At 44.1% G+C, this 72,089-nt stretch overlaps 2 protein-coding genes across 2 annotated transcripts; both read left to right on the plus strand.

Annotated features, from left to right (window-relative positions):
• Nucleotides 1–12,574: 12,574 nt before the first annotated feature.
• LOC140588981 (tripartite motif-containing protein 16-like) lies at nucleotides 12,575–37,688 on the plus strand. The gene is made up of 6 exons (XM_072711639.1): nucleotides 12,575–13,725; nucleotides 18,764–18,859; nucleotides 19,441–19,674; nucleotides 19,846–20,005; nucleotides 20,384–20,443; nucleotides 37,603–37,688. The coding sequence occupies exons 1-6, from the start codon at nucleotides 13,102–13,104 to the stop codon at nucleotides 37,686–37,688; spliced, it is 1,260 nt and encodes a 419-aa protein (XP_072567740.1). The 5' UTR covers nucleotides 12,575–13,101.
• Nucleotides 37,689–49,207: 11,519 nt separating this feature from the next.
• Nucleotides 49,208–57,537, plus strand: LOC140588982 (E3 ubiquitin-protein ligase TRIM47-like). Its single transcript, XM_072711640.1, has 4 exons — nucleotides 49,208–49,799; nucleotides 56,296–56,391; nucleotides 56,968–57,201; nucleotides 57,373–57,537. The coding sequence occupies exons 1-4, from the start codon at nucleotides 49,209–49,211 to the stop codon at nucleotides 57,535–57,537; spliced, it is 1,086 nt and encodes a 361-aa protein (XP_072567741.1). The 5' UTR covers nucleotide 49,208.
• Nucleotides 57,538–72,089: the final 14,552 nt, after the last annotated feature.

The raw sequence follows: 72,089 nt of genomic DNA on the forward strand, positions 1-72,089 counted from the left end.
AGGGAATGGGAAACAAGAGGGATATTTTTTGTATTTTTTTTTACTTTCACAAACACCAGGTGTAACCGACTTCGGGAGTGACAAGGCCAAAACAAACAAAACACCGCTAACGAAAACGTCCCGGAACTAATCTAAGTGCAACACAAGGAAAACAAAGTACAACACCAGATTCTGACTCCCTAACCAAACATACAATAAACCACGTCTCGCAAAACAAAAGGGCAGTCACTCCTTACATACACCTGGTACAAACACACACAGCAAGCATACAAGACACAGGCAAAGGTACCAAAGGGAGAAGGCAAAGAGAGTAGTCCAAAAACAAGCGGAAGATCAAATAAACCAGGAAACCAAAACAAACCAAAGCGAAAGTACCGAAGGGGAAGAAGCGAGAAATCAAAATCCAAAAACCAAAACTGTCATACACAGATAATCAAACCAATAAGCAAACCAAAAATAATCCAAAAATGAGCAGAGCTCCCGAAGTTTGCGATCCGCGGTCTTTTCTTCACAGGAACCAGGAAGTGACGCATGAAGTGTCAGTCAAGGAGGCGGAACCAAGATGCAGCCGGCGAATGACGACGAAGGAGGGAGGTCCGGAGATTCTGCAGGGCTCCCCCTGGAACTTACGGCACGTAACACACTGCATTTAACAAGTAACCTATAAGCATTCAAAAAAAGTTTATTGCTAATTTTAAAAACAAGTCAGCTGAAACACCCAGCTAAAAATGGAATTTGTTGCGTCGCGAGCGGGGAAGCAGGCGAGTCGAGCCGTGATTACGGGAAGAAACGGGGTTTATTTGGAGCAGACAGGACAATACGGCAGACAACATCAATGACTTATCTGGGGAATACTGACTCAGACGCGGACTAAATACACAGGATAGGCCAAACAGAACAGGCAACAGGTGATTACAATCGGGAATTAACACGAGGCAACGAGGGGGGCGTGGCACACAGGAGGATCGAACGAGCAGGTCATGACAGAATTAGCATTGGTAAACAAATTAATTGCATCATAGTTTGATAAGGCGTTATCATATCATTACGGCTAGCGTGGCTAATTTATTCTGTACGTCAGTACAATTTTTATCAAATCGTTGGATTTATTCAAAATTCTGACTACTATCTTCCCGTATAAAGTCCTGGTCTAACACCTACATCTTCTTCAGCATGTTTTTTTACTGGAAGGCCAGGATTGGTTGTTATCTTACCTGCAGCTTTATGATTGGCTAGAATATGAATTAATTTGATTGGTGGCTATGCGAGCAAATATTTATCTTCAAAGCGCTAGGCAAATTATTGCCAAAATTATTTATATTCGCAAGTGTGAATTTGCACTCGCAGGTTGGTATTTGCAAGAGGACTTGGATTTGCAATACAGGTTTTGTACTTGAAAATCATTCTATCTTTGTAAAAAATATTTTTATGAAGATGTTTGGTTTCGCATTTACAAAAAATATTGACTTGTATTTGCAAAATATTTTTTTTTACGAATGAAAATTGTGTTCAGTGTGAGCAAATTTCTTTTTACGGGTACAAATTGGAAAGTACACATACAAGTACATATGGCACTATTCTGACTCCATAGGCAACAGTCGTGCTGCCAGACGCAGCGCAGTCGCATACCTGCAGTTTCGGAACAGTCGTAAAGTCAACCAGTCATAAGTCGCATACAGTAGGTCGTAAGTTGATGACGACCTGTAGATTTTTTTTAACAATGTAGTGTTTTACCATGCTACATAGCTATTTGTAAAAAATAGCTTCAGCATTTTGAAAGTAGTTGCACTACTGAAAAACTACAGAATAAAGTTGAAAGAGTCGCTAATTTTAGTTAGATTCTCCGCAACACTGATAACTAGTATGAAGGAAAATGTCACATTCTTTGCAAGCAAGTAATCTCACCTTAAATCTGACTTAATGAAGCTCTGTCCAGTTATATTGGGAGTCAAAGTAACACGTGGATGGGTCAGTGGTGATGTCACCCGTTCTGTCTTTTGCGTAGTTGGGACATGAATTACTGTCAAGGACAATAAGAAAGACCACTGGATTAGTTCAATGTCAATGAAGACTGAGAATGTGGCACCAGCACCAAATGTAAATACACAAACAGACACAGTGCAGGGATGCGTGTTAAACAGCCAGCATCTGATTCACTGCAGTCTGCTATTGGTCCAGATCTCAATTGCTTTTTACATTGATATAAATATACAAAGTAAGCTGCATTACAGCCACAGACTGTGTTCATACTAGACCAGTATATATTTTGATATCTGTCTTTGAGTGACAGCATTAAACTCTGGTTCTGATTGGTTGATGCTATATGGAAAAACACCCTCTGACTTCATCACAGTGTGACAGGCAGAAGCACAAGGTCACCATGGACTCATTTAGTGTGAATCACAGCCCAGGAACAGCTCTCTCCCTCTGTGTGCCTCAGGGTCAAACAGAAGCACCTTCAGGAACTGACATCTTACCTTCCCAGACTATCAGGGGCATAAAGGCACCATCGTTTTGTGCTGCAGACGCCTCCACAGCACACCAGTAATAGTCAAAGTCCTCCTCCTGCAGGTCCCTTATGGTCACATTAAACACCATTTGGTCACGGTCATCAGAGACTGACACTGTCTCTCTACTCTGTTCCCCATCTGACTGTGCTATTCTGGAGCAGGAATCCCAGTCATATCCTCTACACAAGTATTTGGGTTTATCTTTATAATTTTGATCATAGTAACATGGGATGGTGACAGATCCTCCTCTCAGTGCAGAAACCCAGCTCTCAGTCCTCAGACTCTGAGCATCTATGGGGAGAGAACATGAATGACGGAGCATCAGAAACATATAATAATATAGAATGAACATGCAGATAACTTATGACTGTAGAATCAGGGAGGAACAACCAAGTAAGATTAAATGTCCTGGTCAATAAAGGGTTAACAGGCACGAGTTTGACGTAGAGACTGGGGTCTGTTTTACACAGAGGCAAGGAATACAGAAGAAAGATGTAGGAGATGATTCACAACTCAATATATTTCCTACAAGACTGATAAATGGTTTTGAAGCCTCATCATTAGCAGCAATGAACCGAAGCTGGGGTGAAATTACATTGACATTAATAAGACAGAGATTATATTAGCTTACTTGGAGTAACCAGGAAGAACAGACTGACAGACGTTTCCGTAGTTTTTCCTTCACCCAGAGAACACCAATAATGTCCCCAATCGCACTGCTGCAGGTTCGTCATGGTAACCAGGAAGACTAAGTTATCGGGATCATCAGCGATGGTCTGTGTCGCTTTAGTAGCTGATGTGCAGGGGGGCGATTTCCTGATTTACACCAGTATTTCACACTGTTTTTATGCTCCTGACCATAGAAACACGGGATGGTGATGGATCCTCCCGTTTGTCCTCTTAAATAACTGAATGTCTTCAAGGTGGAACTTCTTTCTTTATCTTGTAGGAGAACAAACCGTCAGTCATAGAATTATCATTTGAAAAGTATATGAATCACCCAGCTTCCATCTGCTTATCATATATACATTTGCACATGTTCTATTGGGGGCCGTGTGTAAATATTCAGGTGTTCAGGCTCCTGTAGGAATATTTAACATGAACCAGGAGGCGTGAATCCTGCCGATGCACCAGCCATCATCCCCAGCCAGGACGCGTCAGGACAGCGTTTCATTGTAAAAACAGGCAGCACCAGTCTGTCATTATGTCAACTGCACATGCACCACATGGTAATTAATTTTCATTTGTTTATTTTCTGATCAATATTGTTTACACTGTCTTTGCACTTTGTCTTCGTTGTTGCCTTTTGTGTTTCTTCCTGTACACTTCATGTCACGCTTGACGGCGCACGAAGCGTAGAAAAGGCGCAGGAAGCCAAGAGTCGGGGCAAATACGGGGTTTAATAGAAACAGCAGCAAAAGGAGCAGGCAAAACACGGGCTGACATTACAATGACCGGACTGGGGAAACAAACTGAAACGCGGACAAAATACACTGAACTGATGACGGTAACAGGAAACAGCTGATGAACACGGGAATCCACACGGGGTTAATGAGGGGGCGTGGCACACGAGAGGAGCTGACAATCGGGGCATGACACCTCATGTATCCTGTTGCTGTATTTGAGCTTATTTTTATCACATTTAGGACATATTTTTATATAATTGTTATGTTGCTCATACTGCAATTGTTTTATTTTATAAGGTATTAAAAATGAAGGTGCTTTTCGAAAGAAGAAGATTATTAAACAACATACCTGTAGCAATCAAATTGTATTCTTCATCAGAGGTGGCCTTATGTCTCCAGCCATCATCCACAGCACACCAGTACCTGCCACCATCTGACATCTGCAACTTCCTCATGGTCACAATGAAGACTAAGTTATGGGGATCATCAGTGATGGACACCCTGTCACTAGGTGTCACAATGCTGTAGGATGACATCCCATCTTTCCCTTTACACCAGTATTTCACACTGTTTTTATACTGCTGACCATAGAAACACGGGATTCTGATGGATCCTCCTGCTGATCCTATTAATGTCGTCTGTTTAGAGCTTCTTACAGGGACGATGGCTACAAGAAAAACAACTAACCTGTCAGTAACGTGTCGTGGTCTTTGGAAAACTAATTATATAGTTAGACAGATAGATAACCGTGTTGCTATTGATGGTTTCTAGAACCTAGCCTGTCTTCTCACCCTGCTTATGGATTGTTGCCTGCTTTTGGTAAACGTTGTATCCTACATTGTTTCTCACCTTGGCCATTATATTGACCTACAATTCTTGGATATCAATTCTTTGCCTGATAGACCAGATTACGATCTATTACACTCACTGATTTTGATTTGGAATCTCAGGTGATGTCAGTTTTGCTGTATTTTACTTTTCTTCTTCAATCTAACATTTCATTTAGAATTAACATCAGTGTAATAGATAACTAAGATCTGCTGATACTGCAGGATCTGAATAACATCCCAGCTAATGTAAAAGTAAAAGCTCACAGATCAGCCGATGTTGTACAATCTACATCTACACAGTCAGAATGCCTCTGCAGTCTAACATGCTCCTTTCTGCAGTATCATACACATAATGCACTATCAGTGATAATGGTGCCGTGCTGAATATGAGTTTGTGACATGAGGAACGGTGCAGAGAAGAAGCTTCAGTCCCTCAGAATGTCAGTAAACAAGCTTAGAAACAGCACTTAGTAACAGTAACCTGCTGATCTGTATACATGACTGGGGGGTCCAGCTGTCCTGCAGTACAGCGGTTAATTCAAGTCTATTCATTTTCATACAGCACCTTTCACAACACAGTCACCCCAGCACTTGACAATCCATTATTACATCATTTTTACAAAATGGTGCATGAAACAGGGAAAAAGAGAAGAGGGAAAGGATGAATGTCAGAAGACAGTAGAGGGGAGTATTACTTACAGTAGAGGAGAGTATTACGTACAGTAGAGGAGAGTATTACATATGAGCACTGAGTGAAAATATACAAATCACCCAGAGGGATCCTAAATAAGCCATTTCGGTAAAATAATCTGAAAGGAGAATGTCCACACTGGTAAACGTGGCCACACCAGTCTGACATGGTAATACAAGATATTTTACTGTCATTTTTTATTTGCAATCATAATGGATTTGTTGTTTTATGCACTAAATTTAAGAATGTGAGCAGAACCAGCAAATATGGTCGATTTACACACTGATAACAGCTTTGTCTGTAGTTTACTCAGTTATAGTCAGTGGCTGTAAGCTTCACTTGCTCAGGATAATATGCCGTTATGTTACTTTCAAAGAAAAAGCTACAACAGAGGATAGTAATATATCAACATGAAATTAATACCTAAGTTGCTCATCAAAGTACAAGATTAACAACAAAATGCTTGCTTATTTCTTCATTGATCACTTAACCAAAAAGTGAACAAAATGCCAAGCTTTACCTGGTAACGCTATAAAAACGATGAAGAGGAGAGGAGCCATGTCTGGGGTGTCGATTGTGGCCTTTAGCTGTATCTGTTTCTATCCATCTGTAATAAACTGACTGTCCTCATTCTGAATGTGTCAGTCCATTAAAGAGGGGGACTGGCAGAGAGGGAGGGGAGGAGATCACACACACACACACACACACAGACACACAGAGAGCATCAACCACAAACACCCTGAATTAGCTGCAACTATTTTCAGTTTCTCAGCAGTTTCTGCATCTTTCATATGAGTCGTCATCAAGGGTCTGTAGAGAAGTGGCAGACATGTTTGCCGTTATCTCTGCTCCTGTATACAAGACACTAGTGTTACATGCTAGTTAATAACTTTTATATCAGATTGCGTAATATTTCTTAAAGTATGAAAGCCAGTCATGACACAGGATCCAGAAACCAGATTCCTGCAGAATCCCAAATCATCCTGATTTTACACAGCCCAGTTTACATTAAGAAGTTATGGCGTGTCATTATAAAAATGCTCCTGAAAGAGTTAATATGTCTCCCCTGGTCATTTTTACAATCCGCTGGTGTCAGGGTGACTTCAGTATCAAACTTCAATCACAAACTGAACTTAAGACCTCAGAGAACAAGGACCTTTGACCCAGCAGGGGGTTGTATACGATATGCTTCATCTTCATTAGTCTTATTAATACCACCCGATGCGTAAAGGCTTTGAGATGTTTATCTTTGAGTATGGAGTCACATGACTGTGGCAGAGAGGTGACAAAATGACACAGACACACAGCTTAAAAATAGCCTGTTTTATTACCACAAAACCATCTTAGGCTGCATCGCCTTCAGCAAAGCCTGCATACGCCCCTCTGTTCGGCTGTGCAGCCACCTGCCTGCATTTTACTTCTGCTAAACTGTACAGAGAGCCGTGTTGGTAAGTGCAGTGGGTCACCAGCTTCAAAGGGGGGAAAACTGCCAAAGCCAGCAGTGACAGAGTGTCAATCTTCACACCCGGCATCAAGTGACACGTCCATCAATACATCTGTTTGCAAGTAAAACATGCTGTACATTTACCATCACATGCTTAGTGTGAATCTTTAGTCTGCGTATTTATGTCTTTGCGTACAGAGGCAAGATCGCGATATTTTCCTCATTAGAGTAAATGCTGTCGCTCTGGAAGCATCGCTCTGTGTTTTTGCCATTATGTCTCCACACTTTCAGGTATGTCGACAGTATTTTGCAGTGATTTATAATAACTTCTCAATGTAAGTTAGAGTTTCGCGAAGGTATATGTACCATTCAGGTAACTGTAATTGAAGCTTTGCTGGATATGTTAATGCGCGTGCCAGCGAAGTCCGTTTGTTAGCTGGGTTTCACGGACTGCATACCGCGCTAAAGCTATTTTGTCAACTTACCTCCATATGCTTATATGTGTTTTATTTGGTTGTTTTACGTACCGTTTGCCTGGTAACGTATCAGCGTGGCCGCAATCTTTGGTGGGGACCTGCTTCGCCTCCAGTGCCTTCATTTCTGTTTAGGATACGACGCTGAAGTTGGCTCCTTATTCGCAGCTCCTTATTCGGATTTTCCGGTCCACCTTAAATGCTTCGCAGCCCAATGCAATGACGCTATTGCGCCTATAGGGGGGCATTTTTAATACCTTAAACCTCTCTGGGCCAGGCAAATATCAACTTCTCAATACACATCAGGTATCCTACTATACAGAAAACTTCACATTGTCCTGGCCCAAACTGATTTAATGCTTTAAAAATCAGATGGAAACAAGGCACGTCATACTATAGCGCACAATGGTGTTAATGGGAAGCCAGGTTTCCATGCCCATTTTAATGCCTTAAACCTCTCTGGGCCAGGCAAATATCAACTTCTCAGTACACATCAGGTATGCTACTATACAGAAAACTTCACATTGTCCTGGCCCAGACTGATTTAATGCTTGAAAAATCAGATGGAAGTAAAGCGTATTATAGTGCACAATGGAGATTTCATTTGACTATTCAATTGTTCTATTAAATTGAATTTTACATTCATCATTTTTCCAGTCTTCAACTGTCCAATTTTGGTGAGCTCGTGCAAATTGTAGCCTCTTTTTCCTATTTGTAGTGGAGATGAGTGGTACCCGGTGGGGTCTTCTGCTGTTGTAGCCCATCTGCCTCAAGGTTGTGCGTGTAGTGGCTTCACAAATGCTTTGCTGCATACTTCGGTTGTAACGAGTGGTTATTTCAGTCAAAGTTGCTCTTCTATCAGCTTGAATCAGTCGGCCCATTCTCCTCTGACCTCTAGCATCAACAAGGCATTTTCGCCCACAGGACTGTCGCATACTGGATGTTTTTCCCTTTGCACACCATTCTTTGTAAACCCTAGAAATGGTTGTGCGTGAAAATCCCAGTAACTGAGCAGATTGTGAAATACTCAGACCGGCCCGTCTGGCACCAACAACCATGCCACGCTCAAAATTGCTTAAATCACCTTTCTTTCCCATTCTGAGATTCAGTTTGGAGTTCAGGAGATTGTCTTCACCAGGACCACACACCTAAATGCATTGAAGCAACTGCCATGTGATTGGTTGATTAGATAATTGCATTAATGAGAAAATGAACAGGTGTTCCTAATAATCCTTTAGGTGAGTGTGTGTGTGTATATATATATATATATATATATATATATATATATATATATATATATATACTGCATATATATACACACATACAATATACACAATACATAATTTACTGTACTATAGCATATTAATAAACATTAATAAATATTTTAATAAACAGTTGATTGTTGAGTTTATTTCTCTCACTTTCTCGCTCTCATTCACTCACTATATGTACAAGGGGGATTTACGTCTGTATGACTTTCCTCACCTTCAAAATCATGACATTAAAATCAAAAGTCAATGGACCAAAATTAAACTATATACAAAAAGCCTGGAATGAAGACCCATATAATTTGGTGCAGAGTGATTTGCAGAGCTCGCCCCCTAGTGGATATAATCAGGAAGCTCAGTCTAACCAAAATCAGTCTATCACAATATGCCTCCTGTTAGAACACAATCCTATGAAACAGTCATGTTAACATCAGCTGTAGTTAAACTATATTTTTCCTTGGTTAATGGGAGCCTTTTAGACATTGAGACAGGTTAGATTTTTCCTATTTCACACTAAGAAGAACATTTTGTGGAAATATGTCTAATTCAGTTGAAGTTTATAACTAAACAGCAGAAAATTACACAATATTTAAATTCTTAAATGTCATTGTGAACACACCACAGTGAACCATCCGATGAAACAAAGGCTATGAAATTTTTCTATATTTTATGTGTAAACCCTGCATTTAACAAATGTTCTTTTGCCATGAAGGTCTAACACTGTCCATGACACCACCGGGAAAGAGATTGGACAATCAATTGAAGCACACCATTTTTTATTGATGAACAATATTCATTGCTCTAGCACTCTGTCTTATCCTCTCACACACATATGTAGACAATACACACAATATAAGAATACAAATCATTTATTATAAAATAAGCTGAAAGGCTCATAGGTTAAAATAAACCAGATTGTAAAACACAAAACAAGAATCACTCAAATTAAACTATCGATCACTATCATCCTCCTCCTCCCTTGGGCACCCTTGTGGGTGTTCTGGGCACATGTCCGAATGGCCGATGCACGTGTTGTGCAAGAAACAGGCTGCCATGATCACCATGACCACAATGTCAATTCCAGTGTCCTGCAAGTCACGTAGACGCCTCCACTTGCACTGCAAGCGTCCGAACGCCTGCTCAGCTATGACCCTCCACCGGCTGATCCTTGCATTCTGCTGATGTTCTGCCTCAGTGAGTCTCCCATTATCACGTTTAGGGGCCCAGATGAATAGCAAGGCCTGGCCAATGTAGACGCTGTCCCCCAGCAGAAAGTACTGCCCCATCTTTTCTGCCATTCGAGGAAGAAGTCGGAGGCTGTCAACATCCTTGCATCATGGACTCGCCCCGGTGGTCCAGCGAAGATGTCAGTGAATCGTCCCCTTTCATCGACAATCCCCTGAAGGAGGACAGAGTAGAAACCCTTCCTGTTCATGTTGTCCCCCCCTCTAATGGTTGGCCTCTGAATTCGGATGTGGCAACCATCAATTGCCCCTATGATCCCATCAAGGCCACAGGTGTGCTGGAAGTCAGCGGCAGATGCTCCTGTTTCACATCCATTAGGCCAGGAGATGAAGGTTGGCTCAATTTGCGACACAATGGTCAGCACCTGAAGAACTGTCTGATGTTGAACTTGTTGGACAGGTTAATACACAGTATCTGACTTGCTCTCTAAAGCCGTTCTGATTGGCCATGTACCACAGGAACAGCAACAGCTTCTTGGCGGCAGGCACTTGTGTTTTTCCATAGCTGTGTTCTCTGCTTAGGCCGTTCTCCTGCAGCTTTGTGAGTAAATACTCAAACTGGGTCCTGTTCATCCTGAAGTGTCGGGGAAAGGTCTGGTCACCCATGTCTAACAGGACCCCCCAATGTGCACCTGTCTTCAGTATCACTTGCTGCTTGTAGCGCAACTGAAGTGAGACCAGCTCCTTGGTGAAAGGGAGAAATAAGGGAGAAATAAGCCATCAACACATAATGCCAAAGCCACCAACACAGTTACAAATACATCAAACATTTTCTTAAAGTGATCTGGTTATATTATCCTTGTTAATGTCATGTAACAAGCCATCCATTAAACATCATTTAGATGTTCATATTGCGATACTGGTTTTTAAAAAAAAAATCTAATTAGTTAAATGGCTGTATTGCAGGGGTAGTCAACTAAAATTAAGAGGTCCAGTTAGAGAAAATTTCTTGAAGCAAAGGTCCGGAAGATCATAATGTCTATAACTATTTAGTGTGATGTATATTTAAGTAGCCTATCAGTTGTATCAACATTGCATGTAATCAGTACCTGACCGTCAAATCAAGTTAATTCAGTACAATTCAATTCGAGATGTCTGCATACATATGTAACAGTTCTTACCTTGTAAATAGTCTGCTTTTGTATTTAACCGTGTAAATACGCTTTTGACGTAGCTTATTTTAGGTTTACAATGGAATAATATAGATTTGCTGTAAGATTTCCTGCGTGAGTCTGAAATCGTGAGTGGCATGCCAGATGCTGAAAAGTGAAAACGTATAATTTTTGTTTCAAAGACTAAGCTCCAAGGGGAGTGGCGAACAGGACGAGACCGGGAAAACGGGACCTGGAAAACAAGACGAAGAACATCAATGAGGAACAGGGAACAGAACGGACACACAGAACAGGCACAATGTCAAAAGACAAGACAGAATCCGGCACAGAACGGGGAACGCGGACGCAGGAGGCGGGACTGCAGGCGGCGCCGGGACCTCGGGCTCGGGCGGATCTGCCGGTGCAGCAGCCGAAGCAAGGAGCTCGGGCGGTGGAGCAGCTGCTGACTCGGGACCAGCAGGGGGCACATGACCAGACAGGTAACAGAGGAGAACAAAGACTAACATGAAGGACGGGATGACCAGCAACACCTGCTGGTCAAACGGGGAAGGGACACAGGAGGACCACAGCAGGGGCTGACCCTGACACTCCGCTTCTCCCTCCTTCTCGCAGTGAGCTCTGGGGTCCGTTCTGAAGCCCAGACTGCCAACCAGAGGGTAGCCTGCTGTCGACATCCACCTGCCGAAACATCGCTTCCGCTGCCACTTCTCTAAGCCGCCGGAGGTTTTCGCGCACCTCCTTCACTTGTTGCACGTCGCCGGGCAGGGACATTACCTCTAAAATGTCCCTGCTCCAGTTGGCAAAAGCCAGAGCCGCTGGATCCACTCTTACCTCGGGCTGCCGTAGCCAATAAAGTACGAGGTACTCCTCTTCCTTGAGGTTATGCGCTTTCTTTTGGAGGTCTGTCATTCTGTTACGAGCAAGACGGGGAAGCAGGAGAAGGAGATGTAGGATTGGGGAATACGGGATTTAATCAACAAAGGGACTAGGGACATGGAACAGGCAACGGACGGTAACACTACACAATGATACTTCAATGACAAACCTAGGGAAACGGACATAAGACGCTGACTACAATACACAGGACTTAATCAGAGATCACTCAAAACAGCTGATTACTAACGGGGCAGCACATGTGGTTAAGGAGGGGGCGTGGCACACACAAGGATTGTACTAGCAGGTCATGACACTTAGGCCTACCTGTAATTAAACCTCGTATTCCCCGATACCTTGACGTCTGCGCCATTGTCTCCATTCCGTCCCAGCTCAGCACGACAATATTATTATAATTAAATGTATTAATGGTTTATTATTAATGATATTAAAATAATTAATGAGAAATCTTTATTTTTAAATGTATTTTATTATATAATAATAATTACTGTTACTGTCTATCATTGTCCAAATGTATTTTTACTGTCTAAATATATGTATTCAGCTAGTGTAAACATGCATGATGCTACAGTATCACAGCGAATGCGAGGCTGAGACTGAAGCGTTACCCTTTGTTTCCGCTGAGAGACGTGCTGCGTGACTCATTTCCCCACGCGTGCAAGTTATCTTAGGTCAGTGTTCACGGTTCAACTTCTGAGATTCAGATTGAGTTCTAGGTCATTTTCTTTCGAACTGGTTGGTTTGACTTTTAAGAAATTCGACTTCTAATGAGTTTGAGAACTGAGGAACCACAGTATATAGAATAATGTAAAAAACAAATATGTGGATTGACAGTACTTGGCAAAGCTTGTTCTGTCTAAACCTGACACAGTCTGTCTATAATTGCACATACCTGCATGTTTCACCTGAAACCACATGATCCCAAACATGTTTCTAAACAGACACAGAAATTCATTCTCAGTAGAACTGCTCTCTTATACCTTTCTACCTAATTTCTATCTACTGTACAAAATCAAAGAGTAAGGATTATAGCTTGTTTTCAGAAAAACAATGTCAGTAACAGATATTCTCATAAAAGCTAAATAAATGTCTGTTGTGTGTATAGTTTGCATAATGTACTATTTTAGTTATAAACTCCAACTCCAGTGTTTGCTCAGTCTGCTCTTCTCAGTCTGGCCTCAGTCCAAAACCACACCTACTGCAGCCTGAGAAGCAGGAAGTGAGAGAAAATGAAACTGAATCATATCAGTGCTCGTGGTAAAATGGCAGAAGCCAGTGTCGCAGTGGATCAGAACCAGTTTAGCTGTGCAATCTGTCTGGATCTACTGAAGGATCCAGTGGCTATTCCCTGTGGACACAGTTACTGTATGAGCTGCATTAAGACCTGCTGGGATCAGGAGGATCGTCTTGCAGTTTACAGCTGCCCCCAGTGCAGACAGACCTTCATACCCAGGCCTGTTCTGGGCAGAAACACCATACTGGCTGAGGTGGTGGAGAAACTGCAGAAGACTGGACTACAAGCAGCTACTCCTGCTGACCATTATGCTGGACCTGGAGATGTGGAGTGTGACGTCTGTACTGGGAGAAAACACAAAGCTGTCAAGTCCTGCCTGGTGTGTCTGGCCTCTTACTGTGAAACTCACCTCCAGCCTCACTATGAGTCTCCAGCTTTTAAGAAGCACAAGCTAACTGATGCCACTGGACGTCTGCAGGACAAGGTCTGTTCCCACCATGACAGACCACTGGAGGTCTACTGCCGTACCGACCAGCAGTGTATCTGTCTGCTGTGTGTGATGGATGAACACAGAGGCCATGATACAGTCTCAGCTGCTGCAAGAACGACGGAGATACAGGTCAGGCCAGAAGTTTTCTTATATAAATATAAAGTTAATTTTAAATAAATGGATTTTGTCTTAACAAATGTTGCCACAAATCACTCAAAACAAGTCTGGTTTGGTAACATGAATGAAAAATTAACTGAAAGTGCAAGTTTAAAAAGTTCTGATTTAATTGCTACTGAAACTCTTTCAAACATCGAATCATGTGGCTCTAGCTGAATATATACAGCAAGCAAACAGGGTCAAGAGGTTCACTTACTGTTTGGCTGAGCATTTGAATGGCTGAGCTAAGAGGGTTTAAATATGGTGATCACACATACAGTGGCTAACAATTAACTGGGCTAGAACTGGGGCCCGTTTCAGAAAGCAGGATGTCTTGCTCAGCCAGACAGCTTGTCAGATTTAAGGTAGTCTGAGCTAAATATAAGTGAATGAAGAAAAAGGTCATTTAAACTGGGGCACATTAAATCCAACACGAAATTTTGCTTTTTGAAACCGGTCCCTGGTTTTGCTAAATGGCTGTCCGACTTGCTGCACTGGAACGTGTTTAACTCGTCTGTGACGTCATTCCCAGCTCAGAGTTCCGGCCTCCAAGGTAAATGGAGCTCAGCATAAGAGTCGCGACTCCATCATCTCAGAAACAGCCACAGTCCTGGGATTTAAATTTCACACACTGCAGTGTGTAGAGTTTACTGAGAATGGTGCAGTAAACATGAAACACCCAGAGTGTGAAGTAAAAGGAGCAAAGTAATCAGTGCTGGAGTGGGACTGAATTTCTGACCAGGAATTCAAGCCGCCTGACAGCCCAATATAAAACTATATAAACAATTACACTGTTATTATATGTTTCTATTCACACATCCATTTTCTAGGCTACTGAACACACATTCATACCTACATGCTTTAATTTTACATTCATGTAATTTTTACTGGCACATTTCACTAATATTAATAAAGCGTGGAGCAGCTTTGACATAAATAATGAAGCTTCGTCACAGTGCGCTGTCCTTGTGTCTCTTCCCCGTGTGGCCAGCAGCCATCGCTGTCCTTGTGTCTCTTCCCCGTGTGGCCGGCAGCCATCGCTGTCCTTGTGTCTCTTCCCCGTGTGGCCGGCAGCCATCGCTGTCCTTGTGTCTCTTCCCCGTGTGGCCGCCAGCCATTGCTGTCCATCCCCTTTGTCGTCTCATTGTCTTTGACCCTAGTGTGTTCTTTCTTTTCCCCACATGGCTGTATTTGGCTCAGTGGGTTGAGTGTGTGGCACCGAGGCTGGGACCAGCTGGTCATGGGTTTGAGGCTGGTCAGGAACCAACCTCACCTCTTCCATTTCATTATTGGTTTTCTTCTCTTCCTAGTGTTTATTAGTTCTGTGTTCTCCTTGTGAAGCTTGTGCCTTGTTTTATTATATTCCACTGGTTTATATATTTTCCAAGTGATGAATTCCTAGTGTGTGATTAGTGTTTCTTACCTTCAGTGTTTGTTGGAGTTTTCCTAATCTTGTGTTCATTAGTATGAGTTACTGCACCTGTTGCCTGTTTTCCCTGCACCGTTGTTATTGGTTAATTGTCTTATGTGTCACATCTGCCTCTTCGTTAGTTCGGTTGTCTGTTGTATTTAAGTGCTTGTCCTCCTGTTTGTTGCTGATTTCTTGTTTGTGTGTTGGTGGTGGAATGTTAGGTCATTGTCTTTGGTTACAGCCTGTTTTTCTATCTGGTTGCTTTTCCTGATCATCTTTCCTTAGTTGCCCATTGTGATGGCAAAACAAAGCTTTCTGAAGCAATTGTTTCGAAAAATGGTTCAGTACTCGAAGCTTTTCTAAATGGTGAACATTAGTGACACTAGGTGGTCAAATAAGTAAATAGCAGTTCATTTTGACTTAGTGTAGTGCATCAAAATAAATACAAATAGGCAAACATTCAAGTGGTCTGTAGTGCTTTATGAACATGAATGTACTGGTTAAGTTGGGCTGTGCAGTTTCTTATGAATTGGGCTACCTCTGAATTGCCTGGGAAGGGGTGCTTGCGTAACTCGAGGGGGTATTGGACTGCAGATGTTTGTTGAGGAACAGTATTTGTTGAACGGTGTGGGGACTAAGTTGGCTACGTTTTTTGTTTAGTCACAACTTCTGCTTTAGAGAATATCCACTGACACGCAATGGAGGATGCTGGAGTGCATAAAAACTCTATCGTGAGTTTACATATGTGTTCACACAGCCTTCTGCATATCCCAGAACTGCAAAGGGTCTTCAGAACGCAGTATATTTGGGTCACTGAGGTACTGCTGAACCTCCACAGTAGCATCTGCTGTAGAACCCTTGACCCGTTTGCTCTCCCCCATCACATCACTGTCCAGAAGATCCTACAGACCTGGAACTAAAATGACAAAACATGAATCACTGTGCATTTTGTACTGTGCAATAATAACTGTAAACCCAGTTCAGTTTAATTGAACATTTTCATTAAAACGTGAAAGGTTGCAACAGTACCGGTATGCATTGCAGTACCAGATGAGGTTCCTGCAGGCTCTGGATCTGGTGCCTGGATGCATGATGGTGTGGATGGGTTCTGCTGGGCCTCCTGTGATCTTATGCTGGATGCACACTCTGCTGTAAGGCGTTTCACAGCAGCCTGAGCATTAGATTGGCTACAGAAACCTGCAGTTTTATATCTTGGATCCGGCAGTGTGGCCAGTGTCATTATGCTCCTGGTCTCAAAGACTGAAAACTTCTCACTGATCAACTTCAAGAGGTTCTTGCACAACTGCTGGGCCTTGACATTCTGTGTCTGGGACAGTTTCAGATTCACAGCATGTCTAAGCTTGCGGATGAGAGGAATTACCTTGGATCCTGATGCTCTCTTCAGAAAGTGCAACAGTTGCCTCATTGAAATGTCATAAAACACCCAGACACTCATAATTTACGTGATATTCCTCTGAGGTCAGGGTTGTGAGCTCTGTCCTCAGAGTGACCAATGCAGCACCAACTGGCTCTCCTTGATCATGTGATCATTCCAGCATCAAATAGGTGCTATTCCAGCTGGTTTCCACTTCTTGAACCATTCTGAGAGTGGGTCTGCCCATCTGCTGTTGGATTTGACAAAGCCTTTCTCTAGCAGTTGTACTGTTCTGAAGTAGGTCACCATCTGTCCTTCCTTGGATCTGATATCGTCAGGGTCCTTGTGTCTGATCAATGGCTTCACAACCAAATTCAGTGTATGAACAATGCAGGTTGTATGTCTGACACAGGTAATCACATTTTGTGCAGCGTCAGTGTCAAGCATCGGACTTTATTTTGTCCTCCCCATTCCTCCATCAAGGCTGCCTTGACTGCAGCCATGTTTTCTGCAGAATGAGACTCTGGGAATTTTCCTGCTCCCAATAATACGGCAGACAGCTCAGTCTTATCCTTTATAAAATGGCATTTGACTGCTAAATAAGCTTCCATATGTATGGATGTCCACGTGTCAGATGTTAGACTTACTGCTTTGGCCTTTTTCACCTCTTCCTTTGCTTTCTCTTTTTCTATCTTAAATATTTCTTCCACCAGACCCTTTCATGTTTGCCTGGATGGGAGAATGTAGGTTGGATCCAGGATTCCCACAAACTCCCTAAATCCAGCATCATCCACTATGGTGAAGGGTTGTGAATCCTCCACAATCATATTGACCAAAGCCTCATCAATCATTTGCTTCTTGGTCTCTATACTGGGAATATTATACAGATTATTGGGTAATACCCTCACCCAAATCTGATATTATGTATTCATACAATTAAACTGAACCTTAAACACAATAATGACTAATGATTATTATTATTATTGTTATTATTATTAAATTATTAATAGTAAATTAATATTAAATTATTATTGTGATTAATACTTACGCTGCAGTGTGTGTATGCTGATTTATTTGCTCTACAGCATGTTTCAAAACCGGCATTGAGGTTTGCGCCTGATTTTCAGTTTCCAAAGCAGCCACATGGCTGAGTGCAGAACCAAGCTTCAGATGACCATGGTCACGTGTTTAGGGAGGAACAGAGGAAACCTCGAAGCTGTGCTTCAGAATGCAGTGTATCAGTTTTTTGGCACATATCTCAGAGCTTCAGTGTCAAGCTTAACATCACTAGCTGCCCCATTCCCTCTGTTAGTCTGCGTGTCGTTTTCTTAGCTACTTTTTCTCTGTTGAGTTCTGACCCATTGTTCTTCCTTTGTTTAGTGTCTTTCAAGTTTTTCACAGTTTCCTTAAATCCCTTTGTCTTGGAGCTTTTAACTGGATCGTCACCTTGTTTCCCTGCCTGCACCAGGCTGCGCCCCAACATGCACATTAAATATATGATCTGTGCAAATTCTGAAACATCTTTAATAATCACATTTTACACATTTTCTTTTCTGAATTTGCATGTAACATCAGTGATGCACACTATGACACGGTTTCTGTATGAATGGGTCACAACAGTCCAATATTAAACCAACTTCCCAGCAGATTCAGAGTTTTTAGTGTCGCAGCAGAAAAGATGCATTATTGTTGTTCACAGTGCAGTTTACTACACAGTGGCTCATTCTCAACTGACATGCGATCTGACATAAATCAAATAGGGCGTCAGTTGAGTAGCCGGTCCTGCAATGCAGCCCAGGACACATTCGCCTTCACATTGCTGTAAGAATGTGGCCATATGCGGCCCAGACCACCTCCCAATGTGGGTTGAGTGATCGGATCTCAGTGCATCCTCAATGTGTCCTGGGTGTGTTCACACCTGTAATTATTGCTGTCCACTTGTGATCAACCAGGACGCATGTTAATACCAGATGGAAACATTACAAAAGGGTCTATGTCCAGTTTATCCTACCTATAGTGAGTAAATTATTTATGAATATCCATCCATCCATCCATCCATCCATCCATCTCCTAAACTGTAATCCCAGTCAGGGTCATGGGGACCTGGATCCTTTCCCAGGCAACATAGGGCCCAAGGCTGGGGTCCACCCTGGACAGGATGATTAATGAATATGATCTCAGCTAATGAAAGAAACTTATTTTGTCATCTTATCTGCTGTCTGTAGAATCAAATTTGTGAAACACAGAAGGAATTTCAGCAGAGAATTCAGATGAGAGAGAAGGAGCTGCAGGACCTGAGAGAGGCTGTGGCTTCAATCACAGTGAGTATGAACCTGAAGAGAAGATAACAGCTGGCATGTGATCATGTTGAATCTTCACTCAGATTCAACACATTGCAGATTTATAGACTTGTGGGGATTAATCAAATTAATGCTGCTGTGGGTTATTCTGGGTCAGAGATTTAATAGGATAAAATTGCTAGATAACAGAGGTTAACCAAGTTTTGCAGCAGTAGTACCTTATTTATTTAGAAAAATACAATAAAATGCCCATTTGAGAAAAATGCAACTTTTCACAACCCAGCATAATGCAAATAAACACCAAGAAAGTCACCTATTAAACTGAGACCTAATGGTGGCAACCAACCTGCCCCATACAGCCACCAGTCTCTGCCAAATCCCTGCAGCTGACAGTGTGTGAACTTAATGAGTGATCATTTCCAATCAATGCTGGCTGGGTTTCAGTCCCTGAGGCATCCAGCACCATGACGCTCCAAACCCCAGCCCTGTGCTGTTTTTATTCCTCCTGTCAGCTCACATCACTATTGTACAATGAGGCTCTCTGGAGTCTCAAAAGGGGCCAATTGTAATTTACTGTCCTCTGCTCCCTGTGTCACCAACAGAGATCAGCACAGTCAGCAGTGGAGGACAGTGAGAGGATCTTCACTGAGATGATCCGCAACATTGAGAGAAGACGCTCTGAGGTGACACAGCTGATCAGAGATCAGGAGAAGGCTGTAGTGAGTCAGGCTGAAGGACACATGGAGAGACTGGAGCAGGAGATTGATGAACTGAAGAGGAGACACTCTGAGCTGGAGCAGCTTTCACACACAGAGGATCACATCCATTTCCTCCAGGTAACAGAACAGCTACTCTGACAATAAGAAAACCAGAGTAATCAAATGGATGCATGTTCTCATTTGTATTTCAGCTAGTCTGTCATTTGTCAGATGTTAATGGTCTTGTTAATTAGATTTCCATACACATTTGTTGTGATGAAGCAGTTTAATCAGACTGTGTGTCTGTAGAGGTGCCAGGGTCTTCCTGTCACCCCTGAAGCTGAATTTGGACCCAGAATCTCCGTCAGTCCAAGCTGCTCTTTTGAGAACATGAGGAAGGTGGTTTCTGAGCTGAAGGATCAACTGGAGAATGTTTGCGAAAAGAAAATGGCAGAGATCCATCATACAGGTTGATAAATCAAAACATTTTTCAGTCTGTTCATGTTAATATAGACCATGCAGAGAGAGTATGCAGTACAGTCAGCCTCACGTTTGTGTCATCAAGTCAGTTTCTGTTCCCAATAAGACTAAATCTTTATGAAAACTAATGAGCTCTAAATTCTACAGGCTACAAAACCCAGATCACAATTCATGTTTCTTCTACATTACAGAATCCAAATATCTGTATCAAGTGTAACTTACCATGATTTGCAGTTTGTTAAAATGCCTGTTATTGTCCCTCATAATGATAATACCCTACTGCTGTTATCTCCACAGTGAGTGAAGTCCATCTCCCACAAGTAAATTCCTTTTACTCACATCCCTGTTTCTCTCTCTCTCCTTCTAGTTACCAAAGACACCATCCTACCGGTATTAGTGCCCAGGACCAGAGCAGAATTCTTACAATGTGAGTCTGTTCACACACACGCTTCTCTCTCCCTGTATGAGGTGGAGTGTGTTTTATTGTCTTTCGTTTTCTTCTGCTAGTGGAGCTTCTCTTTCTCTCTCCCGCTGCCTCCTGGCCTTTCACATTTACATGAGCTGTTTATGTCAGGAGCCTTTGAAGTTTATTCAGGGTGTTTTTCCACTGCACCAGGTTCGGTACTTTTGGTACTTTCCCTTTTCCATTGACTTCCAGTTGAGTACCAGTACCAAAAGTTCCAGTACCCAAAGTACCCTTTCTTTTTTGGTACCTTGGAACTTTGAGGTGGGACTTGCAAAAGCATTCATTGTCGAATTAAAAGATACATTTAAGAAGCATAAAAGCCCAAAAAACAAAATAATAGTTAACTAAAAAGAAGTTACATTGTAGAGGCAGTGTATTACTAAACTCAATTACTGCTTAATTTAACTGAAAATTGAAAAGCTGCAGCAAACAGTAACGTTTTAAGCCCTGATTATAATGAGCTGACAGTGTTTGCAGACCTCAGGTCTTCAGGATAATACCCTTACCCTGTTAAGATTATAACTAAAATCAAAGATAGAAAATAAAAACCCAGACAACACTAGGCTTACCCACCCAAAAATAAATGCAGAAGGTGGCACTCGACCTCTAACCCAGTGCGTTTATACAGAGAGAGGACCTACGTGTTAATGTATGTGCACACACTTCTTACCTGTTCAATTTCACAGGGGGGGGGGGGGGGGATTGCAGAAGACAGGAGGAGAGTATCAAAGACAACAAATTCACCAAATGACACTAAGAGGATTTGTGGAGAGAAAGGGAGAGAGAGGAGAAGTTCAGAAGAAGAAGGACTGCAGGGGAGAGAGGAATAGAACAGGAAGGACCGATGTGAGAGATCTAGCTACGTAATCCCAAAGAGCAGCAACAGGAGGACAGTCCCAGAACATATGGAGAAAGGTGCCAGGGACTGGAAGGGGACAGAGGTGACATAATGGATCAGGTTCTAAACCCATGAGATGGTGTTTCCTGGGAGCAGGGTACAATCTATGGACAAATTTAAATTGTGTTTGCTGATGATTTGGATTTTTAGAACAGTTTTTTCCATCTGCCAGATGGAAGTGACAGAGAGAGGTTTGTAAGAGGATTTGTGGAGAAGGGAATAGAGACTGGACACAGGCTTAGAACTGGGGGAGAGAGTCGAAGCAAATGTGCAGAGCGGATGAGGAGGAAGAGGAGAGGAGAAAGAGAGACTACAAGCCCTAAGCTCAAACCTCAGCTGGAGGTAAAACGAATACAAAGAGGAATGAAGGTTAAACATGGACACAAGAGACTGAAACGTTTTGAGACCTGAGCTGTCAAAAATATCACCCAGAGTAGAAATGCCTGACGATGACCATGGTGAGCTGGAGATGGGGCCTCCAATGTTCAGGACAGGGTTGTGGAACAAAGGAGTGCGGGGGTGTCACTTCGGGAAGGGGCCCAGCAATCGCTCAACCCTCCTCCATGTACGAAGGCCATGGGAAATAACTGGACCAACAGAGGCCAAGATAGATTTTAAGGGAACGAAAGGGAGAGAGGTTAGACAGTGGGGAATGACATCCTGCTTGGATGAGAAGCCAGACAGGGGGATGCTGGGGAGGATTGATCCAACTCCCTTAGGGTGAAAGCATGGTGGTACAGTTCAAAATCTGGGAGGGCGACACCCCCATCTAACCGGTCATGGGTTAGAGTGGAATGTTTAACAGAAGGTCTCTTACCATCTCAAAGAAATGCAGAAACTACAGACTTAACAGAAGCCCAGTATCTAGGTGGAGGAGGAAGCGGAAGTAAGGAACTAACAAAATTAGTCCTCTGGAGGACGTTCATTTTAATAATGGCCAGTCTCACCTGGAATGAAAGGGAAAGAGACCATGAGGAGATCGAGATTTTAATACCCTCCAGAACATGGCGGAAACCAGCAGCTGTAAGCTCCGGGACAGAGGGGTAGATGTCTAACCCCAGGTATCTGAAGGAGTCTGCCTGAGGAATAGAAGAAGGAAATGAAGAAGAGCGACAGGCAGGATTCAGTGGAAGGAGAGAAGACTTTGACCTGTTAATCTTATAGCCAGAGAGGGATTCATATGTTTAAAACAAATTAAGGATGTGAGGAAGATCAGTGGGGGCATTGCCAAGATAAAGCAGCAGATCATCAGCATATAAGGAGACTTTTTGAGGAACATCTTTAACCAGGATAGGAGAAATAAGATCGGAATGATGGAGGGCTGCAGCTCGGGGCTCTAATGAAAGATTAAAGAGTAAGAGCGATAAGGGACAGCCCTGCCTGGCACCTCGAGAAAGTCAAAGAGGAGGAGAGGTGTTGGCATTAGTCAGGAGGACTGAGGAGAGGGAGGAGTAGAGGATCTGGACCAAGTTGGTAAAATATGGGCCGATGCCCATTTGATCGAGGAGCCTCCATAAGAAAGTTCAATTCATCCTGTCTAATGCCTTCTGCGCATCTAAGGAGAGAAGGGCAGCAGGGAAGAGAAAGGAGCTGCCTGAGGAGAACATGGTCATGGAGAAGACCAGACCCAGGATCTGCAAGCAGAAACAAACCGAACATCATCAGAAGCTGGTCCAATTTGAAGCGATGCCACTACTGGTACATACAGTTCATGTGTACGTAGAAGTTTCTTGTGTCTGTCAAAACTGTTTGGTTCACTTGTTAAGCTTTTATCATTTTTTTAGAGTAAAGTAGTAATTCCTGGCATTGAAGAACATCTGCATCATGCACCATCGACCATCGCGAGCCAAACCGCTGGCAAAGGCGACCATGGCGTTACGAAGGACGCCCTTAACAGGCATCCAGCAGCAGGCTGGGTCATCAGCTGAGCCGACATTTTTATTCAAGAAAGCCCAGCAAAGACTGTACATCCCGAGGCAGCTGAAAGAAGCAAACCTTCCCCCTCCCATCCTCACCATGTTCTATAGAGGCACCATCGGCAGTGTTCTGACTAACTGCATCACCATCTGCTATGGCAGCTGCAACACATCTGACCACAAGTGCCAGCAGAGAGTAGTGAAGACAGCAGAGAACATTATGGGATGCCTCTCCCTTCCCTACAAGCCACTTCTTGCAAACGCAGTGTCCACAAGGTCTGCAGCATTGTGCAGGACCCATCACATCCCTCACATGGTCATTTCACACTCCAGCCATCAGAGAAGATACTGCAGCATCAGAGCCGGGTCTGCCAGGCTGCATGGCAGTATTTACCCCCAGGCTGTCAGGCTCCTCAACACCATGCTGCCCCCCAGGATCCCTCACTCTGCCTCATCACTGCCTCAACCCCCCCTTACCCCACAACTAAAGGCCACAGACCGACCCTTAAGCACTGCACTGCACTTAACACTTTGTCACCCTGACATGGGGGCGATAAGAAGAATCCCCATTATTCTCTGTCTGCTCCATTATTCTGCTTCTATTCCTACTTTCGGCTGTTAGAAATTTTAGACGTCTTACTGCTATTATTACTATTATCATACACTGTTTTACACTGTGAACTCAGACTGTTACAGTGTACATGATGGTGAATTCAGGTCTAATTGATTAAATAAAAACATATATTTAATATAGTTCTAACAATATTACACATTACTGTATATTGCACAATGTATTCTTCTTCCTAAATTGCACTATCCTGTATGTCCTTTGCACATTGTCTTGTCTTGTTTGTTATATTGCACTAAGTTTATGTTACACTGAGAGTCCCTGAGCGTCATCATTTCGTCTCTCTGTATACTTATATATGGTGGAGATGACAATAACGTTCATTTTGACTTTTTGATCTCATGGTCTTGTTTATGGTGCAACAATTTGGATAAAGAAGGAACTGAGCTGGAAGGCGAAGCTTTCGATTTACCAGTTGATCTATGTTCCTACCCTCACCTATGGCCATCAGCTCTGGGTAATGACCGAGAAAATGAGATTGTGATACAAGCAGCAGAAATGAGTTTCCTCAGCAGAGTGTCTGGGCTCAGCCTTAGAGAGAGGGTGAGGAGCTCAGACATTGGGGCTCAAAGTAGAGCCGCTGCTCCTCCGCAGAGAAAGGAGTCAGCTGATGGTTCGCACATCTATCTAGGATGCCTTCTGGACGGCTCCCTGGGGAGGTGTTTCAGGGCATGTCCAGCTGGGAGGAGGCACTGGGGCAGACCCAGAGATGATATATTATATATACCCTGAGAGATTATATATAATATATACTACATTATAGATTATATGTTATATATATATTAGATTAGATAAGTGGCACAAAATGGATGGATGGATGGATGGATGGAACTGTATTGAAAAATAACACTACTTATGAAAGTAGGCAAGTAAGAATTTCAAGTTAAAATTCCATTGTACTTTGTATACATGACACTGCTTTCTTATAGACTTATAATGCCATTAAATTCAGAAGCCGCTGTACACAGAAGGACACAATAGTGTTTGGAATATTTTCTTTCTTGCCTCTGAAAATATACAGTTCTTCCGGCCGCTCATTCTTAAAAAAATCAGATGCCACTTTAATACTATCTGTACCATCTGTAAAGACAATGTCCTGTGACAAAACGTGACCATACTGCCACCCCAATTTCAGGTGGTATGCACCTTGCGCATGCGTCACGTTATCCTCATGTAGATGCACAGACGAAGCATGGTAGTTTGCAAACCCTACAGGCAATTTACAAGGTAATAAAACTGTCACATGCACATTGTTGGCGTAGTCATTTACTCTAGGTATATGTAGGGATAGATTATATATCACTTTGTACGGAGGAAAAACACACGTCATACGTCGGTTCTCCGTAAACCGGAAACAGAAGAGGCTTCTTTATTGGTACAGCCGCATTTATACAAAAATGGACGTTGTACGCATGATGAATGAGATCACATACGTTAACACCCCCACTTGATCTCATACAATACAGAATATCTACTACTGCAACAGTATAACAGAGACACATATTTCTTATTTGGGTGATTTGTATTTACACACCAAACATAAATTTCACAAATCTCTCCACCTTAAACTTAGTCATGGGTTTAGTCATGACGTCTGCCACCATATCCTCTGTTGGACAGTACTCAATCAAAATTCTCCCATCAGTAACAGCCAAACAAACAAAATGATACCTAATGTCAATGTGCTTACATCTTTGGCGGCAAACTGGATCTTTGGACAATGCTATCGTGCCTTGATTGTCCTCAAAGATTTTTACTGGTGCATACTGACAATTATTCTCTATCCCATTCATCAGTTGTACAAGATACAGACTCTCCTGTGTAGTCGCAGCGAGTGCCATGTATTCAGCTTCACATGTTGATAAAGCAACTGTGGCCTGCTTTTTAGACTTCCACGAAATCAGTGGACCATCTTTAGTGAGACTAAAGCAATATCCTGTGGTGCTTCATCTGTCATTTAAATCGGCCGCCCAATCAGCATCGCTATATGCCACCAGTTTCAGATTTGTCTCACTTTTCTTGTAGCATAACTCATAATGAATTGTACCTTTCAGATACCTCATCACATGCTTAGCTGTCAACCAGTGTTGTTCATTTGGTTCAGACATATACTGAGACAACTTACTCACCACCCAGCTTAGGTCAGGCCTAGTACATGTCATTACGTAAATCAAACTTCCTACGACCTCACGGTATGTTTTGGCATCAACAGTGTCTGCACCACTGTTGTACTCTGTCTTTTGTTCACATGGGGTTGACCTTGGCTTGCAAGCTGACATGCCAAATTTTTCCAGTACCTTCATTATATACTTTTTCTGATTCATTTTTACACTCCCATTATCCTGTTCAAAATCGATTCCAAGGAAATGTCTCAGCTTTCCAAGATCCTTCATCTTAAATTTTGCAGCAAGTGTCTTCTTTATATAATTCAACAAATCCTCATTGCTAGCAGCAATAAGTAAATCATCAACCCAAATTATAAGGATTGCTCTCCCATTATCAGTTTCTTTGGTATAAACACAATGGTCTGCGGGGTTTTGTGCAAAACCATTTTCAGTTAAGTAATCATTAAGCATCCTGTTCCAATTTCTACCGGATTGTTTGAGACCATAGAGTGACTTGTTTAGTTTACAGACTAACTTTTCACCCATGTCAGATTTTACCTCAAATCCCTCTGGTTGTTCCATATATACATCACAATCAATAGGAGCATGCAAATACGCCGTCTTAACATCCATCTGGTGTAGATTAAGATCATATTGTGCTGCCAATTGCATCAGAACGCGTATTGAGGTAAGACTGGCAGTTGGAGAGAAAGTCTCCTTGTAGTCCACCCCCATCACCTGATTATAACCTTTAGCGACATATCTGGCCTTATAGGTTTCTGTCTGATCTGCATTACTTTTGACAGCATATACCCATCTACCCCCCACTTCACGTTTGCCCTCTGGTAGGGTAGTTAGTGTAAATGTATTGTTCTCCTGAAGAGAATCCATCTCATCTTTCATAGCTTTAGCCCAAATCTCTGCTTTAGGTGAGCTCATAGCTTCTTTGAATGTTTGTGGCACATCACACATCCTATAACAATAGTCAATGCTAATTGATGCCTGATCATTAGACCTTGTATCAGTAACATACTCAGAGAGGTACTGTGGAGCTCTCCTATCTCTTTTGGGGTAGCGAGACTCAATTCCCTCAATCTGAGCTGTATCAGTCATATCCCTGCTATCAGAAGTACCCGGGGATTCTTTTACCTTCCCTTCCTTCTGCTTAGTTACAGTTACCGTCGGTCTAGATGACACATATCTTTCCTCAAGGAAATCCTTATCAAACATCAGTGAGTCTGTCTGAGTTTCTTTCTCTCTTATATTCTTTGTGACAAACTTCACCAGTCGGTGTTTCAGAACTTTCTTTGTGTCAGGGTAGTAGACTAGATATGCAGGGCTGTTTTTGTCATAACCTACGAAAATTCCCTTATCGCATCTTGTGTCTAACTGCTTCTTATCATGCTTGTATGCGTAACATACAGACCCAAATACTTTCATCCTAGACAAGTTGGGTTTCTTGCCTGTAAGCATGTAGTGGGGCGTTTGACTTGTCCTGCTATTAAAGCATCTATTGCGTATCACTGCAGCTGTCATTATAGCATATGTCCACAACTCTTTTGGTAGATTACACCCAATTAACATGCATCTCGCCATGTCAAATAGTGTGCGCCAAATCCTCTCTGCTGTGCCATTTTGATGTGGCGAATACGGTGCAGAGAACTCATGTCTAATGCTATTCTTATTAAGCAAAGACCGAAATTCATGTCCCGTGAACTCAGTGCCATTATCAGACCTAATGCACTTCACATTCCCATAAGGGGTTACATCAGCTAGAAACCTTTCTGCAGCTTTCGCTGTATCACTCTTATCTTTCAGGAAATATACAAACACTGTACCTGAATAGTCATCTGTAAAAGCAAGAGCATACTTAAATCCATCTTTTGCTATAGGGTCTATAGGACCGGCCAAATCAGTGTGGACGAGCTCAAGTGCTGCTTTCGCACGAGCATCTGCTTCCCTGTTTCTGCTTTGCACAAATTTACCTTGAGTGCATACCTCACAATTCAGTTTAGACTTGTCAAATTTACCCTTAATCTGCATGCCCTCTACAACATCCTGCAACCTGGAAACATCATCATAATTGCAGTGGCCTAGTATTTCGTGCCAAGTTTGAATATCATAACAACCATTACAAAAATCACTGGTGTCATTACTTTCACTAACAGTGTCCAAGTAATACAGTCTATTATATTGTAATGATATGTGGGTGTGTGTGTGGAGGGGGGAGGGATTGGTGTGGAAGGTTAATTAAGTGGCTACACCTGGGTTGTGAGGAATGTGGGGTTAAGAGAGAGGGCTTGGGCGGCATAGGAGAGACTGGTTCTGGGAGGGAGGTGCCGCTCGTATGCCGTGTAGGGCTGCCGGCGGTGAAGCCAGATAGTGGGCTGCAGGGACAGGTTCTGGTGTGGTAGGGGAAGGATAGTTAGGACGGGGGTAGTTAGGAGTGCATGATTGCCGCTTAGTCTGGGGTATTTGATAAAGGTGATAAGCGGCAACCCCATAGTGACGTAGTGGGGGCGGAATTCCCCTTCCGCGTGGTGCCTTAGCTTGCGGACCTGTGTGAATGTTCCTTCCTCGGGGGGAGGGTTTTGAACCTCGGGAGGGGGGGACGTTATGTTTTAATTTTGTCCTTGTATGTTTGTTTTGTGTTTTTAAAAGTAAGCAGCGTAGCCCGTTAGGGATCGGGGCGGGACTAGAGGTGGTACTGGTCCCGTAACGCTTGTCTGTGCCTGAAGTGTGGGGATTACTGGGTATTGCAGCGCTATTGGTGTGCCGTGCCCTAATGGGGATGTTGTGTGCTGTGGGATCCACTGTGTGGTAATGTGGGTTAACACATGTTTGGAAGGGTTGGTTTGCTACGGGGAGACAGTGGGCCGAACCCTTTGTGAGCCTAACCCCGGTCTGATGGGTCGCTGCATGAATTGTACTGAATAAAGTTATCTTAGTAATTGTAGCAGAAGCTTTGTGGTGGTCTCTTCTCCTCTTATAGCCTCCGACGCTATTGTAGGTTTATTACAATATTCTTTTATCTCAAACTTTGTACCACTTTGATGGAGGAGTTCATCATGTCCCTGCTCGAACTTGATTGACGCTCCGCTGGTTGTCGCTGCTTTTACCGAAAAGATGTCCTGTGGATATGTCAGGATGAACAGCGCGTCTTTCAGTGTAGCCTTCATTCGCTCTCCCTCGCGGTTCATCAGGTTCACCTCCGCGTCACCGTTGGTGCCATCGGCCAATTCAATAAAGTGTTTCTCTGGCCGGAGAGTGTGATCAAACTTCTTGAACTTTCCGATGTCTGTTATAATGTGCGACGTTGCTCCGGTATCAACCATCAGGCCTCTGTGTTTCAGTCCGCTTGGTTGGAGATGGCTGGCCTTGAACGTATATGTGTGCTCGCACTCTTCTTCATCAGCCACTTGTTTTACAATGTCCTTTCTCTTACGCCTGCAAAGTGCACCTGTGTGTGTCGCGCTTTTGCAGTGCCCGCACCATTGCTTTCTCTGTCGTTTGCTTGGACATGCCCAGGCCTTGTGTCCCTTCACTCCGCAGTTGTGACAGACAATGTCGGGGCCTGTAGCGATCCCTCTCCCTCGAAAAGTAGCATTTGCTTTCATCACGTTATCATCCGAGCTGGCGCGATATTTCTCAGTGTCCTCAAAACTTCTCAGTTTTGTCTTAAATTCTGCGAATGTCAAATACTCGTCGCCTTGTGTAACATGGATAACAAATGGCTTAAACGACTCGGGCAAACCTTTCAGAATCATCGCAATCAAAAGTCCATCACTCAGTTTTTCTTCGGCATTTCTAAGTGCTGTAATTGCTGTTTCAGCCCTAATAATATAATCTGTTATACTTTCATTAGTGCTTTTCTGTAGAGAAGTTAACTCCGTGTAATCACTCTAGGTTTCCCTTTACCTGCGTAATAGTCTCTCAATATCTGAAGAGCTTTTCTTTCATTATCCGTTGCATCTCTCATAACTAACGAGAGGCTTTTATCATCCAAGAACTGAATCATTTCTGCATATACCTCTTCATTTTTCTTTCTGTCGTTTTCAAACTCGTCGTCTTCATCGTCTGAGGTGGGCTGACTCAGGATGGTATCTTTCAGCCCCAGTAAGTAGGTATGTCACAAAAAATTTCAAAGTTGTTGGATTTTTACAAAAATCAGAAGAAAGGGCTTGATAAGACCCTTCCAATGATACCAAGAACTTCTTTCTGTGATGAATGGCAAGAAAGTTATAGGATATTTTGTAACGCCAATTAAGGTTTATTAACGTCCACTTATTAACAGATAAAACAATAGAGAACCATACTTGACTTTGTGACCTGTTTATGGTGTTCAGAAAAATGAGCATAACTCTGTTATTGTTTATCAGATTTTTATAAACTAGGTATCATTAGAAAGCGTATTCCTTGCCTAACAGTCTCAGATACACTGAAAATAAAACAAATAATTATTTAATTTTTTTGTCTGTCAATTAATACTCACCGGAGAATGTATGTAGTGAATAATACAAACAATGTCTTTTCAAAGAGTCCACAGCATCAAATTAAAAAGTATTTTGTGTTATCATTATAATCCATTCAATAATAATACATTTGAAAAGCATTGTCCATAGTAAAGTATCAAAAGGTACAGGAGCAAAGTAGCTGTCACTTTAACAAAACACTAGGTCCCCACTAATGAGGTCAGCTAGGTCCCCACTAATGAGTTCATATTTGGTCAACAATGTGTCCTCTGCATTTTCATCATGCGTCTCATTTTCCTTCCAATAAGCAATTGTGAAGTAGGCAACACCATTCCTTTTTTTCTGCTTTTCAATTTTACCACAGTATACAGTTCTTGAACTATTGTCCTCATCATACCGAGTATGCAGGATTTTCTTACCCACAACAGTACCACACAAAATTCTCTCAAGATCTGCCTTTGTCATTTCATCAAGCTCTGGAAATGTTGTACCAATATCCCTCACATCTACACTTTGCAGCTTTTTATCCACTTCCTTCTCCACTTTCTTCCTCTGTTTTACAATTTTTTCCTGAATCTTTGAAGCAGCTCTTTTCATCAATTCAATTCTAATTTCATCCTGCTTTTTCCGACTGTCCTTTCTCTTTAATCTAGCTCTACCTACTGTCACGGTACGTGCAACACGGATAGGGAAAGCAGGCGAACGGAAGCCAGGGATCGGGGAATACGGAGTTTAATGCCAAAACACAGAGCACGCAACAAAACAACATCAATGACCGAACTGGGGATACAAACGGAAACGCGGACTAAATACACTGAACTAATGACAACAATCCGAAACAGCTGTAAAACACTGGGATTCCACATGAGGTTAACGAGGGGGCGTGGCACACATTAGGATCGGACGGAGCGGGGTGTGACACCTACAGCCCAGTCCACAACTGCTTCCCTTGTTGATTTGCTCAAACTATCCAAATATGGCACAACACGGTTCTTTTTAGCCCTCATCTTTGCTCTTAAGAAGTCTATTCTGGCATTTTTCGACTTCTCTTTCTCAATGCTGTACATCCCCATAATTTCTTCCGCATCTATGTTGTGCAGACGGGCTGAAGCTGTTTCCTCTTCAAGAGCACTGGTCAGTTCCATCTCAAAATAGCGTTTATACTGGCGCTCCAAAACAGCAATGACTGCATTCAGACATGTCTTTACAATGACTCCAAACTCTTCCTTACAGCCAGATCCTCCTCTTAAAACTCTCAGCTTGTCAAGAGTTGCATCACTAGCACTCAGGGGACGCCCAAAGAAGTCTGTAGACCAGGTGAGAATCACAAGTGGATCTGTAGAGGCAAGTTTCACACAAGCCACAACATCCTTGACAGTCCGAATGCCATCAATATGGCTTACTTCACTGTCCATTGATGTATAGAACATCTGCATCCATGGGCCAGTGAGCAACTTGCCTAAGAGCCCAAGACCTTGGATTTCTAATATTGCAGTCGGATTCTGGAAATCCTGTCTAATACTTGACTGCAGGCCCCCACAAGAAACACTTCCAATAGTGAAGAATTCAAGAAATGTGTCATAGTGCTGAAACAGAATTTCACAAATATGGAAAAGGACGTGCAAACGATTGCCACGGTACCTAGGGATTAGACCACGTGATAGCTTCTTCTTGTCAAGGAATGTTTAAAAACCCTTAGGGTCTCCCTTCCCATCTTTATAGCGGAATTTATTGATCTGAAGCACTAAATTGCCTGCCATAGAATCCTTTCCAAATAGATGACCTCTTGTGGACTCCAGACCTTTTAATGCTGAGCGACATGTGGATGCAATGGTATCTAGGGGATGAAGGTGGCAATTAAGTTAATTTAATACTTTTCCCCATGTCTCATTCACTTTCTGGATGGCTGCATGGTTCACAGCAACTCTGTCTGTCATCGTATTTGAAATGTTGTTTATCATGGTGGATCTGGTATATCCATAGTCCTCCTGGTGGAAGTCGGCATAGACACTGGCAAGGTTGTCAATAGAATGCGTCACATGATCATGATAATCATCAGCAGTCCCGCCAGCAAGCTCATCAATGTCCACCACTTCACATTCCTCTTTTGATGTCAAGTGTATCGAGTTAATGTGAGTCCCTTCCTGGGTGGTGGCATCGAACCCTAACGTCAAGCCTGGTTTCTTCATGACCCACTCTGCTGCCTTGAGATCAGCAATTACATCAAGTTCTTGTATCATCTGATCAATGGCAGACCTCTGAGGTATCGAGGTTAATTTTTCTCCTGACCTTTTGGCATCACTTTCAATTAGAAGCGGAATACTTTTTGTTGGCACTTGGTTGACAATATGATCATACATTCTCATGCGTGTTTCTAAACTATATGTCTTCCCATCCTTTTTTGTTAGTTTTTCGTCCTTCTGAGCTAATTGTTGCAAACTTTCTTCCAGTTCTAGTATTCTGTTTTCCAAACTAAGGATAATCTCATCTTTCCTTGAAAGTTCTTGCTTCACCTTGAGATGTACCTCCATAGAAACAAAATTCTTTGCATGACTTTCATGTCTTTTTTTTCCACGTGCTTTCTTTAGACGTTCATGGTTGCGACGTAATTTCGCATAGTCAGGCACCTTCTCTGTCTTATCACAATTACAATTCCCGTACTTGGCGTCTTTTAACTGTTTTTTCAACAAAGTTATTTGTGCATCCTTTACTGTCACTGAATGCTTCTTTCGTTGAATTTCCTGGTTTAAATACTTAACTTTAGCAAATCTTGTAACATCAAGTTTGTCTTTAAGATCTTTTATGCGTTTCACATACTGTTTTTTTCCAGAGCTCCGCATTTTTGCCACAAAATCAAGCCTTTTTTTCATTTTAGCTTTCTTTGGCGTGAGTTCTCCCATTCCACGCTTATAAGAGACTGGGGTGACAAACTCACTAGGCCCAGAAACAGGTACACTTGGAGATTCAGTAACTGCCAGTAGCTCGCTATGATCAGAGTCTGGCACACTTGAAGGACCAGGTTGAGGTTCTGCAACTGCCATTTCATTCGGTTCAAGTTCTGTTGCAGCTGTTGATTTAGAGGGAAATTTAAATGTTTCGTTACAAAATTCCACAAATCGTTCTTTATCGCGACTGAGGTTTTGGAATGTCATGAACCAGTTAGTTATTGACTGCAGATCATTTGGTTTCAGTGAATATGATTCACCAAAGGCCTTGTGAACTCCACAAATGGTTCTGGTGATGGACTTCTCATTTTCAAGGTAAATATGCAGTATGTGCCTGTTCAGAACTGTCTGATCTCCGGGAGTTGAAGAAAAGAAGTCTTTGAGATGCTGCCTTGCTATGCCAGCCCGTGCTGGTTGTGGAGGATTACGTTTTCTCTTCATGTTAAAGGTAACTGAAAAGACAATATGCAACTATTTCTAGCCTTTCCAACCCATTCAAAATTATCAATCATCTGTGTTACAAAAGCAAGCGATGGGTATCTACTCCATTTTATTACAAGAATATACACTCACCTAAAAGATTATTAGGAACACCATACTAATTGATTGATTTCCTTTATTGCTGTTGCAATTCACCATGTCACTAGTCACAAGTACCAGCGAAAAGAAGGCCATCAACCCGACCATACATACACAAACATTATAGGGGGTAGACAGGTCAGGAAGACAGGGGACTTTAGGAAAACTCAGAGAAACAAGATTACGTGAGGAGAGTGGAGGTGAATAAAAAAAACAGCCCCCAGACTGTACTCCAGTAGGGAGTACAATATAGGAACAGAAAAAAAAACACCTCAGCAATAAGCACATAGTCACCACACAACACTAAAGTCAAGACTTGCAACAGGGGAGGGGAATGGGGAGGTGGAGGTAGTCCAGCATAGACAAACAGCTGTCCGGTCCTGCAGCCAAACGGTGCTGAACATAGACCCGCTTGTTCACGCTGGGGGTATGAAGCGGCGAAGGCGTGGGATGGGGGTAGGGTGTCCTTGTGGTTGGGGGAGAGGAATGCAAGAGAGTCTCACTGCCTTGTTCTTCAGGGGGAGTTGTTGAGCTCAGCAGAGGCCTTGGCCAAGGCCCGTGCTGATTAGGGGGGAGCCAAAAGCAGATAAAATGGGGTTGTTTGGGTTTTCAGGCGAGAAGCTGTAATTTCGCAGCTCCTCTAATGTCCACGCTGGTCTCCGCCATCCAAAATCCTCTGCAGAGCCGTGAGCCTCTCCGTGATGATATCAAAATTAATTAATACGGTGTTTGACCCCCTTTTGCCTTCAGAACTGCCTTAATTCTACGTGGCATTGATTCAACAAGGTGCTGAAAGCATTCTTTAGAAATGTTGGCCCATATTGATAGGATAGCATCTTGCAGTTGGTGGGATGCACATCCAGGGCACGAAGCTCCCGTTCCACCACATCCCAAAGATGCTCTATTGGGTTGAGATCTGGTGACTGTGGGGGCCATTTTAGTACAGTGAACTCATTGTCATGTTCAAGAAACCAATTTGAAATGATTTGAGCTTTGTGACATGGTGCATTATCCTGCTGGAAGTAGCCATCAGAGGATGGGTACATGGTGGTCATAAAGGGATGGACATGGTCAGAAACAATGCTCAGGTAGGCCGTGGAATTTAAACGATGCCCAATTGGCACTAAGGGGCCTAAAGTATGCCAAGAAAACATCCCCCACACCATTACACCACCACCACCAGCCTGCACAGTGGTAACAAGGCATGATGGATCCATGTTCTCATTCTGTTTACGCCAAATTCTGACTCTACCATTTGAATGTCTCAACAGAAATCGAGACTCATCTGACCAGGCAACATTTTTCCAGTCTTCAACTGTCCAATTTTGGTGAGCTCGTGCAAATTGTAGCCTCTTTTTCCTATTTGTAGTGGAGATGAGTGGTACCCGGTGGGGTCTTCTGCTGTTGTAGCCCATCCGCCTCAAGGTTGTGCGTGTTGTGATTTCACAAATGCTTTGCTGCATACCTCGGTTGTAACGAGTGGTTATTTCAGTCAAAGTTACTCTTCTATCAGCTTGAATCAGTCGGCCCATTCTCCTCTGACCTCTAGCATCAACAAGGCATTTTTGCCCACAGGACTGCCGCATACTGGATGTTTTTCCCTTTGCACACCATTCTTTGTAAACCCTAGAAATGGTTGTGCGTGAAAATCCCAGTAACTGAGCAGACTGTGAAATACTCAGACCGGCCCGTCTGGCACCGACAACCATGCCACGCTCAAAATTGCTTAAATCATCTTTCTTTCCCATTCTGACATTCAGTTTGGAGTTCAGGAGATTGTCTTGACCAGGACCACACCCCTAAATGCATTGAAGCAACTGCCATGTGATTGGTTGATTAGATAATTGCATTAATGAGAAATTGAACAGGTGTTCCTAATAATCCTTTAGGCTAGTGTATATTCATAAACACATATAACCTCATTTAAAAGCCTTCACATCATTTTAAAGCTGTAAATTCCATGCTGAAAATCATGCTATTTTCGGCTCTTGCTGCACTGTTCACCACAAAACATGGCCGGCTCTCGCGGCAGATCCAAAAAAGTGAACTGCTGATCGATAAATTTTGCTCAAAATACGCCTAAATACAATAAACTAACTAAGAAATATAATTATCATAGTTTGAAGAATAATTCCTCTTACCTTTATTGTCCCAACGAAGGTTTTAATGAGTGAAATTTTCGGTAAGATCAGGAGGAAATTTCGAAGTTATCAGAAAGTCAGATGACCGTGTTCTGAATGGAAATCCCCGGATGAAGGTGTGTTTTACGTTATCAGAACGGGTTACCCTAATAGACACAAAAATAACACAACAAAAAGGCAAAAACTATTGGGATACCCTGGTGCTCTGGGGAATGGCGACCAAATTGAAAACGAGGCTGCCTGCCAAAGCCCCTATGGCGCAGAACTGGTGATAGTGACATACCTACAGTAAGCGCAGATGGCCTAAAAACTTTGTCTTCCAAAGTTCGTAATTTTTCTCATCTCCGTCAAAGCACAACCTTTGCCACCTACTTCCTACATCCCGCGCCCTGGGCCCATAACCTGTTGGTGTAGCCATTTACTCTAGGTATATGTAGGGATAGATTATATATCACTTTGTACGGAGGAAAAACACACTTCATAAGTCGGTTCTCCGTAAACCGGAAACAGAAGAGGCTTCTTTATTGGTACAGCCGCATTTATACAAAAAGGTACGTTGTACGCATGACGTATGAGATCACATACGTTAACACATATAAATGCGTGAAAATCTCACGCCAGCCAGTTGATCAAACTTCGTAGCCCTGTGAACTGGCGCTTTGAATTTGTAAAACGTAGGGAAATATACATAGACCTCACTGCTGTGGTACGTGTGCAGGGAATATCATAATAATAATTTACTAATAATAATACGTAAATAGGACACATGCGCATAAGCAAAGTACACAGCTTGACCGGAGAACTATGAACGTTTCCGTGTACGCATGCGAGGTGTAGATACGCGAGTGCTGCGCTTTGCGGAGAACCAGCCTAGATGCGTCCGCGTCCGCGTTGGGAGCATCGCGTCGGCTCGCTGCTGGAGAGAGGTGTGTGTCCAAATTGGTTTGAAAGAAGTTCATATTGTGACGTAAAGACAAGCTCACTATTAGTGGTAATCTTTGTCGTATAATTTTATGCTTAACATGTTTGATGAATGCTGTTTGTAATTTTATTTACCTGTAATTAAGTCTATTAGTTTAACACGCACATCATTTTGGCGCGTATTCCTGCCGGCGTCGCGCGGGCATCCGACATTTCCTGAGGTATTTCACATATTTGAATTCCTGCTTCATTTTTATATTTTGTGTATCGTACAGAATAATAGAGCGCAGGCTAAAGTGCAGTTCGGTCCCCAGCGAGTCTCTCAGCGCGGCGTGTCTCACAGCGCAGGGGGCAGCCGGAGCGCTGCAGACTCGGGCGGCTACATGAGTATATTGGGAATAAAATGTGTGTATTGGAGCGAGTTCTGTGTTAGTGAGTGTGTGAGGTGTGACAGTGATAATGATGGAGATGCTGGGCTTCGTGATGGGATTAATCACTCTTCCTCTTCCCTACAGACTCCTGCCAGCTGACGCTGGACCCCAACACAGCAAACAGCCGCCTGTCTCTGTCAGAGGGGAACAGGAAGGTGACATGGGGGTAAAGCTGCAGCCATATCCAGATCATCCAGAGAGATTTGACTGGTTGGTCCAAGTTTTGTGCAGAGAGAGTCTGACTGGTCGCTGTTACTGGGAGGCTGAGTGGAGTGGAGATGGAGTCTGGATAGCAGTGACTTATAAAGGAATCAGGAGGAAAGGAGACAGTTATGACTGTCGGCTTGGATTCAATGACAAGTCATGGAGTCTGATCTGCTCTCCTGACAGTTACTCTGTCCAGCACAATAATAAACAGACTGTCATACCCATAGAGCCCTCAGGCTCCTGCAGAGTAGGAGTGTATCTGGACTGGGCGGCTGGTACTCTGTCCTTCTACAGAGTCTCCTCTGATGGACTGACCCTCCTGTACAGCTTCACCTCCTCATTCACTGAACCCCTCTGTCCAGGGTTTTGTGTTTATATGAACTCCTCCATGTCCCTGTGCATGCTGGGATAGCTCACTGTGTGCTGGAGGAATCATTTTTACCTTATCAGAGTGTCACATGTCGCTGCTTCTCCATGGCAAAAAGGTAAAATCTCTGCTTTTTAACCAGTATAACCCTTTTTACTCTGTCTGAAGTGTGACGTGTCAGACAAAAATAAATGAATGTTTGTTCAGTTGCCAAACTCATGCAAAATGACTGTTTTTCTCTGACTTCTGTTCTGTGTTGTCTGTGAATGCACAAAAACTGCCAAAACAAATTCATAGTACATGCAGTTGCACCAATAAAGTGAATTTTGCACCAATAATGTACATTTTATATATTTCTGTATATATATTGTATTTGCTACCTGTACACTGACAATAAAAACTTCCTATTCTGTCCTATTAATGTCCCGGTTCAGCGCTGCCCAAAGCGTAACTGAGTAACACACTTAATCCGCGTCTCTGGTCGCAGCAGCCTGATATCGCAGCGGCGATGCTTTGGCCAGCAGGGGGCGGCAGACATTTTATTAACTCAAAACCTACAGCGGTCCTCAGGTAACTGAGTAAAGACAAATAATATAATCAAATTAATCATATGTTAACTAAGTAAAGATAAATGACATACAATCTTAATAAAGTAGTACTACAACAAAAATTTTGTGATGTTTCAAAAAAACACCTGATCATCAATGATGCCATGTAGGTGATTACCAATTACCAGAAAAAGCATGAATTCTGTTTCATTAGGAATACTAATATATTTATTTATTTAGTTTTTTTTTTAGTTTCTTTTTTACTCCACACAATTTAGGAATGAGACTGTCAGCCACAATGTGTCCCACAATACACTTACAGCGGCATTGCAGCAATACAGATATATCACTGAACACAAAGGAAAGGTGGATTCTTACTCTGACGTCCCTCCCCGTCCTCTAGTGACGAGCTCCACATTCTGTGCTGCTGCCTCTGCTGGCCGCTTGGTTGTTTCTCTCCCCCCTGTCTAATTTAGACGTGGTGCACCTGTTCCCCTGGGGGTGGGTCTATAAGGTGGGTTCCCAGCTAAGGGGGGACGAATGGATCCTGTGGCAGCCACCACGCCGGCTTCGGCTCTGCATCAGTGTCTCATTGTCCTTTTCTGTTATGCTCTCTCCTGTTTGTGCTCTTTGTTAATAAATTACCCCTGACAATTGAGCCATCCTGGGTCTGAGTCCGTTTATGCTGCGTCTGACAGCAGCCAGAACGTAACATTTACAGAGACTAAAATGCTTGAGCATGAGGGTTTACTACGGTGGCCCCTAGAGACAAAACACACACAAAAGAAAAAGCAGAAACAAAATGAAAATGCGCAGCAAATTAAAAAAACACACAAAAGAAAAAGCAGAAACAAAATGAAAATGCGCAGCAAATTAAAAAAACACACGCAAAAGAAAAAGCAGAAACAAAATGAAAATGCGCAGCAAATTAAAAAAACACACGCAAAAGAAAAAGCAGAAACAAAATGAAAATGCGCAGCAAATTAAAAAAACACACGCAAAAGAAAAAGCAGAAACAAAATGAAAATGCGCAGCAAATTAAAAAAACACACGCAAAAGAAAAAGCAGAAACAAAATGAAAATGCGCAGCAAGTTAAAAAAACACACGCAAAAGAAAAAGCAGAAACAAAATGAAAATGCGCTGCAAATTAAAAAACACACACAAAAGAAAAAGCAGAAACAAAATGAAAATGCGCAGCAAATTAAAAAAACACACGCAAAAGAAAAAGCAGAAACAAAATGAAAATGCGCAGCAAGTTAAAAAAACACACGCAAAAGAAAAAGCAGAAACAAAATGAAAATGCGCTGCAAATTAAAAAACACACACAAAAGAAAAAGCAGAAACAAAATGAAAATGCGCAGCAAGTTAAAAAAACACACGCAAAAGAAAAAGCAGAAACAAAATGAAAATGCGCTGCAAATTAAAAAACACACGCAAAAGAAAAAGCAGAAACAAAATGAAAATGCGCAGCAAGTTAAAAAAACACACGCAAAAGAAAAAGCAGAAACAAAATGAAAATGCGCTGCAAATTAAAAAACACACACAAAAGAAAAAGCAGAAACAAAATGAAAATGCGCAGCAAATTAAAAAAACACACGCAAAAGAAAAAGCAGAAACAAAATGAAAATGCGCAGCAAGTTAAAAAAACACACGCAAAAGAAAAAGCAGAAACAAAATGAAAATGCGCAGCAAGTTAAAAAAACACACGCAAAAGAAAAAGCAGAAACAAAATGAAAATGCGCAGCAAGTTAAAAAAACACACGCAAAAGAAAAAGCAGAAACAAAATGAAAATGCGCAGCAAGTTAAAAAAACACACGCAAAAGAAAAAGCAGAAACAAAATGAAAATGCGCAGCAAGTTAAAAAAACACACGCAAAAGAAAAAGCAGAAACAAAATGAAAATGCGCAGCAAGTAGACAATCCCAAACCGGAAGTGCTCCACCACGCTAGGGGGCGCGGTGAGCTCATGTGGCACAGTCGCTACACAGTAGTGATGGGAAGTTCGACTGAATTAACTGATTTGATTCTTTCGAGCTGTCCGTTGTAATGAATCGATTCTAAAATCGATTCTGTGATTCACTTTTTTTTCCGTCTTTTTTGCGCCTGACCGTATGAGTCAACGAATCATGGGATCGTATAATAAATCAAATGGTGTCTCAAGGTTACGTTATTTGACTGAAAGATGGGGCTGGTGTTCAACAAAAATGTTCAGCTTGACTATTCACAATAAAAAAAACAATATATAAAAAGCAGAAAGGGTGTCGATGCTGAATAAACACGCGTGTATATATAGTTCTTATTTTCTTGACTTTAGCCAAATTCATGTGCATGAGTATCAAGGACTACATCACAGTTAACAACTGCAATATAACCAATACAATCACACACACATACAATGAGCATGAGTAAACTTGCATACGTTGTTGTGTAAACGTCAAAGTTAATAAATATCTTTGGTTTTTGATGAAAGACATATGGTTTTATTATGCAGAAATGCAATAATTTACTGTTGTGATAAATGAACACAGGGCTGCCAACTCTCACGCATCTGGCGTGACACTCACGCTTTCGGATTCTCACGCTCGTGCAAGAAATCTTACTGCAATTTTATATTATTACATTATAAACCTAAAATTAGCTGCAGCAAAAGCGTTGGGGTAGTTTGCAAACCCTACAGACCATTTACAAGGGAATAAAACTGTCACAAAGGTGTAAATGCGTGTGCGGACTTGTCTGAAATGGAAAATCTCTGGCCAACCGGCTGACCAAAGTTGACAGCCCTGTGAACAGCTGCGTTAATTTTATTCCTTTCAACAGCGTAACTGCATTTCCGCAGCAAATGCCGCGAGGCGGCGAGGGCTCTTGGGATCAGTTCGCAAACCATTCGTTTTAGTCACCGACCGAGTGTCCGAAAACCGTAAGTTCGATTCGTTCATCGAACGGACTCTCGGACACTCCGTCGGCGACTCAAACGGATGGTTTGCGAACCGATCCCAAGAGCCATTGCGGCGTTCACAACAGTAAATTATTGCATTTCTGCATAATAAAACCATATGTCTTTCATCAAAAACCAAAGATATTTATTAACTTTGACGTTTACACAACAACGTATGCAAGTTTACTCATGCTCATTGTATGTGTGTGTGATTGTATTGGTAATATTGCAGTTGTTAACTGTGATGTAGTCCTTGATACTCATGCACATGAATTTGGCTAAAGTCAAGAAAATAAGAACTATATATACACGCGTGTTTATTCAGCATCGACACCCTTTCTGCTTTTTATATATTGTTTTTTTTATTGTGAATAGTCAAGCTGAACATTTTTGTTTAACACCAGCCCCATCTTTCAGTCAAATAACGTAACCTTGAGACACCGTTTGATTTATTATCCGATCCCATGATTCGTTGACTCATACGGTCAGGCGCAAAAAAGACGGAAAAAAAAGTGAATCACAGAATCGATTTTAGAATCGATTCATTACAACGGACAGCTCGAAAGAATCAAATCAGTTAATTCAGTCGAACTTCCCATCACTACTGTGTAGCGACTGTGCCACATGAGCTCACCGCGCCCCCTAGCGTGGTGGAGCACTTCCGGTTTGGGATTGTCTACTTGCTGCGCATTTTCATTTTGTTTCTGCTTTTTCTTTTGCGTGTGTTTTTTTAACTTGCTGCGCATTTTCATTTTGTTTCTGCTTTTTCTTTTGCGTGTGTTTTTTTAACTTGCTGCGCATTTTCATTTTGTTTCTGCTTTTTCTTTTGCGTGTGTTTTTTTAATTTGCTGCGCATTTTCATTTTGTTTCTGCTTTTTCTTTTGTGTGTGTTTTTTAATTTGCAGCGCATTTTCATTTTGTTTCTGCTTTTTCTTTTGCGTGTGTTTTTTTAACTTGCTGCGCATTTTCATTTTGTTTCTGCTTTTTCTTTTGCGTGTGTTTTTTTAACTTGCTGCGCATTTTCATTTTGTTTCTGCTTTTTCTTTTGCGTGTGTTTTTTTAATTTGCTGCGCATTTTCATTTTGTTTCTGCTTTTTCTTTTGCGTGTGTTTTTTTAATTTGCTGCGCATTTTCATTTTGTTTCTGCTTTTTCTTTTGCGTGTGTTTTTTTAATTTGCTGCGCATTTTCATTTTGTTTCTGCTTTTTCTTTTGTGTGTGTTTTGTCTCTAGGGGCCACCGTAGTTTACAGCCTATATGCATAAGCATTTCTCTCACATCTGTGATATACTTACAGACAGTGACACTCATGCAAAGAGGGATATTTATCCCTCTGGTGGGGGGGGGGGGGAGTGCAGAAGGAAGCAAGTTTCCATTTGTTATTTACAACTGATGCACTACATGTATGTTTGTATCTGCTGCTTTCAAAAGAATTTCCCCCCGAGATCAGTAAATTTTTATCCAATTCTTAATCATTGAAATTCTTAAAACGCCGACAATATTGTCATGAGTAAGAAGCGTATTGGTCAATTGCAAAAAAATCGCATTCAGATATAAAGTCAAAGTAATTAAACATCTGGGACCAAGAGCCTGAAAGACCACAAGTCCTGCTACCGGTTATTGTGTTTGTGTCTGCAGCCAAGTTTCCAGCAAATCCAAATAACTCTGGGCGATGCCATAAACCACAGGCATCACCCTGACGATAAGAAGTGTGATCCACTTACGAGTGACACACAGTAGAAACAGGATCCCATCCAACAAGGGACCCACTATAGGCTCACACAGAAATAAAGGAGAAAAACACCAGCTGCCTTTTTCAAGATGTTTCTCATGGCGATTGCAACAGCCCATGTCACATGACAACTGTCATGTCCTACCCATCACATCTGCCTGACCCTCCTGTCTCCTCTCTAGCGAGACCCTGATGATTCATGTCTGTTGCTTGTTGCCCCTCGTTAGTCTTTGCATTTACGTATCTATTTGTCAATGCAAGGGGAATAGGGAGTAAGAACTAGGGGACTAAGGAGTAGTGGACTATGGGATTAGGAACAAGGGGACTAAGGAGTAGTGGACTATGGGATTAGGAACTAGGGGACTGAGGAGTAGTGGACTATGGGATTAGGAACTAGGGGACTAAGGAGTAGTGGACTATGAGATTAGGAACTAGGGAACTGAGGAGTAGTGGACTATGGGATTAGGAACTAGGGGACTGAGGAGTAGTGGACTATGGGATTAGGAACTAGGGGACTGAGGAGTAGTGGACTATGGGATTAGGAACTAGGGGACTGAGGAGTAGTGGACTATGGGATTAGGAACTAGGGGACTAAGGAGTAGTGGACTATGGGATTAGGAACAAGGGGACTAAGAAACGAGGAGACTAGGGACTTGTGGATCATGCAAGTGGGGCAAAGGGGGAACTGGGCACTAGGGACTATGTGAGTAGGGTATAGAGGGACCACAAGATTAGAGCACTTAAGTCTAGAGGACTGTGGGACTGCGGTGCATCATCTCCAGAAGCCTGTTTACTCCTGTTATGCAGCTTTCATGTGGCGCCCCCTGCTGAACAGAGGAGTCATTACAGAGGCTGTGCATTGTGCTCAATCACCTTTCACTGTAAATCACACATGGCTTCATGATCATTTGTGTCTGCTCTGAATCCCTATAGGCCGGCGTAAAAACTCCGTCCACTTTAGCTAATTCAGAGGGCTTATGCCAAGTTATGTGAGCTCCATGTTTGATTCTCTGGCCTTCAGTACTCGAAGCAGTCCTGGGTAATTCTGGGAAAGTATGGAGCTTAAACCAAACCAAACTAGGGGGGGATTTTTAGATTTGGGTATATTTTGTAGACATTATTCTGTTCTTTTTGGGAGGTAACTTATTTATTGATTTATTTAATAATGTATTTTTTCTAAATATACGGATAGTGCATAGTTGTAGCTGAAGCAATGTGCCAAGCTTGCAGTTTTGCAGTGTTCATGTGCTGCCACCTTCTGGGCAAATGATGAACTGATTTTCAGATTAAGACCAGAAAACCATGCATATTATCATGTGAAAACCACTAATGCTGCAAACCTGTGCTTATGGGTTAGGGTTAAGTTTGGGTCTAGGGCCAGGGTTGAGGCTAAGGCTCCAAGGGCTCAGGGTACTTTCTGACTTGGAGGCCAAGGATGAGGTGTCTCATTCCCCATGTAAGGATTTAATGAAGATCCAGCACCAACACTCATGGAGCACCAGGGCTCGGGTAAAAGTCACCATGGGTTGGGAGCCTATTTCCCCAGGTAAAGGATGAATTATGTCCATACAGCCCATGGATTCCGGTGAACCTCTCCTTATGCTGGGAGCCTCTTTCCTCAGGTAAGGGTTTAAGAATCTCCCGGTACCTCCATCAAGCCCTGGGGTTCTGGAGAAAAGTCCCAGGATCATCCATACTTTACCCTAACCCCACCCTAGCTCCAAACGTCATGTCCTGCTACCTCCCTGACGTGGCTCTAACAAGCCATACCTGCTGTTTGTTGGTCTCACCTCTTCTTCCAGCCCTCATGTTATCCACTCCCAGCTGCCTGCTGTCTGTTCCCTCATTATTCCTGTATTTAAGTGCTTCCTGGTCCTGTGTTCCCCAGTTTCATCAGTGATGTGGTGCCCTCCGTGTTGCTCATTCCCTAGTCTGCTGTCCTGATCCCAGTAAATCCCAGTAAATCCCAGTTTATTGTCTGACAACACCAGCTCCCAGAGTCATTCGTCCAGGCACACATGATAGAATGAGGGACCTCAACAAGCCCCAGTGGATTCCCCAGGTCCCTACAGCCCATCATTGCTGCTTGTTTCAAACATACCTAATGCTGCTCCTTCAGGCCGCAGTACATCTTTCCCCAGAGAGAATGGCCCATCTCTGACAGAGGCCATAGCCGCCCTCTCCCCGGACTCCCAAGTGGAGGATGTGACAGCTATAGCAGAAATCCTCAGGGCCTCTGGAATGAAGCGAGTGGCTGAACCCCGCAGAGGAGGAGTGCTCTGGAGAAAAGGAGCCCGCCGACTCCACCTCGCTCGCCGTGGGGCGACCTGCCTCCTCATTGTCACTTGGAGTCTGACAACGGGACGCTTTTCCAGGACTTACTGAGGTCCCCCTGCTCGCTGCGGATGTGACCACTGGCTCCCCAAAGCTCTCCAACACAGAAGAACGGGCTTCACTCCTCGTTCTATAGTTGTCAGAGCGCTGGACCACAGTGGAGGTCGGACTTTGCTTCATTGGAAGTCTGCACATAACACAGACACGTTTCGGACTGTCCTTCATTCCAGCTAAATGTAATGATCCATTCAACATAATGGTTGAGTTGTTTACATTTTCTAGGTCTATTAGACTTAAAGCTTTTTATTCAAAGGCGACTATGGACTCTGCTGGTATATCTCAAGCTCTTCTATTGCTCAAAAAGTTCCTTTTAGACCTAAACGCATGTTTTTCTCTCCTGCTCAAAATAACTCTGTGGAAAGATTTTGTCAGCTGGTTGAACAAGACACTACTGTCTGTTTTAATAGTACACATCATACAGTAAGGTCATTCGTCTTCAGAAAATAAAGCACTGTGTGAGTTATTGTCTGCTGACGACATTGTCACTAAGCCTGCCGATAAGGGGGGGGGGGGGGGGGGGGGGGCTCTCTAGTTATTCAGGATAAGTCATCTTACCTTGATGAAACAGAAAGGCAGTTCATGGTCACTTCTGCATATAAGCACCTACCTTTGGATCCCACTTTTAAACTTAGTGAGGAGATAAGATCGATATTAAAAAAAAAGCACAACCTGATAAGCTCATTGACAACAATGACTCAAACCCTTTATTCCAGAAGTATACACCTGCATACGGACAAACTGTTTAAGGTAAGAGGGAGAATCACATGTTTATTCAAATTGGTTGTATATTTACTGTCATGTCTGCGTGGATTATTTTATGTCGGAAAGACTAAACGTCACATAATAACCAGGATATGTCAGCACAAATGTTCTTTTGGCAAAAGGAATGAATCGTCTCCAGTGGCCCGACATTTTAATACAGCAGGTCATGACTGTAACCCCCTACGGGAGTCAACTCTGCTGACCCCTCAGCGCCACCTGACTCCACTGACCCCTCATGTCCTCTGGTCCTGCTGGCCCTCCAAGACCCTCTGGTCCTGCTGGCCCTCCAAGACCCTCTGGTCCTGCTGGCCCTCCCAGACCCTCTGGTCCTGCTGGCCCTCCCAGACCCTCTGGTCCTGCTGACCCTCCCAGACCCTCTGGTCCTGCGATTCGGTGGAGCTCAGCCTCACCTGGAAAGGGGCCTAGGAGGGTCCCCAGCCCCGAGTCTTCGCCCAGCTTCCCTGCATTATGAAAACTCCTCGGATGCCCCATGTTATTCCTTTCTGTGCCTCAGTGTTTGTCTTGCTCCTCTGTCCCGCCTGTATCTCTCCTTGTCTTGTGCATCCCGTGCCCCTGTTCTTGTTGACCCCCCACCTGTCCGTCCTGTTTTGGGGTGTGACAGGACTGCTGTCCCTGTGGTTCCTGGCATTTCCTTTATCTGCTCTATGTCCTTAGTGATGTCCTGCAACTGGTCTTATGTCTGGTGTTGCAGTCTGTCTAGTGTTCCGTCTGGTCCTGTCTGGTCCTGTCCTGTCCCCCATCTGTTCTGTCGTCCCCTGCCTAGTTCAATGTCCAGTCTGGTTCTAGCCCCATTGTCTGACCCCTTGGACTTCATGGGCGGAGGGTGCTCTTTTGGTTGGGGGGGGGGCACTGTCATGTCTACTATAATAATTAAGATCAAAGCAATGACTTGTTCACTGGACCCAATTCCCACTAAGCTGGGATCCCTGGGAGCTTTGGCAAGACCTATAACTGCGTAATGAATATGCCCCTGTTATCAGGTGAAGTTCCTGACCAACTTAAAGTAGCAGTAATCAGGCCACTGCTGAAGAAGCCAAGATTGCATCCACAGGAGCTCAGCAATTACAGACTGATCTGTAACATACTATTTTGTCAAATGTCCTGGAGAAGAACAGTTGCTGCTTAACTTCACTCATACTTGGAGAGACACAACATACTGGACTGTTTCCAGTCGTTCTTCTGCCTGGGACACTGCACTGAAACTGCCTGAACTAAAGTCATAAATGACATAACAATGGCAACTGATGCTGACAGCATGACTGTGCTAATGCTTCTGGACCTTAGTGCAGCTTTTGACACGATTGACCATCCATGGTCTCTGCCTTCCCGGGGTGGGCACCATCTGAGCTGGAGTCCTGGTTCAGTCCCATGGAGGGGTGACATCGTGAATGGGACCTATGAACTGAATCATCCTGGGTGCAGCCTTCAGTGTCACCCTACACAGGCCAACATAGATAACGGACTCATTGATGGACTTTGTCTTGATCCTTAATCACATCATACACCTGGCTGTTAGCCAGCATGTCCACTCTCTTCTGTTCTCAGTAATGTTAGTGCCCAGGGGGGGTTGGGCAGCCAGGTGACCTTGGACTCCCAGAGGTTTTTTTTCTACTTACTTGGGAGTTTCCTCCCGTTGTCCAAGATCATGCAGTTTGGTGAATTAGTGTCTCTTGATTGTCCTCAGCATGTGAGTGAGTGTTTGCCCTGTGATGGACTGGCATCCCATCCAGGGTGTCCCTGCCCTGTGCCCAGTGATGGACTGGCATCCCATCCAGGGTGTCCCTGCCCTGTGCCCTGTGATGGACTGGCATCCCATCCAGGGTGTCCCTGCCCTGTGCCCTGTGATGGACTGGCATCCCATCCAGGGTGTCCCTGCCCTGTGCCCTGTGCTGCCTGTGATGTGTGTGTCCCATAACCCTGTACTGGATAAGCGGTTATTGGAATTTGTTGGATACTTTTTTGATATTTTATCTTTTTGTTCCTGGGGATGGCTAAAGCTAAAACTTTTGCCTTAAATGTGAGACTTTAACTTAATGGTGTTCAATGAATATCTAGATTAAATTTTCATTATTAGATTATGGAAAAATTTTGGGTGGAGAAAAATGATCACTCTGAACCTGGTCACATGACTCTCCTTCCTAACACAAACAGACTCCCAGCACAAACACAGCCAGAAAGAAAATGAAGATATATGACATATATGTGCTACACCCTTTATTTTCATGAATATTATATATAGAACAATGTAAAAAACAAATCTGTGGATTGACAGTACTTGCAAAGCTTATTCTGTCTAAACCTGACAGTCGGTCTATAATTGCACATACCTGCATGTTTCACCTGAAACCACATGATCCCAAACATGATCCCAAACAGACACAGAAATTCATTCTCAGTAGAACTGCTCTCTTATACCTTTCTACAAATTTCTATCTACTTTACAAAATCAAAGGAGTAGGATTATAGCTTGTTTCTGGAAAAACAATGTCAGTAACAGATATTCTCATAAAAGCTAAATAAATCTCTATTGAGTGTATAGTTTGTATAATGTACTATTTTAGTTATAAACTCCAACTCCAGTGTTTGCCCAGTCTGCTCTTCTCAGTCTGGCCTCAGTCCAAAACCACACCTACTGCAGCCTGAGAAGCAGGAAGTTCCTCCCACTCTCACACACACATGACTGTGAGAGAAAACGAAACTGAATCCTATCAGTGTTCATGGTAAAATGGCAGAAGCCAGTGTCGCAGTGGATCAGAACCAGTTTAGCTGTGCAATCTGTCTGGATCTACTGAAGGATCCAGTGACTATTCCCTGTGGACACAGTTACTGTTTGAGCTGCATTAAGAGCTGCTGGGATCAGGAGGATCGTCTTGCAGTTTACAGCTGCCCCCAGTGCAGACAGACCTTCACACCCAGACCTGTTCTGAAGAGAAGCACCATACTGGCTGAAGTGATGGAGAAACTGAAGAAGACTGGACTACAAGCATCTACTCCTGCAGACCATGATGCTGGACCTGGAGATGTGGAGTGTGACGTCTGTACTGGGAGAAAACACAAAGCTGTCAAGTCCTGCCTGGTGTGTCTGGCCTCTTACTGTGAAACTCACCTCCAGCCTCACTATGAGTCTCCAGCTTTTAAGAAGCACAAGCTGACTGATGCCACTGGACGTCTGCAGGACAAGGTCTGTTCCCACCATGACAAACCCCTGGAGGTCTACTGCCGTACCGACCTGCAGTGTGTCTGTGATCTCTGTATGATGTATGAACACAGAGGCCATGATACAGTCTCAGCTGCTGCAAGAAGGGCGGAGATACAGGTCAGGCCAGAAGTTTTCTTATATAAATATAAAGTAAATTTTAAATAAATGGATTTTGTCTTAACAAATGTTAGTGTAATTGCCACAAATCACAAAAAACAAGTCTGGTTTGCTAAAATGAAAGAGAAATTAACTGAAAGTGCAAGTTTAAAAAGTTCTGATTGAATTCCTACTAAAAGTTCTTCAAACATTGAATCATGTGGCTGCAGCTGAATATATACAGCAAGCAAACAGGGTCAAGAGGTTCACTTACTGTTTGGCTGAGCATCTGAATGGCTGAGATGTGTGAGCTAAGAGGGTTTAAATATGGTGTGATCACACATACAGTGGCTAACAATTAACTGGGCTAAAACTGGGGCCTGTTTCAGAAAGCAGGATGTCTTGCTCAGTCAGACAGCTTGTCAGATTTAAGGTAGTCTGGGCTAAATAAAAGTGAATGAAGAAAAAGGTCATTTAAAATGGGGCACATTAAATCCAACAAGTTATCTGTCTAAGCAAGTAATTTTGCTTTTTGAAACCAGTCCCTGGTTTTGCTAAATGGCTGTCCGACTGGCTGCACTGGAACATGTTTAACTCGTCTGTGACGTCATTCCCAGCTCAGAGTTCCGACCTCCGAGGTAAAAGGAGCTCAGCATAAGAGTCGCGACTCCATCATCTCAGAAACAGCCACCGTCCTGGGATTTTAATTTCACACACTGCAGTGTGTAGAGTTTACTGAGAATGGTGCAGTAAACATGAAACAGCCAGAGTGTGAAGTAAAAGGAGCAAAGTAGTCAGGGCTGGAGTGGGACTGAATTTCTGACCAGGAATTCAAGCCGCCTGACAGCCCAATATAAAACTATATAAACAATTACACTGTTATTATATGTTTCTATTCACACATCCAGTATCTAGGCTACTGAACACACATTCTAACCTGCACGCTTTAATGTTATGTTTATGTAATTTTTACCGGCACATTTCACTAATATTAATAAAGCGTAGAGCAGCTATGACATAAATAATGAAGCTTCGTCACAGTGCGCTGTCCTTGTGTCTCTTCCCCATGTGGCCAGCAGCCATCGCTGTCCTTGTGTCTCTTCCCCGTGTGGCCAGCAGCCATCGCTGTCCTTGTGCCTCTTCCCCGTGTGGCCAGCAGCCATCGCTGTCCTTGTGTCTCTTCCCCGTGTGGCCAGCAGCCATCGCTGTCCTTGTGCCTCTTCCCCGTGTGGCCAGCAGCCATCGCTGTCCATCCCCTTCATCGTCTCATTGTCTTTGGCCCTAGTGTGTTCTTCCATTTCCCCAGATGGCTGCATTTGGCTCAGTGGGTTGAGTGTGGGGCACCGAGGCTGGGACCAGCTGGTCATGGGTTTGAGGCTGGTCAGGAACCAACCTCACCTCTTCCATTTCATTATTGGTTTTCTTCTCTTCCTAGTGTGTATTAGTTCTGTGTTCTCCTTGTGAAGCTTGTGCCTTGTTTTATTATGTTCCACATGTTTCTGTATTTTCTAAGTGTTGAATTCCTAGTGTGTGATTAGTGTTTCTTACCTTCATTGTTGGAGTTTTCCTAGTCTTGTGTTCATTAGTATAAGTTACTGCACCTGTTTCCTGTTTTCCCTGCGCCGTTGTTATTGGTTAATTGTCTTATGTGTCACATCTGCCTCTTCCTTAGTTCGGTTGTCTGTTGTATTTAAGTGCTTGTCCTCTTGTTTGTTGCTGATTCATTGTTTGTGTTGGTGGTGGAATGTTAGGTCATTGTCTTTAGTTACAGCCTGTTTTTCTACCTGGTTGCTTTTCCTGATTATCTTCCCTTAGTTGCCCATAGTGATGGCAAAACAAAGCTTTCCGAAGCAATTGTTTCGAAAAATGGTTCAGTACTCGAAGCTTTTCTAAATGGTGAACATTAGTGACACTAGGTGGTCAAATAAGTAAAAAGCAGTTCATTTTGACTGAGTCTAGTGCATCAAAATAAATACAAATAGGCAAACATTCAAGTGGTCTGTAGTGCTTGATGAACATGAATGTACTGGTTAAGTTGGGCTGTGCAGTTTCTTCTGGATTGGGCTACCTCTGAATTACTGGGGAAGGGGTGCTTGCGTAACTCGAGGGGGTATTGGACTACAGATTTTTGTTGAGGAACAGTATTTGTTGAACAGTGTGGGGACTAAGTTGGTTACGCTTTTTGTTTATTCACAACTTCTGCTTTAGAGAATATCCACTGACACGCAATGGAGGATGCTGGAGTGCATAAAAACTGTATCGCAAGTTCACATGTGTGTTTACACAGCCTTCTGCATATCCCAGAACTGCAAAGGGTCTTCAAAACGCAGTATATTTGGGTCACTGAGGTACTGCTGAACCTCCACAGTAGCATCTGCTGTAGAACCCTTGACCCGTTTGCTCTCCCCCATCACATCACTGTCCAGAAGATCCCACAGACCTGGAACTAAAATGACAAAACATGAATCATTATATACACTGTGCATTTTGTACCGTGCAATAATAACTGTAAACCCAGTTCAGTTTAATTGAACATTATCATTAAAACGTGAAAGGTTGCAAAGTACCGGTATGCATTGCAGTACTAGATGAGGTTCCTGCCAGCTCTGGTTCTGGTGCCTGGATGCATGTGGGTGTGGATGGGTTCTGCTGGGCCTCCTGTAATCTTATGCTGGATGCACACTCTGCTGTAAGGTGTTTCACAGCAGCCTGAGCATTAGATTGGCTACAGAAACCTGTAGTTTTATATCCTGGATCCAGCAGTATGCCCAGTGTCATTATGCTCATGGTCTCATAGACTGACAACCTCTCACTGAGTAACTTCAAGAGGTTCTTGCACAACTGCTGGGCCTTGACATTCTGTGTCTGGGACAGTTTCAGATTCACAGCATGTCTAAGCTTGCGGATGAGAGGAATTACCTTGGATCCTGATACTCTCTTCTCTTCAGAAAGTGCAACAGTTGCCTCATTGAAATGTTATAAAACACCCAGACAATCTGTCACATCCGGCTCCGTCCGATCCTTGTCTGTGCCACGCCCACCTTGTTACCTCCTGTTTCTGCTTGATTGTTCCCACCTATGTCTAGTTAATTCCAACCTGTCCTGTGTATATTAGTCCGCGTCTCCCACTATCCCCCAGATCCGTCATTGTATTGTCATGTCTGCTGTTCAATGTCTGCCCGAGTCCCGTATTAAACCCCGTTTTGCGAGTATTACCGGTTCTGCTCGCCTGCTTCCCGGCTCGCCTGCTCCGCAATGTGACACACTCATAAATTACGTGATATTCCTCTGAGGTCAGGGTTGTGAGCTCTGTCCTCAGAGTGACCAATGCAGCACCAACTGGCTCTTCTTGATCATGTGATCATTGCAGCATCGAATAGGTGCTATTCCAGCTGGTTTCCACTTCTTGAACCATTCTGAGAGTGGGTCTGCCCATCTGCTGTTGGATTTGACAAACCCTTCTCTAGCAGTCGTACTGTTCTGGAGTAGGTCACCATCTGTCCTTCCTTGGATCTGATATTGTCAGGTCCTTGTGTCTGATCAATGGCTTCACAACCAAATTCAGTGTATGAACAATGCAGGTTGTGTGTCTGACACAGGTAATCATATTTTGTATGCAGTCAGTGTCAAGCATCGGACTTTATTTTGTATTCCCCACTCCTCCATCAAGGCTGCCTTGACTGCAGCCATGTTTTCTGCAGAATGAGACTCTGGGAATTTTCCTGCTCCCAATAATACGGCAGACAGCTCAGTCTTATCCTTTATAAAATGGCATTTGACTGCTAAATAAGCTTCCATATGTATGGATGTCCACGTGTCAGATGTTAGACTTGCTGCTTTGGCCTTTTTCACCTCTTCCTTTGCTTTCTCTTTTTCTATCTTAAATATTTCTGCCACCAGACCCTTTCATGTTTGCCTGGATGGGAGAATGTAGGTTGGATCCAGGATTCCCACAAACTCCCAAAATCCAGCATCGTCCACTATGGTGAAGGGTTGTGAATCCTTCACAATCATATTGACCAAAGCCTCGTCAATCATTTGCTTCTTGGTCTCTATACTGGGAATATTATACAGATTATCGGGTAATACCCTCACCCAAATCTGATATTATGTATTCATACAATTAAACTGAACCTTGAACACAATAATGACTAATTATTATTATTATTATTATTCAATTATTAATAATATATTAATATTAAATTATTATTGTGATTAAAACCTACGCTGCAGTGTGTGTGCGCTGATATATTTGCTCTACAGCTTGTTTGAAACCGGCAATGAGGTTTTCGCCTCATTTTCAGTTTCCAAAGCAGCCACATGGCTGAGTGCAGAACCAAGCTTCAGATGACCATGGTCACGTGTTTAGGGAGGAATGGAGGAAACCTCGAAGCTGTGCTTCAGAATGCAGTGTATCAGTTTTTTGGCACATACCTCAGAGCTTCGGTGTCAAGCTTAACATCACTAGCTGCCCCATTCCCTCTGTTAGTCTGCGTGTCGTTTTCTTAGCTACTTTTTCCCTGGTGAGTTCTGACCCCTTGTTGTTCCTTTATTTTGTGTCTTTCCAGTTTTGTTCAGTTTCCTTAAATCCCTTTGTCTTGGAGCTTTTAAGTGGATCGTCACCTTGTTTCCCTGCCTGCACCAGGCCGCGCCCCAACATGCACATTAAATATATGATCTGTGCAAATTCTGAAATATCTTTAATAATCACATTTTACACATTATCTTTGCTGAATTTGCATGTAACATCAGTGATGCACACTATGACATGGATTCCATATGAATGGGTCACAACAGTCCAATATTAAACCAACTTCCCAGCAGATTCAGAGTTTTTAGTGTCGCAGGACAGGGTTCCCGCTGCCGCTCATCACTCTCGTCATTGACGAAAACGGAACCCATGGTGACGAAGAAAAACGGCATCAAATCGTCACTCTGGCGAATTCAATTTTCAAATGACGAATTTTTAATTTTTGAAAAGTCGAATTTTATTTTCCTCCCATTTTCAACCGTAGCACCCGTAGCGCCTAATCAAAACTGGCCCGGCGCCCCGGACACACGATCGTCGATCATCCATGTCAAATGAGCATGGGCCGTTCTAAAAGTAGCAAATGTTATCGATCGGTGTGGGGACATTCTAAAACGCTTAATGTGAAAACGCTTAATGTGGTTTAATGTACCAAAATAGCGACCAATAATCACCAAATTTCGCACACACACATCTGGCCATAAATGGTCATTGACGCCCATTATAAGGAAAAGGCTTAATGTAAAATAAAGTCCATATTCCTTGTATTTCGGTTTAGATTTTTTGTCAGGTGAAAGTGTTTATGACCAGATATATGTGTGAGAAATATAGTGATTTTTGGTGGCTGTCTTGGTACTTTAAGTTACATTAAGCCTTTTCCTTAGATGGGCGTCAATGGAGGGGAAAACGCTTAACGTAAAATAAAGTCCATATTCCTTGTATTTCGGTTTTGATTTTTTGTCAGGTGAAAGTCTTTATGACCAGATGTGTGTGTGCGAAATTTGGTGATTATTGGTCGCTATTTTGGTACATTAAACCACATTAAGCGTTTTAGAATGTCCCTCTCAAAGATACTATGAAACACCGGGAAAGTATTAGCTTACCTTATATATATAGTAATTAGAACATTATTTCCGAAATGCGTACTATACATCATGTTTTCAGCACGCCAGCACGCAATTTTTTACACAGTATTCAAGATTCTCCCAACCTTATCAAGTAGACTCGTGACTCGCCCATGCCGTTAGTTGACCAATCACAGTGTGATTGTCAGAAGAGATGTATATTCAGTGAGTTTAATGATTAATTTATTAAGAAGCGGCGAGAGAGTAACTAAAAAAACGGATGCTGAAAAAAAGTGAAGAATTTGATTAGTAGAAGCAAAAATACAAAGAAAAGTGAAGAATTGAAATCAAACTCCAGGGGGAACCCTGGCAGGAGAAAAGATGCATTATTGTTGTTCACAGTGCAGTTTACTACACAGTGGCTCATTATCAACTGACATGCGATCTGACATGAATCAAATAGGACGTCAGTTGAGTAGCCGGTCCTGCAATGCAGCCCAGGACACATTCGCCTTCACATTGCTGTAAGAATGTGGCCATATGCGGCCCAGACCACCTCCCAATGTGGTTTGAGTGAGCGGATCTCAATGCATCTTCAATGTGTCCTGGGTGTGTTCACACCTGTAATTAGTGCTGTCCACTTGTGATTGGATCACCCAGGACGCATGTTAATACCAGGTGGAAACAGGACCAAAGGGTCTATGTCCAGTTTATCATACCTACAGTCAATAAATCATTTATGAATATCCATCCATCCATCCATCCATCTCCTAACCAGTAATCCCAGTCAGCGTCATGGGGACCTGGATCCTTTCCCAGTCAGCACAGGGCCCAAGGCTGGGGTCCACCCTGGACAGGATGATTAAAGAATATGATCTCAGCTAATGAAAGAAACTTATTTTGTCATCTTGGTTGCCGTCTGTAGAAAGAACTTTGTGAAACACAGAAGGAATTTCAGCAGAGAATTCAGATGAGAGAGAAGGAGCTGCAGGAGCTGAGAGAGGCTGTGGCCTCAATCACAGTGAGTATGAACCTGAAGAGAAGATAACAGCTGGCTTGTGATCATGTTGAATCTTCTCTCAGATTCAACACATTGCAGATTTATAGAATTGTGGGTATTAATCAAATTAATGCTGCTGTGGGTTATTCTGGGTCAGAGGTTTAATGGGACAAACTTGATTGATAACAGAGTTTAACCAGGCATTGCAGCGGTAGTAGCTTATTTATTTAGAAAAATACAATAAAATGCCCATTTGAGAAAAATGCAACTTTTCTCAATCCAGCATAATGCAAATAAACACCAAGAAAGTCACCTATTAAACTAAGACCTAATGGTGGCAACCAACCTGCCCCATACAGCCACCAGTCCCAAACCCTGCAGCTGACAGTGTATGAGCTTAATGAGGGATCATCTCCAATCAGTGCTGGCTGGGTTTCAGTACCTGAGGCATCCAGCATCGTGACGCTCCAAACCCCAGCCCTGTGCTGTTTTTATACCTCCTGTCAGCTCACATCACTATTGTACAATGAGGCTCTCTGGGGTCTCAATAGGGGCCAATTGTAATTTATTGTCCTCTGCTCCCTGTGTCACCAACAGAGCTCAGCACAGTCAGCAGTACAGGACAGTGAGAGGATCTTCACTGAGATGATCCGCTCCATTGAGAGAAGACGCTCTGAGGTGATACAGCTGATCAGAGATCAGGAGAAGGCTGTAGTGAGCCAGACTGAAGGAGACATGCAGAGACTGAAGCAGGATATTGATGAACTGAAGAGGAGACACTCTGAGCTGGAGCAGCTTTCACACACAGAGGATCACATCCATTTCCTCCAGGTAACAGAACAGCTACTTTGACAATAAGAAAACCAGAGTAATCAAATGGATGCATGTTCTCATTTGTATTTCAGCTAGTCTGTCATTTGTCAGATGTTAATGATCTTGTTAATTAGATTTCCATACACATTTTTTGTGATGAAGCTGTTTAATCAGACTGTGTGTCTGTAGAGTTGCCAGGGTCTTCCTGTCACCCCTGAAGCTGGATTTGGACCCAGAATCTCCGTCAGTCCACGCTGCTCTTTAGAGAACATGAGGAAGGTGGTTTCTGAGCTGAAGGATCAACTGGAGAATGTTTGCAAAAAGAAAATGGCGGAGATCCATCATACAGGTTGATAAATAAAAACATTTTTCAGTCTGTTCATGTTAATATAGACCATGCAGAGAGAGTATGCAGTACAGTCAGCCTCACGTTTGTGTCACCAAGTCAGTTTCTGTTCCCAATAAGACTAAATCTTTATGAAAACTAATGAGCTCTAAATTCTACAGGCTACAAAACCCAGATCACAATTCATGTTTCTTTTACATTACAGAATCCAAATATCTGTATTAAGTGTAACTTACCATGATTTGCAGTTTGTTAAAATGCCTGTTATTGTCCCTCATAATGATAATACCCCCCTACTGTTATCTCCACAGTGAGTGGAGTCCATCTCCCACAAGTAAATTCCTTTTACTCACATCCCTGTTTCTCTCTGTCTCCTTCTAGTTACCAAAGACACCATCCTTCCAGTATTAGTGCCCAGGACCAGAGCAGAATTCTTACAATGTGAGTCTGTTCACACACATGCTTCTCTCTCCCTGTATGAGGTGGACTGTGTTTTATTGTCTTTCGTTTTCTTCTGCTAGTGAAGCTTCTCTTTCTCTCTCCCGCTGCCTCCTGGCCTTTCACATTTACATGAGCTGTTTATGTCAGTAACCTTTGAATCCACTTGCAAAGCAAGACAAGTTTATTCAAGGTGTTTTTCCACTGCACCAGGTACGGTACTTTTGGTACTTTCCCTTTTCCATTGACTTCTGGTTGAGTACCAGTACCAAAAGTTCCAGCACCCAAAGTATCCTTTCTTTTTTGGTACCTTGGAACTTTGGGGTGGGACTTGCAAAAGCATTCATTGTCGATTTAAAAGATAATTTTAAAAAGCATAAAAGACCAAAAAACAAAAAAATAATTAACTAAAAAGAAGTTACATTGTAGAGGCAGTGTATTACTAAACTCAATTACTGCTTAATTTAACTGAAAATTGAAAAGTTGTAGCAAACAGTAATGTTTGAAGCCCTGATTATAATGAGCTGACAGTGTTTGCAGACCTCAGGTCTTCAGGAAGCTTGTACCACAGACAGGGAGCATAGAGACTAACAGCTGCTTCACCCTGCTTGGTCTTCATTCTGGAACACTGAGTAAACGTTTCACAGATGACCTCAGGGGTCTGGATGCTTCTTAACGTTCAAGGAAATTAGTGCCATTTAGTGCCTTGTAGACAAGTAAAAATATTTGAAAATCAATCCTGTGATGCACAGGAACCCAGTGCAGTGATTTAAGGACCTGTGTAATATGCTCTACTTCCTTGGTGTTAGTGAGGACTCTGGTGGCAGCATTCAGGATGAGCTGCAGCTGTCTGACTGATTTATTACCAAGACCTGCGAAGACACCATTACAATAGTCTGGCCTTCAGAAAATAAACAGATGAACAAGCTTTTCTGTATCTTGAAATCCTTTCATTCTTGCTATGTTTTTAAGGTGGTGGGAGGCTGATTTTGTAATTGTCTTTATGTGACTGTTGAAATTTAGGTCTGAGTCCAGAACTACACCAAGATTTCTGGCTTGATTTGTAGGTTTCAGTGTCATGGATTCATGGTGAGCAATAGCTTTCAGTCTTTCTGACTGAACCAATACAGGGATTTGGGTGCTGGGAACACAGGAGGATGGGCCAGACCCAGGGAAACGAAAATGGACGAAAGAAATTAACAAAACATAACACCTCTTCCCTACCCTGTTAAGATTATAACTAAAACCAAAGATTGAACAGAAAAACCCAGACTACACTAGGCTTACCCACCCGAACATAAATACAGAAGGTGGCACTCGACCTCTAACCCAGTGTGTTTATACAGAGAGAGGACCTACGTGTTAGTTAATGTATGTGCACACACTTCTTACCTGTTCAGTTTCACAAGGGGGGGGGGGGGGGGTGGGGGGGATTGCAGAAGACAGGAGGAGAGTATCAAAGACAACAAATTCAGCAAATGACACTAACAGCACATCCATATCTCCCCTCCTAGACACATAGACACAGCCAGCTTTTGAATGCTAGGCCCCTCCCATCAGGCAGAGACCAGTCGGGATTGGTTAGACCTTCCACTGGAACACTGAGCACCAATGATGGGTTGCCCTGTATTTCAGATGGATAGGGCTTAACAGCCAGGAGCAGCAGTCCTGTTCTTCACAGATCTGGGAAAAGAGGGAGAAAGAAAACAGATATCTACACCCCCCCCCCTTCCCATGTGACACTATAGTCACATGGGGACACTTCACTGAAGGCCATATTTTTAGTAATAACATTCATAATGCATTACATAACAGTTAGTTCCGACCAAGAAACCTGATTGGACGAGAGGCGTTCTGTGAGTGCCGTTATCAGAGTATAACCGCATTCAGACATCTCACACTTTACAGGTGTATCTATAAACCATTACATATGAAGGGTTGCCAGGTCCATGGTTTCCCCGCTCAATTGGGCATTTTCTGTGATCAAATTTTTATGTAACAATTTTAACATAGAACAAAACACAAACCACCCCCCCCCCCAAAATACCCTGAGACAGCATGTAAGTGAGAAGAAAAAAATAATACACAGACACACACACATATATATCATCCATCAAGTCGCCGGCACACCCAGCCCCAGAGAGAGTGCAGCTGAAAGCTGAGGACAAAACAACGATACAAGTAGAAACAGTGAAAATAAAGACGTAACAGAGTCAGATTATTTAACTAAAATAGATGAGTAGATCGTAGGTAAATGAATAAATAAATGAATAAATAAATAATGCCGACTCACGCAGTGACCCCCAGCCAGCCCTCGACTACCTGCCCATGTTGAAGCTCTGAAGAGTAGAGCTAGAGGGATTATTAATTCAGGCCGCAGACAGTGTGAGCAGCAGCAAGTTAAAGAAGGTAGACGTCCAGACAGAGGGAATGGCGGTCAGGAGATTTACAGTGAGAGGCTAATAACAACTTAGCTGCCAAGGAGGCGGATATCAGGAGCCTCTGCTGGGAGCAAGAAAGGGAGACAGAGGAGAAGATCAGAAGAAGAAGGACTGCAGGGGAGAGAGGAATAGAACAGGAAAAAAACGATGTGAGAGATCTAGCTACGTAACGCAAAGAGCAGAAACAGGAGGACAGTCCCAGAACATATGGAGAAAGGTGCCAGGGACTGGAAGGGGACAGAGGTGACATAATGGATCAGGCTCTAAACCCATGAGATGGCGTTTCCTGGGAGCAGGGTACAATCTATGGACAAATTTAAATTGTGTTTGCTGATGATTTGGATTTTTAGAACAGTTTTTTCCATCTGCCAGACGGAAGTGACAGAGAGGTTTGTAAGAGGTTTGCTGAGAAAGGAATAGAGACTGGACACAGGCTTAGAACTGGGGGAGAGAGTCGAAGCAAATGTGCAGAGCAGATGAGGAGGAAGAGGAGAGGAGAAAGAGAGACTACAAGCCCTAAGCACAGACCTCAGCTGGAGGTAAAAAGAATACAAAGAGGAATGAAGGTTAAACATGGACACAAGAGACTGAAACGTTTTGAGACCCGAGCTGTTAAAAATATCACCCAGAGTAGAAATGCCTGACGATGACCATGGTGAGCTGGAGATGGGGCCTACGATGTTCAGGACAGGGTTGTGGAACAAAGGAGTGCGGGGGTGTCACTTCGGGAAGGGGCCCAGCAATCGCTCAACCCTCCTCTATGTACGAAGGCCATGGGAAATAACTGGACCAACAGAGGACGAGATAGATTTTAAGGGAAAGAAAGGGAGAGAGGTTAGACAGTGGGGAATGACATCCTGCTTGGATGAGAAGCCAGACAGGGGGATGCTGGGGAGGATTGATCCAACTCCCTTAGGGTGAAAGCATGGTGGTGCAGTTCAAAATCTGGGAGGGCGACACCCCCATCTAACCGGTCATGGGTTAGAGTGGAATGTTTAACAGAAGGTCTCTTACCATCTCAAAGAAATGCAGAAACAACAGACTTAACAGATGCCCAGTATCTAGGTGGAGGAGGAAGCGGAAGTAAGGAACTAACAAAATTAGTCCTCTGGAGGACGTTCATTTTAATAATGGCCAGTCTCTCCTGGAATGAAAGGGAAAGAGACCATGAGGAGATCGAGACTTTACTACCCTCCAGAACATGGCGGAAACCAGCAGCTGTAAGCTCTGGGACAGAGGGGTAGATGTCCAACCCCAGGTATCTGAAGGAGTCCGCCTGAGGAGTAGGAGAAGGAAATGAAGAGGAGTGACAGGCAGGATTCAGTGGAAGGAGCGAAGACTTTGACCTGTTAATCTTATAGCCAGAGAGGGATTCATATGTTTAAAACACATTAAGGATGTGAGGAAGATCAGTGGGGGCATTGCCAAGATAAAGCAGCAGATCATCAGCATATAAGGAGACTTTTTGAGGAACATCTTTAACCAGGATAGGAGAAATAAGATCGGAATGACGGAGGCCTGCAGCTCGGGGCTCTAATGAGAGATTAAAGAGTAAGAGCGATAAGGGACAGCCCTGCCTGGCACCTCGAGAAAGTCAAAGAGGAGGAGAGGAGTTGGCATTAGTCAGGAGGACTGAGGAGGGAGAGGAGTAGAGGGTCTGGACCAAGTTGGTAAAATACAAGTCGATGCCCATTCAGTCGAGGAGCCTCCATAAGAAAGTCCAATTCATCCTGTCAAATGCCTTCTCCGCATCTAAGGAGAGAAGGGCAGCAGGGAAGGGAAAGGAGCTGCCTGAGGAGAACATGGTCATGGAGAAGACCAGACCCAGGATCTGCAAGCAGAAACATACCGAACATCATCAGAAGCTGGTCCAATTTGAAGCGATGCCACTACTTATACATACAGTTCCTGTGTACGTAGAAGTTTCTTGTGTCTGTAAAAACTGTTTGGTTCAATTGTTAAGCTTTTATTATTTTTTTTAGAGTAAAGTAGTAATTCCTGGCATTGAAGAATATCTGCATCATGCGCCATCGACCATCGCGAGCCAAACCGCTGGCAAAGGCGACCATGGCGTTACGAAGGAAGCCCTTAACAGGCATCCAGCAGCAGGCTGGGTCATCAGCTGAGCCGACATTAATGGAAATAAATTCTTCGAGGCTGGGGGTTAAATAAGCTGTGAGTTTGGGGTTTTGAAGCAGAGAAGAATTAAATTTCCACCGCGGGGCCTGAGGAGGTAGAGAAGGCAGCGCCAACTGGAGGAAGGCAGACTTGTGATCAGATAGAGAAGAAGAAATCAGAGAAGCTTTAGAAACAGCAGGTGGAAGAGAGAGAGAAACAAGGATGTAATCTAAGCGAGACTGAGACTGGAAGCCAGGAGAGAAGAAGGAGAATTCTCTGGCGGAGGGTTAATTAAACAGAATGAGTCGACTAAATTGAAGTCCTGCATAAATTTACACAAGGAGCGGGAGGAGGGGGGGCACCCGGCTACCCAGGAGAGAGGGGGGTTTGTCCAGGGCAGGATTGTGGACGGTGTTGGCATCAGTACCAATAATAAGCTTGAATTCCTGTAATTTAAGAATATAATTAGACAGATCCAAGAAGAATGAGCCGCGTGGGGCGGGGGGGGGGGAGCATAAGCAGCAACAAAACAGACCTTCCTGCCCCCCAGGTCAGGAAGAACATAACAGAACCTGCTGTCAGCATCCCCTCCCAATTTGAGAATACGAATTTGAAGCCCCCGCCTAACCAAAATGAGCATCCAACATGCTCACTTTGCAGTCTGTACCCAGAAACCATATGACATCTATTCTGGAAGGGTAACTTCACAAACAATCTTTGGAAAGACTTAAACACATTCATAGGGAATGATGTCCTGCCCAATTTTAAGCTTTCATTTAGACATATTATTTTAGGTTGCCACTGCTCCAACAATAGAAAGAAAAATGCTTATTTTATTATTAATTTAATGCGATTTCTCAGCAAATTTATATCCATAAATGTAAATTCACAAATAACCTGACCTTTACAGTTTTAAAAAGGAATTTGAACTCTGTTTGCCCTCTCCCTGTCTCTCCCTGTGCTATTCATTCTTTTTTCTTTTTCTTTCCTTCTTTGTCATTCCCTCTTTCTTTTCTCTTCGTCGCTTTTCTTCCGCTTTCAGCTAGTATAAAAGTATATGAACAATTTCATGATGCATTACCTGTATTGTTGTGTTTTATCTTGTTTTGACATATAATGGGGAAAAACATGTAAGTTGGGGAAAAAAATGTTGTACAATCGCTGCCTCCACAGGGAGCTGCTAATCTTGTAGTCCTGCTGCAGCATCTTCTATACAGACACTCCTCACTTAACCACCGACTTCCAATCCTACCACTAGGTCCTTAAGCTAATCCAGAGTCTTTTTTCATTATTGCTTGAGTCTTCAATCAGGCAAATTTGAAGCCAGTTTTCCCCAAATTCTTTCAACATGTGAACTTCCCAGCTAGAGAGAGAAACTGTCTGGACAATGTTTACACAAACGTTTGTGACCTACAAGGCCCTTCCCCCCCTCACCTCGGCTACTCAGACCAGGTCACTGTGTTCATGGTTCCTGCGTATAAATCCCTGCTGAAGCACAACAAACCAGTCAGTAAGAGTGTGGCCAACTGGTGCCATCTCAGCTCTCCAAGCTTTGAATCTACTGACTGGGACATTTTTAAGGAGGCTGCTATAAATGGTGAAGCCATCAACCTGGAGGAGTATATAAACTCTGTGATCGATGAATCACGAGAGCCGACCAAAAGCCCTGGATGATGGGGGAAATGAGCACACAGCTAAGAATCAGAAATGCAGCTTTCAGATCTAAAGACAAGGCTGCCCTCAGGACGTTGACAGGCAACCTGTCCTGAGCTTTGAGGATAGCCAATCATGCGCAGAGGATCAATGAACACTTTAATCGCACCATAGACACACGCCGCATATGGCAGGGCATTCAGCCAATCACGGTCTATAAGCCCAACCCATACATCAGTGGTAGTGATGTCTCCCTTCCAGACGAGCTAAACAACTTTTTTGCAGACTCTGATGTACAGAATAAGGAGCCAACACCTCCCCCCAGTGACGAGGTACTCTGTCTGTCCACAGCTGATGTGAGGAGTACTCTATCCAGAGTCAGCCCACACAAGGCTGCAGGACCTGACAACATACCTGGCCGTGTGCTGAGAGAATGCACTGACCACCTGGCTGGTGTCCTCACAGACATTTTCAAAACCTCTTTAAGCCAGTCATCTGTCCCAGCATGTTTCACATCAACCACCATCATCCTAGTGCTGAAGAAGCCATCAGTGACTAGCCTGAATGACTACTGCTCCATAGCACTCATGTCAATCAATATGAAGCGCTTCGAAAGGCTGGTCATGGCAGACATAAAGACCAATCTTCCTACCTCTCTAGACCCTCTCCAATTTGTATACTGGTCCAACAGGTCTACTGGGGACACCATAGCCTCTGCCCGTTGTCAGAGTCGCAAGGCAGGCGAGCGGGGAAGCAGGCGTGATCAGCCGGATAGACGGGTAAACGGGGTTTAATTGTCACGAAAGGACTGACAGACACGAACATCCGGACAATACACGACAATACAATGACGGATCTGGCATACATGGGGAGACGCGGACTCATATACACAGAACAAGGCAAAAGAAACAGGAAACAGCTGGGCACAATCGGGGAATCACATGTGGATAATGAGGGGGCGTGGCACACACTAGGAGCGGACGGGGCGTGACATAACCCCCCCCCCCCAAAGGCGCGCACACTGGGCGCGCCCGAGAGGAGGCGACGGACGGGACGAAACCGGGGAACAGGACCTGGAAGACAAAAAGCAAAACATCAACGAGGGACAGGGAACAGGACAGAGACACAAAACAAGAACAAGGACCAAAAGAAAGACAGGACCTGACAGAGGACGGGGAACGCAGACAGACAGACCAAGAAGGGAGACACAGAAGGCGAGAAAGGCGGAACAAAAGGGCCAGGAGTGAACGGAGGAGTAACAAAGGGACGAGGAGCAGAAACAGGCGGGACCAAAGGAAAGGGAGGAGGAAGAAGGGGAGCCCGAGGGAGCCCAGGCGGGCGATGGGCAGCGGCCAGAGGGGTCGCAGGGGAGAGGGAGGAGGGAGCAGGAGGGGACCACCCAGGGGCCAAGGGAACGGGACGAGGGAGTGACGGAGGGGACACGGAGGGAGAAGGAGGGAACACCAATGCAGGCAGGCAGGAGGGGGAAGCCGCAGCAGGCGGAGGCGCAGCCGGAGCTGACGAAGGCGCTGTCCGACGCTCAGCCGGAGTAGGGGGGCCCGGAGGCGGCCGACACGGAGCCGGAGGCGGGACCGAGGACCGGCACCGAGGATCCAGGGGGGGACCCGGAGGAGACCGCCGACCCCGAGCCGGAGGACCCGCAGGCAGCCACCGAGCCACAGCCAGGGGCCGAACGGGCGAGCCAGGGGGCAGGGCGGGCGGGACCAGGGCCCGACGCCTATGTCGCCGTCCCTTGCGGGACACTAAAAGGCGGGGTCCTGGGGGGCGTCGGCCTTGCCGGGGTAAGGGCAAGGGAGTCAGGGCCTCCAATGAGGCAACAAGCGTGGCCGTAGGCGGGGCAGCCAGCGCCGCAGGCGGGGCAGCCAGAGCCGCGGGCGTGGCTGCAGGCGGGGCCGCGGGCAGGACGGGAGAGGCGGCCTCAGGCAGGGCCGCGGGCAGGACTGGAGAGGCGGCCTCAGGCAGGGCCGCGGGCAGGACTGGAGAGGTGGCCTCAGGCAGGGCCGCGGGCAGGACGGGAGAGGCGGCCTCAGGCAGGGCCGCCGTTACTTGGCCAACAGGGGGCACCGTGGGGGGCGCCGCAGTTACTTGGCCAACAGGGGGCGCCTCGGCGGGCACCTCCATCGTGCGGCCAGCAGGGGGCGCCTCGGTGGGCACCTCGGGCGTGCGACCAGAAGGGGGCGCCTCGGCGGGCGCCGCCGTTACTTGATCAGCCGGGGGTGCCTCGGCGTGCACCTCCGTCATGCGGCCAGCAGGGGGTGCCTCGGCGGGCACCTCCATCGTGCGGCCAGCAGGGGGCGCCACAGGCAGAGCGGAGGCAGCTGCAGGCGTGCGACCAGCAGGGGGCGCCTCAGCAGGCACCACCGTCACGTGCTCAGCAGGGGCCGCCTGGGCAGGCGCCTCGGGTGTACGGTCAGCAGGGGGCGACTCGGCGGGCGCCACCATCACGTGACCAGTAGGGAGTGCCGCAGCGGGCGCCACCATCACGCGGCCAGCAGGGGGCGCCGTCGCGGGCGCCACCATCATGCGGCCAGCAGGGGGCGCAACCGCGGCCACCTCAGGCAGCTCAGGCGCCGGCAGGACAGGCCAGACAGGCAGTGCAGGCGGCGGCAGGACAGGCGAGACAGGCAGTTCAGGCGCAGGCTGGACCGACGAGCAGGGCTGGATGGGCAGAGAGGGGGCAGCTGCAGCAGGCGATGCCGCGGGCAGAGAGGCGGCAGCTTCAGCAGGCGGTGCTGCAGGCAGATCGGCGGCAGCTTCAGCAGGCAGCGCAGCCGCGGGCAGATCGGCGACAGCAGCAGGCAGCGCACCTGCGGGCAGATCGGCGACAGCAGCAGGCAGCGCAGCCGCGGGCAGATCGGCGACAGCAGTGCCGCGGGCAGGTCCGGAGCATGCAGGTCCATTGAGGCGACTGTCCTCAAGCTGCAGAGGTGTGTTCGGGAGATCCGTCATTCTGTCACGTTCGGAGATCGGGCGAGCCGGGAAGCAGACGAGAGCAGCCAGGAAGTCAGGTGAACGGGGGTTTTAATAAGCCAAGGAGAGACAAGCATGGACATCAACGGACAATACACGACAATACAATGACGAATCTGGTATACATGGGGAGACGCGGACTCATATACACAGGACAAGGCAAAAGAAACAGGAAACAGCTGGGCACAATCGGGGAAGCACACGTGGATAATGAGGGGGCGTGGCACACACTAGGAGCGGACGGAGCGGGGTGTGACACCCGTCACCTTTCCCTGACACATTTGCATAACAGAATCACATATGTTAGAATGTTATTCATGGACTTCAATATGTCCCTCAAAGGCTGATTGTGGAACTGAGGGGGTTAAGCTTGAAAACCACTCTGCAACTGGATCTTGGATTTCCTGGCAGAGAGGCCCCAGTCAGTACCAACACCATCACGCTGAGCACCGGAGCTCCACAAGGCTGTGTGCTTAGTCCTCTGCTCCTCATCTTGCTGATCCAGGCCTGCACAGCCACGTACAACACCAACCACGTCATCAAGATTGCGGATGATTCAACTGTGGTGGGACTGATAAGCAGAGATGATGAATCAGCACACAGAGAAGAGGTGGAAAGGCGGAAAGGTGCAGAGACAACAATCTATCTCTCAACGTTCACATGGCAAAGGAGATTTTGTAGACTTCAGAAGGACACGTCCTGCCCACACCCCACTCAGCATCAACAATACTGCTGTGGAGATTGTGAGGAGCATCAAGTTCCTCGGTGTGGACATAACTGAGGAACTTACATGGACAAAAAACACCACCTCCTTATTCAAGAAAGCCCAGCAAAGACTATACTTCCTGAGGCGGCTGAAAGAAGCAAGCCTTCCCCCTCCCATCCTCACCATGTTCTATAGAGGCACCATCGGCAGTGTTCTGACTAACTGCATCACCATCTGCTATGGCAGCTGCAACAAATCTGACCACAAGTGCCAGCAGAGAGTAGTGAAGACAGCAGAGAACATTATGGGATGCCTCTCCCTTCCCTACAAGCCACTTCTTGCAAACGCAGTGTCCACAAGGTCTGCAGCATTGTGCAGGACCCATCACATCCCTCACATGGTCATTTCCTCACTCCAGCCATCTGAGAGAAGATACTGCAGCATCAGAGCCGGGTTTGCTAGGCTGCGTGGCAGTTTGTACCCCCAGGCTGTCAGGCTCCTCAACACCATGCTGCCCCCCCAGGATCCCTCACTCTGCCTCATCACTGTCTGAACCCCCCCTTACCCCACAACTAAAGGCCACAGACCGACCCTTAAGCGCTGCACTGCACTTAACACTTTGTCACCCTGACATGGGGGCGATAAGAAGAATCCCCATTATTCTCTGTCTGCTCCATTATTCTGCTTCTATTCCTATTTTCGGCTGTTAGAAATTTTAGACGTCTTACTGCTATTACTACTATTATCATGCACTGTTTTACACTGTGAACTCAGGCTGTTACAGTGTACATGATGGTGAATTCAGGTCTAACTGATTAAATAAAAACATCATATATTTAATATAGTTCTAACAATATTACACATTACTGTATATTGCACAATGTATTCTTCTTCCTCAGTTGCACTATCCTGTATGTCCTTTGCACATTGTCTTGTCTTGTTTGTTATATTGCACTAAGTTTATGTTACACTGAGAGTCCCTGAACGTCATCATTTCATCTCTCTGTATACTTATATATGGAGGAGATGACAATAACGTTCACTTTGACTTTGACTTTGATCTCGGGGTCTTGTTCACGGTGCAACAATTTGGATAAAGAGGGAACTGAGCTGGAAGGTGAAGCTTTCGATTTACCAGTTGATCTACGTTCCTACCCTCACCTATGGCCATGAGCTCTGGGTAATGACCGAGAAAATGAGATTGTGATACAAGCAGCAGAAATTAGTTTCCTCAGCAGAGTTTCTGGGCTCAGCCTTAGAGAGAGGGTGAGGAGCTCAGACATTGGGGCTCAAAGTAGAGCCGCTGCTCCTCCGCATTGAAAGGAGTCAGCTGATGCTTCGGACATCTATCTAGGATGCCTTCTGGATGGCTCCCTGGGGAGGTGTTTCAGGGCATGTTCAACTGGGAGGAGGCCCCAGGGCAGACCCAGAGATTATATATTATATATACCCTGAGAGATTATATATAATATACACTCACCTAAAGGATTATTAGGAACACCATACTAATATGGTGTTTGACCCCCTTTCGCCTTCAGAACTGCCTTAATTCTATGTGGCATTGATTCAACAAGGTTGAATGTTGGCCCATATTGATAGGATAGCATCTTGCAGTTCATGGAGATTTGTGGGATGCACATCCAGGGCACGAAGCTCACGTTCCACCACATCCCAAAGATGCTCTATTGGGTTGAGATCTGGTGACTGTGGGGGCCATTGTAGTACAGTGAACTCATTGTCATGTTCAAGAAACCAATTTGAAATGATTCGAGCTTTGTGACATGGTACATTATCCTGCTGGAAGTAGCCATCAGAGGATGGGTACATGCAGGGGCGGATTAACGCACAGGCTAGATATGGCTTAAGCCTAGGGGCCCCACGTGTGCCAGCCTGCAAGGGGGCCCCCATTGGCGCGGAGGGGGGCGGGGTTGGGGGGCCCACAGACTACTGTAGCCTAGGGGCCTCTGTACACCTTAATCCGCCCCTGGGTACATGGTGGTCATAAAGGGATGGACATGGTCAGAAACAATGCTCAGGTAGGCCGTGGCATTTAAACGATGCCCAATTGGCACTAAGGAGCCTAAAGTGTGCCAAGAAAACATCCCCCACACCATTACACCACCACCACCAGCCTGCACAGTGGTAACAAGGCATGATGGATCTATGTTCTCATTCTGTTTACGCCAAATTCTGACTCTACCATTTGAATGTCTCAACAGAAATCGAGACTCATCAGACTAGGCAACATTTTTCCAGTCTTCAACTGTCCAATTTTGGTGAGCTCGTGCAAATTGTAGCCTCTTTTTCCTATTTGTAGTGGAGATGAGTGGTACCCAGTGGGGTCTTCTGCTGTTGTAGCCCATCCGCCTCAAGGTTGTGCGTGTTGTGGCTTCACAAATGCTTTGCTGCATACCTCGGTTGTAACGAGTGGTTATTTCAGTCAAAGTTGCTCTTCTATCAGCTTGAATCAGTCGGCCCATTCTCCTCTGACCTCTAGCATCAACAAGGCATTTTCGCCCACAGGACTGCCACATACTGGATGTTTTTCCCTTTGCACACCATTCTTTGTAAACTCTAGAAATGGTTGTGCGTGAAAATCCCAGTAATTGAGCAGATTGTGAAATATTCAGACTGGCCCGTCTGGCACTAACAACCATGCCACGCTCAAAATTGCTTAAATCACCTTTCTTTCCCATTCTGACATTCAGTTTGGAGTTCAGGAGATTGTCTTGACCAGGACCACACCCCTAAATGCATTGAAGCAACTGCCATGTGATTGGTTGATTAGATAATTGCATTAATGAGAAATTGAAAAGGTGTTCCTAATAATCCTTTAGGTGAATGTATACTACATTATAGATTATATGTTATGTATATTAGATTAGATAAGTGGCACAAAATGGATGGATGGATGGATGGAACTGTATTGAAAAATAACACTACTTATGAAAGTAGGCAAGTAAGAATTTCAAGTTAAAATTCCATTGTACTTTGTAGCATGACACTGCTTTCTTATAAACTTATGCTGCCATTAAACTTTGAAGCCACTGTACACAGAAGGACACAATAATGTTTAGAATATTTTCTTTCTTGCCTCTGAAAATATACAGTTCGTCTGGCCACTCATTCTTAAAAAAATCAGATGCCACTTTAATACTATCTGTACCATATGTAAAGACAATGTCCCGTGACAAAACGTGACAATACTGCCACCCCAATTTCAGGTGGTACTGCACCTTGCGCATGCGTCGCGTTATCCTCATGTAGATGCACAGACGAAGCATGGTAGTTTGCAAACCCTACAGGCAATTTACAAGGTAATAAAACTGTCACATGTATATGAATGCGTGAAAATCTCACGCCAGCCAGTTGATCAAAGTTGGTAGCCCTGTGAACTGGCGCTTTGAATTTGTAAAACGTAGGGAAATATACACAGACCTCACTGCTGTGGTACGTGTGCAGGGAATATCATAATAATAATTTACTAACAATAATACGTAAATAGGGCACGTGCGCATATGCAAAGTACACAGCTTGACCGGAGAACTATGAACGTTTCCGTGTACGCATGCGCGGTGTAGATACGCGAGTGTTGCGCTTTGCGGAGAACCAGCCTAGATGCGTCCGCGTCCGCGTTGGGAGCATCGCGTCGGCTCGCTGCTGGAGAGAGGTGTGTGTCCAAAGTGGTTTGAAAGAAGTTCATATTGTAACGTAAAGACCAGATCGCTTTTAGTGGTAATCTTCGTCGTATAATTTTATGCTTAACATGTTTGATGATTGCTGTTTGTAATTTTATTTACCTGTAATTAAGCCTATTAGTTTAACACGCACATCATTTTGGCGCGTATTCCTGCCGGCGTCGCGCGGGCGTCCGACATTTCCTGAGGTATTTCACATACTTGAATTCCTGCTTCATTTTTATATTTTATGTATCGTACAGAATAATAGCTTTCACACTAAAGTGCAGTTCGATCCCCAGCAAGTCTCTCAGCGCGGCGTGTCTCACAGCGCAGGGGGCAGCCGGAGCGCCGCAGACTCGGGCGGCTACATGAGTATATTGGGAATAAAATGTGTGTATTGGAGCGAGTTCTGTGTTAGTGAGTGTGTGAGGTGTGACAGTAATAATGATGGAGATGCTGGGCTTCGTGATGGGATTAATCGCTCTTCCTCTTGCCTACAGACTCCTGCCAGCTGACGCTGGACCCCAACACAG

This window comes from Paramormyrops kingsleyae, chromosome 4 (assembly GCF_048594095.1).
Source record: "Paramormyrops kingsleyae isolate MSU_618 chromosome 4, PKINGS_0.4, whole genome shotgun sequence".
In the NCBI taxonomy this organism is placed as follows: domain Eukaryota; kingdom Metazoa; phylum Chordata; class Actinopteri; order Osteoglossiformes; family Mormyridae; genus Paramormyrops; species Paramormyrops kingsleyae.

Excerpts from the sequence above, each read along its gene's own strand:
- LOC140588981 (XM_072711639.1), top strand. The coding sequence starts at position 13,102 with ATGAAACTGAATCATATCAGTGCTCGTGGTAAAATGGCAGAAGCCAGT. Across the intron at positions 19,675-19,845 it reads ATCACATCCATTTCCTCCAG|AGGTGCCAGGGTCTTCCTGT; the intron begins GTAACAGAACAG and ends GTGTGTCTGTAG. Across the intron at positions 20,006-20,383 it reads GGCAGAGATCCATCATACAG|TTACCAAAGACACCATCCTA; the intron begins GTTGATAAATCA and ends CTCTCCTTCTAG.
- LOC140588982 (XM_072711640.1), top strand. The coding sequence starts at position 49,209 with ATGGCAGAAGCCAGTGTCGCAGTGGATCAGAACCAGTTTAGCTGTGCA. Across the intron at positions 49,800-56,295 it reads CAAGAAGGGCGGAGATACAG|AAAGAACTTTGTGAAACACA; the intron begins GTCAGGCCAGAA and ends TGCCGTCTGTAG. Across the intron at positions 57,202-57,372 it reads ATCACATCCATTTCCTCCAG|AGTTGCCAGGGTCTTCCTGT; the intron begins GTAACAGAACAG and ends GTGTGTCTGTAG.